General features: G+C 36.9%; 3 protein-coding genes across 3 annotated transcripts; 1 reads left to right on the top strand and 2 right to left on the bottom strand.

Annotated features, from left to right (window-relative positions):
- The first annotated feature begins 26,198 nt into the window (after window positions 1-26,198).
- LOC110915231 (TORTIFOLIA1-like protein 3) lies at window positions 26,199-28,921 on the top strand. Its single transcript, XM_022159895.2, has 4 exons — window positions 26,199-27,187; window positions 27,289-27,400; window positions 27,828-28,276; window positions 28,367-28,921. Exons 1-4 carry the CDS (start codon window positions 26,213-26,215, stop codon window positions 28,745-28,747), a joined length of 1,917 nt encoding a protein of 638 aa, XP_022015587.2. The 5' UTR covers window positions 26,199-26,212; the 3' UTR covers window positions 28,748-28,921.
- Window positions 28,922-32,210: 3,289 nt separating this feature from the next.
- LOC110915441 (L-ascorbate oxidase) lies at window positions 32,211-35,544 on the bottom strand. Its single transcript, XM_022160132.2, has 4 exons — window positions 35,137-35,544; window positions 34,727-34,819; window positions 34,433-34,645; window positions 32,211-33,484 (listed from the first exon to the last, which is right to left on the bottom strand). The coding sequence occupies exons 1-4, from the start codon at window positions 35,398-35,400 to the stop codon at window positions 32,345-32,347; spliced, it is 1,710 nt and encodes a 569-aa protein (XP_022015824.1). The 5' UTR covers window positions 35,401-35,544; the 3' UTR covers window positions 32,211-32,344.
- Window positions 35,545-44,027: 8,483 nt separating this feature from the next.
- LOC118488174 lies at window positions 44,028-44,823 on the bottom strand. The gene is made up of 3 exons (XM_035985386.1): window positions 44,544-44,823; window positions 44,362-44,479; window positions 44,028-44,193 (listed from the first exon to the last, which is right to left on the bottom strand). Exons 1-3 carry the CDS (start codon window positions 44,797-44,799, stop codon window positions 44,028-44,030), a joined length of 540 nt encoding a protein of 179 aa, XP_035841279.1. The 5' UTR covers window positions 44,800-44,823.
- Between the last annotated feature and the right edge of the window lie 27,266 nt (window positions 44,824-72,089).

Here is a 72,089-nt window from a genome sequence, read left to right as displayed (position 1 = left end):
CCATTGGTGATCTCTTTTTCCTTATTTGCTACATACCAGGTTTTTGATAAAGATAAAGGTTTGTTTACTCACTTTCGCATGAACTCGCTCAACATTATTGTTGATTTTTCAACTTACATGTATTTCAGGGAATTAACGATCTGGCGCGGTATGGCTTGTTTTCCGCTGCATTAGGCCCGAGGTCATCCAGGGTTCGAGGCTTGTGACTCTTTCCTGGACAAGTCACAGTCCTTGAATCATGTTTATGTTAAGTTTGCATTTGTAATGTTTAGACAAGTTGTGATTGTTGGGTGTAAACCCGTTAAGACAATGTTTTATATTTTTATTATCAATGGATGATCTTGCATATTTTAATTCATATAGCTTGTTATGATTAAGCTATGGTATTAAGAAGTCACACCAAATTAACCACGCTTCCGCAAAGCCAGGGTGTGACACATCTGTTGAAACAACTGAAGTACCAACAACTGTTGATACAATAGGCATCTCAACATCTGTTGGTTTGGAGGTTTGATGAGAGGAACTTTTGGGGGTTTGAGGAGTATGTTTTCTGGTTTTTTAAGGTGTGGTTTTGGGTTGCCTTACTATTCTAGTAGGTTGTCTTCTTTTTGGTTTAGGAATTTCCTCCTCTTCATTTGGTTTGGAAACACCCTACACTTCCTTTTTCATAAAAACTTTCTTCTCTTGCTCAAACCTTTTAATCCCTTTTATTTCCATCGACTCTTTCATGTTTGCTTTTAGATCAGCAAAGGCATTTTGAGTCTCATCAATCTTTTTGGAACCATCTGGCCTTGGGATTTCCACAACCAGTTTAGATTTTGGATCTGGTTCAATGTATAGACCATCTTCATATCTCTTTTTCTTTTTCTCCCCCTTTTTGGCATCATCAGGAGGATTGTCAACAAAGATGATTGTAGGATGAGCAGTGCTAGTGGTTTATAGTAAATGGGCCTTAATTGCCTTGATATCTGCTTGTGTATCCTTGAACCTAGCTTCCATCAGATTTCTGATCTTTTGAATTTGAACTTCATGTTGTTGATCAGCATATTTTCTTTGTTGATGAAGCATAGGTTGAAATAACTTCCAGAGCTCAGCAGAAGATGGAGCAGATGTTGCATATGTTGCAGCAGTGGGCGGTGCCTTTTGAGCTTGTAACACCTGTTGCAGCATATCTTTGATTTCTGCACCAGATGTATCAAGTTTATCAACCCTCTCCGTCAATTCTCTGTATTTTAAACCATCACCCAAGTTAATGGGATCATCTGATTTCCCACCAGTGGTGGTTGTATCAGTGGTTGACTTAGGGAAAGTATCCCAGAAATCATCCACTGATGCCCCTTTTTCTTAGTACTGGGGACTTCTTTCTTCACCAGAGGTTACCATTTTAAGTGATCCAGTGTATAATGGAAGCACACTAATGGACACTATGGTTCCCAAAGAAGAAATTGCCTTCAAGGGAGTCTGACTTATGAAACTACTGTCCAAGTGTAAACCAGCGGGTTCAACACTTGTAGTAGCTGCTCCACTTGAACTACTGACAGGAATTACTTGTAATTCCTACAGTGTATCCTCCTCAACTATTGGTGGGTTAGCAGAGATAGAGACACCAGACTCAGTCACTTGTTGTGGCATATTCTCATTGATAGGTGATTGAGAAGAACTGATTTGTGTCTGGGCTATATCAAGTGCATCCAATAGAGGTATCATTGATGGTGAAAGTTGTGCAGTGAGGATAGGGGTAGAAAAAGAATTTGCCCTTGGAGGTGGGCTGTGGATGATGGAATCAAGTGATTCCAGAGCATCATAACATGGTGTCCCTGTGGATACAACCCGATCTTTTTGAGAAGATGCAGGAGGAGTTTTAGGCTCAGGTTGAGGTCTTTCCTCCAACTGCTGTGAGGAAGTAGCAGCAGTGGTTATTGGTGACTTTTGTGTTGTCACAGGTATAACCTCTAGAACCTCATCTTCCAGAGTTACCTTTTTGATGGGTTTGGGGGGATTTTGGATATTTTTCTTTTTGGGTCTTTTGGTGATTTTAGGTGTGGGTTTCACAACAGTGGTTGTGCTGCTGTGATCACCTTGAGCAGTGGGCTCAACAGCGGATGCCTGAGGAGCAGTGGTTGCTGCTAAAGTCTGCTCAGGTACCTCTGTTTGTGTTTTGGAAGGTTTTGACAGCCTTGTAAATGTTTCAGAAGTTAGGTTGTTCATTTGAAAAGGATTTCCTTGAATAAGTACATGAGCATTATCCTTTGAAAATTTCTTTTGAAAGTAAAAACTTAAAAACCTTGGAAATAATAAAAAATGATTTTTTTTTATTAACATTTTTGACAAGATTATTGAAAATCTCCTGGGAATAGTTAAAATTTTCTTCATTCAGTATAACATAACCCAGGTATTGGATTTTCAATGGTATCTCACTGAAAGCAGTGGTTTTGTTTGACACACACATTAGGAGGGTATGAAATAAAAACCTTGTGGCAGGTGGAAAACTGCCCTTTTGTAAAGTATCTTTTTTTCATTTCTTCTTCATACCCTCTCTCAATGAAATCAGTTTGATACTCTGGTTTTGGGAAAGAGTTTTTGCCTGTAAGATCATCGAGTTCAAAGACCTCCGAAATGGTTTGAGGTATGATAGTGACTGAAATAGCCTTTATTGATGAAGTAATGGCTAAGGGCTTTTTGTCCTTAGTTTCAAGTTTAGCATTTTTCCAGAATTCTTGTTGGGTATCCAGGTAAATCGGAGCATCACAGGTCAACAAAGTTTTGTACTTTGAAGACGAAAGAGCATCAATTACGGAGTTGAAGGTTGTGGTGTGACTTGGTGACTTGAAGATGGTGAAGAACGAATGAAGAAGTAATTATGAGGAGTTTTGAATGGAAGAGCCATGATGAATTGAAGATGGTGAAGAACGAATGAAGAAGATGAGTGATTTGTGAGATAATTTGGGAGAAACTGCTTTATGAAGGGAATTTTGAATTCGATTCGACAGTGAAAACCCTGTTTGGGGTTTGATAAGGGTTTTATAAGTGGAAAAAGTGTATGCTGACGTGGCAACGGTTACAAAAGATCTGACAGCTAAGTACTGTCCACGTGAAAACCTCTGATGAAAATGAATGACAGTTGTTAGGAAAGCACTGACGGGACAATATCAGTGGTTTACAGCGGTAAGAATGAAAACAGTGGCTGACTATAACTATCAGTGGATTAAAACACTGAGGTTTACCAACAGTGATTAATAATGAAAATGAGAGAACAGAGAGTGACTTTCAGCAGTGGACAACATTCAGCAGAACACATGTTTGAAACAAAACAGTGGTTATGGCAGACTTTTAAGGATTAATGAAAATTTTTCATTTTTAGCTATTTTTAAGGATGAGTTTTTGAATTTCTGAAAACATTTTAATGTTTTTATTTATAGAAGAACAGGATTTTGCCTGTTATTCCATGTTCAGCATGCCAATCCTAGAGATCAAGCTTTCAAAGGTGAATGTGTCTAAAGCTTTTGTTAGCACATCTGCCAGCTGATCTTTAGTTGGAACATGGTGCAGAGAAATCAAACATTTTTCATAGCAATCCCTCACAAAGTGATGTCTGATATCAATGTGCTTGGTGGTTGAATGAGAAACGGGATTTTTGATGATATTTTCTGCTGCCTGACTGTCCAACATGAGAGGTGTCTTTAAGGTAGTGATACCAAAATCCAGCAGTTGATTTTGAAGCCATAACAGTTGGGCTGTACAGCTTGCAGTAGCTATATACTCTGCCTCAGCAGTGGATGTTGAAACATCTGCTTGCTTTTTGCTTTGCCAAGATACTAAGCAATCACCTAGAAATTGACACCCTCCTGATGTGGACTTCCTTGTTGCATTACATCCAGCAAAATCACTGTCTGAGAAACCTGAAAGCTTGATATTTCCATTAGCTGGATACCAGATACCAAGTGTGGGAGCACCTTTGAGGTATCTGAATATCCTTTTTACAGCAATATGGTTTGACTTTCTAGGGGCTGATTGGGATCTTGCACAAGCACATGTTGCAAACATGATGTCTGGCCTAGATGCAGTTAGGTACAATAAAGACCCAATCATGCTTCTATAAAGAGTTTGATCAACCAAATCATCCTTTTCATCAGACATGACTAACTTGGTGGTTGTTATGGGTGTACTACATGGTTTGCAATCATTCATATCAAACTTTGTTAAAAGTTCTTTGCCATATTTGCCTTAATGAATGAAAGTACCATTTTGTAGTTGCTTTACTTGGAGACAAAGGAAGCACTGTAGTTCACGCATTACACTCATCTCAAACTCAGCTGTCATGAGTTGTCTAAACTCTTCACACATTTTAGAACATGTGCTTCCAAAAATGATGTCATCCACATAAATTTGGACAATCATCAAGTCTTTCCCTCTCCATTTTAAAAACAATGTTTTGTCTTTTTTACCTTTTGAGAAACCAATAGAAAGAAGAAAGTTGGAAAGAGTTTCATACCAGGCTCTAGGTGCTTGTTTCAAGCCATGCAAAGCCTTAATTAGCTTGTAGACATGATTTGGATAAAATGTATCCTCAAAACCAGGAGGTTGACACACATATACCTCTTCTTGAATCTTACCATAGAGGAATGCACATATGATATCCATTTGAAACACCTTTATGTTGTGGTTGACAGTAAAGGCCAAGAACAGTCTAATAGCTTCCAATCTTGCTACAGGGGAAAGTTTCATCATAATCAATGCCCTCTTCCTGTCTGAAACCTTGAACCACTAGCCTTGCTTTATTCTTGACAACAATGCCCCTTTCATCAGTTTTATTTTTGAAGACCCACTTTGTGCCAATATGACTAACACCTTCTGGCAGTGGTACAAGCTCCCATACTTGTTGTCTTTTAAACTGTTGGAGCTCATCTTGCATGGCCTCTACCCAGCTGCTGTCTTTCAGTGCCTCTTAGTACTTGACTGGCTGATGGAGAGATAGAAAACCAGCAAAAAGACAGATGTTTTGGGATTGACTTCTTGTGAGCACCCTTTCACTGATGTTGCCAATGATTTGGTCTGGTGGATGAGACTTCAAGAAGATTAGATCTCCTTTGTATGGAACAATGGCATTTAATGGTGAGGGCTGTAGATGTGAATCATCTGAGCAAACAACTGTTGGTAACTTTGATGATCCAACAGTGTCTTGAAATGGAGGTGGAGGAATAGGTGGAATTGGTGTGGAAACATGTTAACTTTTATCCATTGTTTGAGGACTTTTATCAACAGTGTTTGATGATGTGGAAGCATGGGTTAAAGGGCTACTTTGGTCAACAACTGTTGATGTAGCAGTGGTTGAGCTTTGACAGCTGTTTTGAACATCTGCTACTCTGGCAATGGATTTGAAGGTTTGTAGTGGAAGGATCACTTCATACCCATTGTCTGATGGAGGATTTTGAGATGGACCTGCACTGTTAGTCTTGACAGAAACATTTTCAAAGGTAAATTTATCAAGATCAAACAACTATGCAGGGTTTGCAGGGATTTTCATTGAAGAAAGTTCATTGAATTTCACATTCAAAGTTTCTTCCACTGTTTTGGTCCTTGTGTTAAACACTTTGTAGGCCTTAGCAGTGGTTGAGTATCCCAAATGATATCCACTGTCTACTTTGGCTGCAAATTTTGAAATTGAGTCTTTTAAGTTCAAAATAAAACATGGGCAACCAAATACTTTAAAGTATGAGATCAGTGGTTTAATTTTATACAAAAGTTCATAGGCAGTCTTTTGATGCCTGGGGTTGATTAAAACTCTGTTCTGGACATAGCAAGTAGTGTTTACTGCCTCTTCCCAGAAAGTTAATGGCAAACCTGAATCAGCAAGCATGGTTCGGGCAGCCTCAATCAGTGTCCTATTCTTTCTCTCAACAACCCCATTTTGCTCTAGTGTCCTTGGAATGCTGTACTGCCTTACAATTCCTTTTGATACACAAAACTCATCCAACTCCCTATTTCTGAACTCTGTGCGATTGTCACTCCTGAAGACTTTTACTGGCAAGTCAAACTGCTTTTCAACCTGTTTGACAAAGTCTTGCAGAATGCCTGCAGTCTCATCTTTGGAATGTAAGAAATAAGTCCATGTAAACCTAGAAAAGTCATCTACAATTACCAAACAATATCTTTTCTTTTTAAGACTCATGACTTTTACTAGGCCAAACAGATCCATGTGCAGCATTTGCAGGCACTTGGTTGTTTGGACTCTTCAATGGACTTAAATGAGCTTTTATGTTGTTTTCCTTTTAAGCAAGAAACACAATGCTCAGGACAAGTGAACAGTTTTTGAGGTAGACCTCTTACTAACCCCTGTTTTGACAAAGCAGTGATTGTCTTGAGATTTTTGTGCCCCAATCTCCTGTGCTAAAGTTCTGCCTCTTTGTTAGAGGCAGCTGAGAACAGACAGGCATCAGTCCTGGGGCTCTCTTTTGACAAATCAACTACATAAACATTGCCACTCCTTTGAGCAACAAGTTGGGTTTTTCCATTTTTTATTATTTCTTCAATCTTTTTAACCATTTCTGGTCCAACAATCCTACAACACTCCTTAGTAAAGAATGACCCATACCCTTTGTCACTCATTTGTGAGACACTAAGATGGTTGAATTTTAGATTGTCTATTAGATTGACATTTTCAAACTTAACATTACCAGACTGAACTGTACCAGATCCCATCACCTTCCCTTTACTATTATTACCAAAAGATATATCACCCTCTCCATGAGTTTTGAATTCCTTGAGTAGGGCTCTACATCCTGTCATGTGCCTGGAGCCTCCACTATCTACATACCAAAGACTATCTAAGCATGCAGAAGCTCCCTGCACATCAAGTAAATAATTAGTTCAGGAGGGTCTCCAAAGCCAACAAGGCTTTGGATGGGGTCTCAACAGTGTCTGTGTTAAGTTCATGTGGATGGACAGTGGTTAGCTCAAGGGTTTGGACAGTTTTAGAACTGTTTTTCTCTAACCACTGTTGGGGGTCCTGCCCTATCAGCTGTTGATACCCAAAGGGATGCCTGTTCACTCTTGGTTTAGAAGGCTTTTTGTAAACCTCATAAACATGTGGGATCCTTGGGTATGGTGGTTGACCTTTACCTCTTCGGTATTGGTTTGCAGGGGGTGCATCAGTCACCTGAACTTCTCTTTTAACAGAGGTTTGGTTCAGCTGTTTTGTAATAGTTGTTTGAACTGGCACAAACAGTGGTTGTTTCTTGACTTGTGGTTTTGATGAACTCATTGGTGTTTTTGAAATGTACTCTTCCTTTTTGACCTCAAAGGATTTCAGGTACACACACTGCTGAGTAGAATGGTTTGTTTTACCACAGATGGTGCAGTTCCGTGAAGGCACAATAGTACTTGTTTTGTTAAGATCATAAGCTTTTAAGTGAAAACAATCTTTGGTCAGGTGATTTTTCTTTTCACAAAAGTCACAAAACAGGTTTTTAATCTTTTCTCTTTTCTTCTTCTTTTCAGACTCCTTTGCAACAAAGTTTTGAACTACTGTTGGGATGTCCTTAAGAGGAATCACTTTGGCCTTTGGAGCTTTGACACCATATATAGTTGTGAAGTCCATGGGTTTGAAGTTTTCAAGGATGTCACACTCATCAGACCATGTGGGTTTGAATTGGTATTTCTCAATCTCCTCAAAAGTTAAGGACCCCACAGATTTTTCCAAAGTGATCTTGTTACCAAGTTTATCAGTTATTTTAACCTCTTGGTCATCCTTGTTGGTGGGTATGATTTCAACAGAACCAGTTTGATTTGCAGTAGTGTTTTCAACTTGGTCATTTTTTTTCTAAACCCTATGCCAAATTTTACATTGCTTTCAAGCTGTTTTTCAAGCATAATCTCATAACCTTTGCAGGATTCTACCCATTTTTCACAAGTGATTTGGGTGGTTTCCAACTCCTTTTTACAAACTTGATATTTTTCTATCATAGTCTGGAGTTGGTCCTTGGTTATGCTATGCTCTTGTTTGAGACTGCAAATTTCATTATCCTTTTCAGCCAATTTGATTTTTAATTCTTTTAAAGACTTTTCAAATTGTACTTCATCATTTAACATTCTATCCCTAATGTTTTCATTCACCTCTTTGATGTTAGCAAATGCTATGATGCATTTGTCTGAACAAAGGTTTTTAAGAACCTGAGATGATACCTTAGCTGCAGCCATCATGGCACAATCACAAACATGTTCTTTCTCATCTGTCACTTTTTCTTCATTTTCACCTTGTTTCTTTTCTTCTTCTTCTTCAGACCAGGGGTCAGACAGTGGTTCCAATAGGGGTTCTGAATTTTCTCCCAACAGTATTTCATCAGCAACAGCAGTAACCACTGCTTCAACAATTTCATCCATTGTTTCTTCATTTGACCGTCCTTCTTCAACTTCCAGCCCTTCTGGTATAGGCTCTAATGCTACAAAACAGTAATCATCATTAGAAGCATCATTGGTAGCATAGAGTGCAAAATTTTCATCACCTAGCTCATCAGGTAAGCTACTCCAGTCAACAAAGCCTTGGGTGAAAAAGATTTGCTGATCTGGTTGAACCACTGCTGGTGTAGCTTGTTGAGGTGCAACTGGTTGCACTTGATGAGGGACAGGGGCTTGGACATACTGAATTTGAGGAACAATGGCTTGGATATACTGCACAGGAACAGGGGTTCCAGGATTTGCGTAATGAGCAGTGTTTACATGGGCAGCAGGGGCATATTGGGAATACTGCACAGTGTTTTGGTTATTTTGTGGTCTTGGGCTAGGGTGTGTGATAATTGGTCCACTGTTTTGACTCCTACACTCTCTAGCAAAGTGACCTAACCTGTTGCACTTGTAGCATTTGATTTTTGATTTATCCAACCCTACTTTTAGATTCCCATGCAACCCTGGGAATTTTCTCCCTGTCCTTTTGTAAAACTTGCGGGTTCTAACACTCAGTAGTGCAAGTTGGTGTAATATGTCCATTTCCTCTAAATTAGTTCGATCAAAATGCTAGAGATCATTGAGTTCAAAGCACAGATTGTCAGAATTCTGGTTTTCTCCATTAGTTGTGAAAGCATAATTGGATGAGTAGGAATCAGAGTTATTAAAAGCTCCACCAGCTGTTATGTCAATGTAATGATCATAACCCTGATCCTTACTACAACCAGATTCTTCCTGACCCAAAAGAGCTGTGTTGCCAAATGAATAGTCATCTACAACTTTTCCAGACTCTTGTAACTTCTTTTTCTGGTTCAACTCCCTTTCATAGGTCAGGAGTCTACCATGAAGCTGGGTTAGGGTCAGATCTTTGAACCCAACAGAATTCCTGGTTACAAAAGCAATTGTGTCCCATTTATCAGGAAGTGACCTAAGAAACCTGCTATTTTGTGTTGCATTAGCAAATTCAACCTTAACAAGTTTTAGTTCACTTATGAGACAGCCGAATCGTTCAAACTATTGTGTTAATGATTCACCCTTAATGTGACAAAAGGTTTCATACTGTTGATTCAAAATTTCCCTGTTATTTTCAATCACTTCTTCAGTCCCCCCAAACTGTTCCTTAAGTGCATCCCACAATTCCTTGGCACTGTTACAGTGTAACAGCCCAGCATAGATCTCACTAGGTAGTGCAGATGCAACGATGCTAAATGCCTTGGCATCCAGTTCAATTTTCTGAAAATCCTGTTCAGTATAGTTCTCTATTTTCTTAGGAACCGTAACCTTTAAATCCTTAGCACTTGGCACCATTGGAACATGTGGTCCAAAGATAACTGACTTCCAACATTCGGTGTTTTGTTGAGCTAGGATGTGACCCATCCTTCGCTCCCAGATGTTGTCTTCAGATCTCTTCAACATAGGTGATTTGAAGAGTGAACCGATGTTGTTATTAACATCCTGTGATTGTGACATCATTCTGGTTGTTTTTCAGGTACTGAATAATCAACTTTATACGTGATTAGTCCTTACTCTGTTTTACAACGAAACGAACAATTAAAAGTATCAACGATTTTGAGCTGAACTTTTACGTCAAAATGATTGTTAGATCAAATTTGACTATCCTAGCTCTGATACCAATTGTTAGGATCTGAGTTTGATAAGATTTTGTTTGTTTAACTAAAATGAAGATGAATGATAAACAATTGCAGCGGAATTATATGAATAAACTTTCAACACAATCAAAGAGATAACAATTTTCAGCAAACATGTTTATAATAGAATTGAATGATTGTATTTAGTTACAATAATCAAAGCTACCGCATGCATGCACAATGTCTCCCCCTTAGCCTGAGCTCACAATGGTTTGTTCGTACAGAATGACTTGGAGAAGAAGAGAGCTAATAGAACAGTGCAGGGTACTGTTCTATTTATAGTACAGAACAAACCACTTAAGCATCTTTACTGACGTCACCATGAAAGTGACATCTAACCTCCTAATAACTTACAACTACTGCCTATTACAAACACTGCTAGACTAAACTACTGATTACATCAATACAAAGGAATAAACTAAACTACTGCTTCTCATTCCACTGTTATACTCCTAGCAGTGCTTTGCTTCATCAGCAGTACTTGAACCATGACAGTAGACTAAGCATCAGTGCTTTGTCTTCAACAGTCTTTAGGTCTTCATCAATTGTTGAAGATAAGCAGTTGTTGTAGAAGGGCAGTAGATGGAAGTCATCAGATGTTAGGCCACATTCAAGGAGGAAGACTGATGCAAACAACTGCTTATTCTGAATCCACTGATCTGATCCAGTTTTGGCTTTATCAACTGTTCCTTTGGTAGGGTTCAATCCCAACACTATGACATCTAATGAAGCTACAACTAACACATCTATGGCATCTAGTGAAGCAACTATAGTAAGATTCAAGGCGTGGTGTTTTAAACATCTAGAAAACATTGACTATGATTCAAGTCATGGTGTTTTAACTTTTGGAATCTGGAAAACATTCTATTGTGATTACATTTATGGTGTTTTAACATATGGAAATATCAATACAAACATTCCCAGCCGGTGTTGAAACACTATGACCTGAATAGCAATGGAATCATTCCAGATGTTAAGATACCATGACTGTATTAGGATTCAAGCTGTGGTGTTTTTTTTTGCATTCTTATGGTGTTTTATACCTGCGAATTAACAAAAATGTTGATACAAATTTTATGGATTAAACATTATTTGATACCAGATCTCGAATAATAGAAGATATGGAATATATGGTTTCCTAAAATCTCTCAAAACGGTTTTCGAAAGATTTTGTTAATTAAAATGATTTTATTTGAAATTACACGATTACCCTTAATCTCTAATTTTAATTAAAGACACATGTCCTCACCATATTACGTCTTACATTTCTCAAACAAACCACCATTTTTTATAGGAACGTTAATCTATATATGTATATACACCAATTATCGTAAAAATGATTTTAAGAAAAAAATAAAAAGAACATTGATGCATAAATTTTATATGTAACATGTTTGCGGTGAAGGATTGAACTTTTAAACAGTTGGGCCAAAAGTCTTAAAGAAAAAAATAGAGAGGGGACCAATTGTCGTTAAAAAATGATTTCAGTAATAAAAAAAGCAAAAAGAACATGCATGCATAAATTTTATATGTAACATGTTTGCAATGACGGATTAAACTTTTAAATGGGGGCTAACCCCTTTCAACCAATCACATTTTTTTTAAATTGTTTATCACTCTCCGTGTGTTTGACCATTGCTAGTGATTGAGTGCAAAATGAGGAGTGGAGTGAGAACTTGACATGGCATTATATTATTGGTTAGAAAATTGTTTAAACACTCACCATTTGGTGAGCACTCCCTCCATCCTTATGTTTTAATGCAAGAGGAGACATATATAAAGGAATTGACATGGCAAGATGTGATTGGGTGGGTGAAGAGTTTACCTCTCCTCAAAAGGTGACCACCCCTTATAACCTAAAGTAATAGTTTTGGAACACCAATGATCTCATTCCACGAAATTGATTTAATTTATCCAACCTAAAATAGCACATTTGACCTTTGACTAAATTTAGAAATTTAAATAATTGTTTCATGCCATTGTTTGAAAACGCAATTATAAAAACCACTTATGCACCAAGTCAAACTAACCTATGTTTCTTTATGTTTAAATGAATACAAAATACAAAATACAACGCAATTCATTCAATGACTTACGTAAAATGTAATCGATTCGTTAATGCTCCGACCATGGTGTCGGCAACGGTGAACAGCGCATCAGGAGCTAACGCCACCGATGCAGTTAATATCTTTTGCAGGTGGATGTGTTAAGTTTGAATTGAAATTGAGAGATCTGTAAGATTGAATATATTACGTATTAATATTTAATCTATAGCCATCATAATCATTTGCATTATAGAGATCAAAATATATTAGAACCTATTATTTAATTAGTTGGTAATTGTTGATGGACCATATTACCCTTAGTAACTAATTAGGTTTCCTCCTGGGTGCTTATATAAGGAGAGTTATGTGGAGGTTTAGGGGTTACTCAGTTACACAATTCACACACCCCATTAGCCATAACATCATCACGAAACCTCCTCTCCATAACCGATACCCTTTTCGGTTTTCTTAGCACCATCATCAGTTAGCACCCTAAGGAGGAACCAGATCAAGATGACAGGCATGTCGAACTCCCTCACTGGATTCTCCTCTGCACTATCTGCTGTGACATGTATGATTTATATGTTTTCCTTCATGAACAAACAGAACTGAACCAACATGTGGTATCAGAGCATATGTTGATTAGTCAGTTCTGTTTTCGTATCCATAATTCTGGGATTGAAACTTGGAAAACGGATTATTTTCTTTATAATTTTTCAAAACCGTCACAGCCGGTTTCGAGTCATGAAGATCGACTCGAAATCATGATTTTCGGAAAAAGATTAATGATATGTTCATTCGGAATTAACTTGTTTATGTTTAGCCGAAATCTGTTTAGAAAAAACTATTAAAATTCAGGTTTCGGGTTCCAGAATTTATGTTTTATGTTTTAGGGTTCATCATGTTCTTGAGAAAATTCGAAGTATTCTGTTATGATTTGGAATATGATTTGGATTATTAAGTGTTTTTCCTGGTTTTGATCTATTTTGTCCTCTAAAGTTTTTAGAAAACTGTTAAAATATAAAGAGATTGCAATTTCGAAATCTGTTGACAAAATTAGATCAGCTTAAAACAGGAAAGAATATCTCTTAATCCCTTAGATTTCGAATTTTCGGTTATGATATCACAATTAACAGCTGTTAGCGAGGTTGCTACTCGCAACCATGAGGTTGCTACTCGCAACCATAACGTCATCACTCGCAACCATGAGGTTGCTACTCGCAACCATAACGTCATCACTCGCAACCATAACGTCATCACTCGAGACCATGAGGTTGCTACTCGCAACCATAACGTGATTAGTCGAGACCGTAGTTGCGACTCGCAACCATAACGTGATTAGTCGAGACCGTAGTTGCGACTCGCAACCATAACGTGATTACTCGAGACCGTAGTTGCGACTCGCAACCATAACGTCATTAGTCGAGATCGTAGTTGCGACTCGCAACCATAACGTCATTAGTTCGATCCGCGCTAACGGGTAGTTTGCTATTAAATAAATGGTTTTGTAATTTACTTAGTTAATTAATCAGAATCAGATAATGTAATGTTTTACAAAACCAGAAATAGCTTAACTTGAATGAGCTTTTGATATATCATTTCTGGCCAAAGCTGACTTGATACATCTACTTATCATTCAAGTATTACGAAAGCTATGTTAAGTGTGCATCATAAGCATGAATGTTTTAATATCTGGCCAAAGCTGATTTAATTCTTTCATAGATGGCATACTTAACAAGTGCATAACTAAAGTGATTGTTTCAATTTCTGGCCAAAGCTGATTTGTTACAACCACTTTGCACATATGCTTAAATGATTACACTTCTGGCCAAAGCTGTTTTGTTTTCGTTTAAGTAGAATTTTTAGTTAAGTCTATTATTTTGATGTTAGTAATAGACATTATCACAGCTTCATTATGTAAAATGGTCATTATTTTGCCTGCCTTAGTTTAACGTGCCCATAGATCACATTAGTTTTTCTTTCTTAGTATCATAACTTGCTCATCTTATTTCCACTATCAGCACCCAACTGCGGGATTCCACCTTTGACTGGTGATAACTTTGCTGCATGGAAGGATGCTCTCATGCTTACTCTCGGATTGCTTGATTTCGATTATGCTCTAAGAGAGAAAAAGCCAGCGGACCTTACCACTCAAAGTACTGCTGCTGAGCAGTTAACTCATGAAAAGTGGACTAGGTGTAACCGCATGTCTCTCATGTTTATGAAGCAATCCATAAGCAATGCAATCAGGGGAGCTATTCCTGATTCTGAAGATGCTAAAACCTACTTGGAAGATGTGGAGGCGCAGTTCAAAGGGACGTCTAAAGCACACGCTAGTACCCTTATTCTCAAGCTGGTGACAACTAAGTATGATGGGAGGAGCGGCATTCGCGAGCACATCATGATGATGAATGACATGGCCAATAAGCTGAAGGGGCTGGAAATGGAAATCAGTGATGGTTTCCTTGTTCATTTCATCATTACTTCGCTTCCTTCATCCTTTGAAGCATTTAAGATCAATTACAACACTCAGAAGGAAAAATGGACGATGAGTGAGCTGGTCGCCATGTGCGTACAGGAGGAAGAGCGCATGAGGATGGATCGCACTACTGATGTTGCCAATTTCACTACCTCCAATCCTAAGAAAAGGAAGCACAATTATCAGAGGAAGGATGCTTCTAAAGTCCATAAGTCTAATCCTAACCCTAATACAAGCACACCTTCCAGCTCTAAGAACTCCTTAGGCAGTATCCGCTACAAGTTCTGTAAAAAGACAGGACACATGCAGAAGGAATGCCCTGACTTTAAGGAGTGGCTGGCTAAGAAAGGTAACGATTATTTTATGATACTTGAGTCCTATAATTTAAGTGTTCCTGCTAATTCTTGGTGGTTTGATTCTGGTTCTATGGTTCATGTTACCAATTCTACTCAGGGATTCCTTTCAATCCGGAAGCTGGAAAGAAACCAAAGAACGCTTAAGGTTGGGGATGATCGAGAATTAGAAGTGAAGGCCATTGGAACATTACAATTAGTTATGAAAACTGGTTTATGTATTAAACTTTATAATACCTTATATGTTCCTGAGGTAACTCGGAACCTTGTATCAGGACCAAAGTTAGACATGGACGGTTTTATTGTTTCCCATGGTCATCGCCAACTCTCTATCCATTATGATTCTGTTCTTTATGGTACTGGTGTTCTGGATGGAGGTCTCTATAGATTAGAACTAGATGATGGCTTTTCCAAATCTTTGTTGTCATATAACATTAATGAATCACTCACAAAGATGGAAGAGAAACGAGACTTAGAGACTTCATCCATGTTGTGGCATCAGCGTTTAGGCCACATTTCAAAAGAGCGATTAAATCGTCTCGTAAAGGATGAAGTCTTACCTCCTCTCGATTTCTCTGACTTTGGAGCATGTGTCAAATGTCTTAAAGGTAAAATGACATTAGCGAATAAGAAAGGCGCCACTAGGAGTTCTAATTTATTAGAACTCATTCACACTGACATTAGTGGTCCCTACCAAATCGCTGGCATAACAGGACATACTTCATTTATCACTTTTATTGATGATTATTCTCGTTACATGTACTTGTATCTTATTAAGGAGAAATCTGAATCTCTAACAACTTTTAAAGATTATAAGGCTGAAGTTGAAAAGCAATTAGATCGTCAGATTAAAGTTGTGAGATCAGATAGAGGCGGTGAGTATTATGGAAGACATACTGATGTGGGTCAAGCTCCTGGTCCATTTTATGAGTTTTGTAAGGGCCAGGGGATTGTGAATCAATACACCATGCCTGGTACACCTCAGCAGAACGGTGTCGCTGAAAGAAGAAACCGTACCCTTATGAACATGGTGCGTAGTATGTTAGCCAACACTAACTTACCATTATTCCTCTGGACTGAAGCATTAAAAGCAGCTGTTCATATACTCAATAGAGTTCCTTCTAAGTCTGTCCCTAAAACTCCTTATGAACTTTGGACAGAAAGGAAACCGAGTCTTAAATATATGAAAGTATGGGGCTGCATTGCTAAAGCAAAACTTTACAATCCTTTCCTAAGGAAACTTGACCCTAAGACAGTTACCTGTTTCTTTATCGGGTACCCTGAGAACTCTAAGGGTTATCGTTTCTATTGTCCTTCCCATGTCACCCGTATTGTTGAAACCAAGCGTGCCGCGTTCCTGGAGGATTTCAAGGTCAGTGGGAGCAGTACCAACCCTTACGAAGAATTGCAAGAAGTACAAGACGCGGGGGGGAGAGACTCGTCGCTTACCATTACTCAGATTACTCCTCTTGTACCCAATACAACTATTGTTCCTGAAGCTACTGCACCAACTGCAAATTTACCTCTACAATCAGAACCCATTATACCTCATGACGAAGGCACATCAAACGCTCAAAACCAAGATAACGCTGAACCCGATAATCCACTCAGGAGGTCATCCAGGCAAAGAAGGCCTCCTAACTGGGATGATTATGTTACCTACCTGACTGAAATGGATCCCGGAAAGCTCAATGATCCTATCTCTTACAATGAAGCCTTTAGCAGTGATCAGTCTTCTGAATGGAATAAAGCAATGATTGATGAGCTTGATTCCATGAAGAAAAATGACGTTTGGGATTTGGTAGAATTACCCAACGGAGTCAAACCCGTAGGATGCAAATGGGTGTTCAAAACAAAACTGGATCCGAATGGTAACGTTGAACGCTACAAAGCGAGATTGGTTGCAAAGGGCTACACTCAGAAAGAGGGAATTGATTATCAAGAGACGTTTTCCCCTGTCTCTCGTAAAGATTCATTAAGGATCGTCATGGCCCTAGTAGCTCATTTCGATTTAGAGCTGCATCAGATGGACGTTAAAACCGCTTTCCTTAACGGAGATTTGGACGAAGATGTTTACATGAAGCAACCTGAAGGCTTTGAGCCTGAAGGTCAGGAGCATCTAGTCTGTAAGTTGAAGAAATCCATTTACGGGTTAAAACAAGCATCACGTCAGTGGTACCTCAAGTTTGATGAAGTCATGAAGAAGCAAGGTTTTATGAAGAATCAAGTGGATCAATGCACCTACCTCAAGATGAGTGGGAGCAACTTTACTATACTTGTCCTTTACGTTGACGACATTCTATTGGCAAGTAATAGTTTAGACATGTTGCATGAGTCGAAGCGGTTACTCTCGCATAACTTCGACATGAAGGATCTCGGAGATGCGTCTTACGTCATTGGCATCGAAATTCACCGAGATAGAAACAAAGGGATCTTAGGATTGTCCCAAAGGGCCTACATAGATCGTGTCCTTACACGGTATAACATGCAACAGTGCAAACCCTCCGTCGCTCCAGTAGTTAAGGGAGATGTTTTCGGTTCATTCCAGTGTCCGACAACAGAGGTTGAGAAGGAGCAAATGAGCCAGATACCTTACGCGTCAGTAGTCGGGAGCTTGATGTATGCTCAAGTCTGTACTCGTCCAGATATCGCTTATATTGCTGGAATGCTAGGCCGTTATCAGACTAATCCTGGCTTAGATCACTGGAAAGCAGCTAAGAAGGTACTTCGATATCTGCAAGGGACGAAAGACTATAAGCTGACTTATAGAAGAAGTGATCATTTGGAAGTGGTGGGCTATTCTGATTCTAACTTTGCCAAATGCAAAGATGACAAGAAATCCACTTCGGGCTATATCTTTATGTTAGCAGGTGGCCCTATCTCTTGGAAGAGTCATAAACAACAGTTGACTACAACTTCCACAATGATGGCAGAGTACATTGCTGTTTATAACGCAACCTGTCATGGAATGTTGATTAGAAATCTGGTCACTGGACTCAAAATTGTTAATTCCATTTCTAGACCATTGAAGCTTTACTGTGATAATTCAGCTGCCGTTAGTTTCTCGAACAGTAACAGTTCGACTGGAGCTGGTTTATATCTCGATACGAAATATCTATTTGTACGTGAACGTGTTGAGGAAAATAATCTTTGTATCGAGTATATTAGTACTAAGGATATGCTTGCGGATCCGATGACTAAAGGTCTCCCTCCTAAGGTTTACGAAGAACATGTTCGGAATATGGGATTATGTAAAGACCTTATTTGAGCATATTGTACTAGCTTATGTTTTATGATTAATGAAATTTCCTCAAGTTTGATTTTGTATGTCTGTTAGAATATGTTCAACCGGTATAATGGCATATAGACAAATAAAAGTTACAAATCAAACAAAGGGCTTACGCGTATTTTGATCATGACGATTAGGTTTTAAATTAAGGCTATAGTATGATTAATGGGGGTCCTGAGTCGCATAATGATTCAACGGCTGTATTTTTCTGCTATAGTACTTGTTTAAGGCTAAAATGAGTGTTAACTCCTGATCAGGCTTATCTAATACTCATAGTAAATGATTACTCGGCTAAGTGGGAGAATGTAAGATTAAATATATTACGTATTAATATTTAATCTATAGCCATCATAATCATTTGCATTATAGAGATCAAAATATATTAGAACCTATTATTTAATTAGTTGGTAATTGTTGATGGACCATATTACCCTTAGTAACTAATTAGGTTTCCTCCTGGGTGCTTATATAAGGAGAGTTATGTGGAGGTTTAGGGGTTACTCAGTTACACAATTCACACACCCCATTAGCCATAACATCATCACGAAACCTCCTCTCCATAACCGATACCCTTTTCGGTTTTCTTAGCACCATCATCAGTTAGCACCCTAAGGAGGAACCAGATCAAGATGACAGGCATGTCGAACTCCCTCACTGGATTCTCCTCTACACTATCTGCTGTGACAGGTATGATTTATATGTTTTCCTTCATGAACAAACAGAACTGAACCAACAAGATCTTGGGCAAGGGTTCGGGTTGGATAATGGTGGGGCCCACTCTTTTCAACCAATCACTATTTTTTATATTTAAAAAAAATAGTTTACCTCTCCAGAGGAGATGTGACCACCCCTTATGTTGTAATGCAAGAGGAGACTTAGAGGGGGGAATTGGTATGACAAGATGTGATTGGGTGGGTGGAGAGTTTACCTCTCATCCCGAGGTGACCACCCCTCTCACCCTTAGACCGTCCGTAATGGGGCAATATATTCCTCCGGAATGCTTGATCGCGCCCTATAGCGCCTGACCACACCGCTACGGCCGACACTATGGGTTGGTTTTGTTGTCTCCGCGCGAAATACATAACGCTGCACAATGCCCCCCCCCCACACACACATATATATATATATATATATATAAACAGGATCAGGAGAAAACGTTTAAAAGTGTGAGAACGGTGAGAACGCTTCCTGGCCCAACACGTGTCACGCCGCTTAGAGAAGGGCGGTGGGGCTTTTTTGTCCTTTCATATTTCTTTTTTTAAACTTGTGTCACTTCATCTTTCCATTTTTTGGCGTTTAATAAATATGCGGCGTTTTTATTGTTTTTAGATCGGAATCATAGTAAATATTTTGGCGTTTTAAGTATTGTTTTTGTGTTTTTATTGTTTTCTAGATCAGGATGCAGGCCTTTAATGTAAAAATCATCAGTAATTTTCTTGATTTTATTATATCAAGTGTTTTGCCATGTAGGATACAGGCCTATAATGTGACAGGCAATTATGGCGTTTTGAAAAGATAAATAAATTTCAATTTTCCATGTAGTGGCTTTTAATATAACTATATGTTTGGCAATAATGATACCGTCTCTTTATTTTACTGTTTCTTTCAATTTTCATCTGTCAATTAGTGTTGATTTTTCCAGTAATACTTTGTTTGCATTTTTTGGCGTTTTATATAGCAACATCGTGCTTTGCTAGTATTCGTTCTCACGGTTTTTCACATCATCAGGCGTTTTGGTGTTTGTAGTTTTTGGCGTTTTATACTCAATTTTTTTAAAATAGTAGAGAATTAGATAATAAACAACAGAGAATTAGATAACAAACAATAGAAAATGAAAAAAAATTAAAAATTATAATCTAATTTCTCATCCAAATCTTCACTATCATCAGGCTCTTCTACTTTAACCTTTTGGCGTTTTGAACCTGTTTTTGAATACCTTATGTAGATCCTTATTTTCCTACATAACGGCCGTATTTAGAAGATGCTTATTTTTTGTGGCATCCTTTATGGTGGGTGGATATATACTTGTTTGATGACATGTTGAAGACCAACGTCTGCTCTAATGTATTCATCCCTTCATGCCATCAATATATCCATCAAGAACAAAGTGACATGATGTCGTACCAGTGTCATCAGTTTCTTTATCTTGAATATTTGTCCATCTCATTCAGCAAAAGATTATAGAGATACCCAACTCAGAGAAGAATCCATTCAGTGAAACTTCATTCAGATCAATACTCAATATAGAAAAATCAAGGTTCTGCATCTGTGGCTTTTTTAACTATTATTTTTGTCGTTTTTAAAGTGAATGGTTTCTAGGAAATATGGCGTTTTATTTCTGGTTTTGTGATCAGTTGATTGTGCAGAGACATCTCTTTTATAAGATGTTTTGGCGCGTAGTTTAGGCGGGATTTTATTTATAATAAATGATATCAATAAAGTAGCCGTCTTTTCAGTTACTGTGTATTTTTACTGTTTTTTTTGTTCAGGTTTTTATGAGTTTTTAGGGTCATAGACTTTCCATCTCCCAAGTTTGGCGTTTTTTGAATGGCTTCAAGTAGTTTTTGGCGTTTTTTTTTCCATTTTTAGCTTTTATTAATTAATACTTCTGCAAACTACTTTCATTATAGTTTGGGAGTTTTTGGCGTTTTTACTGCATTTATGGCTTTTCACATGCATTATGACTGTTTGGCGTTTTATTAATATAATGTATTTTTTATTCTAAGTTGAAAAATACATAACAAACAATAGAAAAAGAAAATTAAAAAAATAAAAATTAAAACAATTCATCTTCCAAATCTTCACTGTCATCGGTCTCTTTCTTCTTTGAATCATGTTCGCTGGTGGTTTGGCTTAGCCATGCTTGTGCTTTTGTGGCCGTTTGGAAAGACAAAATGACATAAGTTTTTTTGTTTGAATATGTATCTTCAAACAACTTATCAGTGTCATTCGTCTTTTCATGCCATTATAATATTCATCAAGAACAAAACACAGAAAATGACATAAGTCTGACACCAACATGTTTTTGTTTATGATTTGTCCATCTCATGCAGCAAAATGTTATTTGAGTCACAGCACCTCAGGGAAGAATGCATTATCCGAAACTTTGGCGTAGAACAATATTTGAATATACAAGAAACGATATTTGGCATTTTTGGCGTTTTACTGAGGAAATAGTGTATCTGAAAGAACCGTCGATTTTTTTTGGAATCTTTGATGTTTGAGAGTTTTGACGTTTTCTAAGATGAATGGTATATAGTAGAAAATATGGCGTTTTTTGAGTAGTTGTGTTTGATGTTTTGGGGATTTTGGCGTTTGTAAGATGAATGGTATATAGTAGAAAATATGGCGTTTCAGGTTCTGGGGGGGTATGTTTTTATGTCTGGGATGTTTTTGTTTATATAGGGATGTGTTTTGGTCCGCAATGGCGTTTTATTCATAAGTATGGCGTTTTGGTATAGAAGTGTAACGATCTTTTTACCCTTAATGAGGCGCGTCCACGTAATAAAATTGATGTTATTTACGAAAACGCCACCGCGCCAATCTAGTCATAGATTGTTTTAATCGGACGATCCATAAGCGTTCTCACCGTTTTCACACTTTCTACCGTTTTCTCTAAATCCCGACCCTATATATATACACATACATATGTATGTACAATTGAAGTGGTTATATAACCCCTTACCATCACTAGTGCTCTAGTGGTGGCCACGGGTATTTAAGTTCCACCTATGGTGGACCCGGATGAGTTTTCCCCTCCAGGCGTCAAGTTCGAGTCTGGGTGATAGGGGTTTCTCATTAAGGGGTTTAAATTGGGGATCTATTGTGCGAGGGGGCTCTCTAGCGTGGACCCGGTTAAGACAATGTATGCTACACCTCCCGACATTCGCGAATAATTCACACCTTTAAAAAAAATAAAAAAAAAATATAACCCCTTACCACTACACGCTCTTATGATATAAAGCCACATTAAGCTCCCCTCTTGCATTTTTCGTCAGTTGTCGTATAACGCCACCTAAAGGACTTTATGACTACACAGTGTACTTATATCAAAAGAATTCTAATCTCACCTTTAACTACAAATCCGATAACATATTATTCGAAATAGTAATAGGGGTTGGCTAAATGCACCTCTTTTTTACTAATCATACCCCCCCTTTCTAAAAATATAATTTAAAAGTTGTTAAATTTCACCCCTCTAAACAATTCAAATATTGTTTTTGAAAACTATTGTGTTTCTATAATTTGAAGACACTTTCTCTTATTAGTATTTTATTATGTTTTATAAAACGTCATTAAAACTAATAAAAAAGATATTTTTATACAACAAAAAAGTTTCAGAACTTTTTTTTTGAAAAAAAAACAGTTGCTTTTATATTTTTTATTTATTTCGTATTTTAGTTCTCTCATCTTTCTTATTTCTATTTTTATTAGTATTATTATTATATTAAAATTTTTTTAATATAACTAACAACTTTTATTTATTAAAAGTAATAAGACGTAAAAAGAAAATAAAACGTTAGTTTAGTTGGCTGGCTTTAAAACTTCATTTAATTTTTTTGTGTATCATTTTTTACACAAACCGAATTCGCATACACACTTCAAGCCGCTATGAACAAAAAAATCCATTTCAAAATTAAAATGACTCGATTTAGTTTAAAACGTAATAAAACGATTATTTTTTCAAATAATCAAAAAAAAGTTTCTTTTTAAATAAAATAACGTTTTAAAAACAAATACTAGTAATAATAATAATAATTAAAGATAAAAAATGAAAGAAAAACAAAAGGGTTTGAATTATATTAATGTAAAAGTTGAAGAAGGGGGTGCATTCAGTAGAAAAGGGAGTATATTTAGCAACACCATAGTAATATTAGTAATATTTGTTCTACTATTCAAGCCAAAGCCGAGTGAGATATTTCTTCAGCCTTGCACTTGCCTTTAAGTCCGCCTATGCTTCCAACACAAGGAATCATAATTACCAAATACCAAACCTTAATAATGGTATAACATTTTTGTGATTTGTACGGTAAATTCTTAAGAAAAAAAATGGAAAAATTGAATGAAATCTTTAATTATAAGCAAATATGGCTTGCTTCCAAGTTCACCAACATTGATCATTGCCCTTCACCTTCTCGTTTAACACCAAGCACAAAAGGCTAACACTTGTCACTAACATGTGTTACTAAAGAATTAAGGATGCTACAATTATTGTTATAATCATTTGTGGAGTATTATTGTGCTAGTATTATAAAAATAGCATCATTTTGATGATTCATTATTGTAACAAATGCATAAAAATTATATTATTTGGTGAAAAAGAATATATTCTTAAAATATGCTTACATAAAAAAAAACTATCTTCAATGTTTGTACCTGAATTTTATACTTAATTAGTTACAGTTAATTTAGTTTATATTAAACTTAAACCTAATAACCTTGAGGGAAAGGTTTAAATGAGAACGCTAAATATTGCGAGAACCGTGAGAACGAATGAAAAAACCGTAAGAATTTGGTCAAAAACAATTCAAATTCGAGATTTTTTACACTATTCATTATTATTCGAATACAATGTTAGAAATTAAATTTACACGTTTAAATTTACATGTATATGTAAATATTGGAAATTTACACGTGTAAGTTTCTCATTTACACATGTGTAAAATTTTTAATAAGAGTGATTTTGAGAGAAGAAATGAATTATTTGATGTTGTAATTTTTTTTATGTTGTATTTTAATTACATTGAGGTTTGTATTAAAAATTTGGTTTTGATTGGTTTTCTTATTCGTTCTTACGGTTCTTGCAATATTTAGCGTACTCAAGATAACACTCATCATAACCTTGATTAAATAACTTTATTTAGATTACATAACTAAAAAACGTGTATTTGTAAAATGTTTTCCTTTTCTTTTTAACGGCAAAGAAACTCACTTGTAAAACACACATTACTCAGGGCTATGTCCAAGGTCGACTCCTCAACCGCCGTGAGACTGTACCCCCTAATGCGCGGAAACCAAATGAAATTCGTAAACTATCGCCCCTCGTCAGGTTCGAACATGAGATTAAAGCCAAGATTCGTCCCTTCACCAAGATGTTCGTAAAAAATGACCCAAGCATGAATCAAACCTGCGTATCCAGGTAAGGCCTCTTTACCATTGAACCAAATTCTAGGAGTGTAAATACAATAATTTTAAAAGTCAGTTAAAAGTTGCAGGTGGGTGTAAGTATTTTAGATGTGCTTTGGTTGTATATTCATTTGGTTTCTCCAGTAGTTTTAGTTGTAAAATCAAAGTAAATAAATACAATAATTTTAAAAGTTATATTAAATAATAATAAATGAAATTAATTAACTAACCATAGGGTGCAGTAGTGATAACTACACTGATGGTTTGATTCCAAGCTGACCCTTTTAATCTTTTATTATACACAAGTTAGTCACAATTTCATGTTTGTCTCATGTACTTATTAGTGCACATAATGGTGAGTTTATGCAAAACCTCTAGACTCACCTACTCATATAATAATGACCAAGAAGCCGTTAATGTACACATGACTTGGGTAAATTTTGAAAACTAATGTGAAGTGGAGGCTAATAAATCAAATAAATAAATTAAGAAACTAACGGGGATATTTTCTTAATTAGGGATGATACGATAATTATTTGTTAAAATTTTCACCCGTTTCATATTTTTCTTTTCTTATTAATTTGATACATTCACGAAAACATTAAAAGAGTTAAAAAATATATATTTTACTTACTTAGAAAGAAATACATTCAAAATAGAACTACTTTTAACTTTTAAGTAGAGACGCAGAAAGCGTAAGAATCACATATGTATTTTATACACAGTACCTGATGATATAATAAAAGTCATTGAATCAGAAATTCAGCGAGGTAAGGGTGAAGGGGGTGCACCCCTAATTAGGTGAGTGAAATTTTTTTTTAACCCAATCATACGTTGCCATGTCATTTCCCCTCTATAACTCCCCTCTTGTCAAAAAACGTACGGGGTGCACCCCTCTTAGGGGAGTTGTTTTTTTATTAAAAAAAAAAAGTTGATTGGTTGTTACAGCCATGGGGCCCACCATCTCTCTCTCTCTTGTTCGGTGACTGAACGCCCTTCACCCTAACCGATTTGGGCTCCCGCAAGGTTGGCGGTGCCACCCCGATCGGCAAAAGCGTCCCCCGATTGAACTCCCCGAAGGCGCCCCGAGCAGCCTAAGTAGTTACGTGAAATACTATTCTCTTTTAAACATAACATTAATTATATAATAAACTCAAAATAAACGCTTTATTTATCTTTTGAACGATCAACATAATCAATCCTGAGTATTGTCGGGACACGCATTGGACCAAACGGAGTACTCCGAGAGTAACCCGAGTCCACCACCAATTCCGGGGAAAACCCGGTAACCCACCCGCTCGTAGGCACAATGGTGAAATCACCGGTAAAACCCGTTTGGCTCAAGGATCGAACATATGTTTCCCTAGGTGTCTTATCATTGCGTATCAGTGACTCACTCTACACCAAGTGGAAGTTGAACCTGCACCTAGCAAGAGAAATACAAACCTTCCACCACTTGATCTAGAGATCATCGCCAAATACACGCTTTATTAACAATACTAGTCAACAAACATAAAATAGCCGACAAACCTTTTGGTCTACGTACATCAAATATTTATCTTTTCAAAATAGTGTAAATTCAAGTCTCAATTACATAACACTAAATTTCAATCAAAGTAGTGTAAATTCAAGTCTCACTAACATATTCAATCAAAGTAGTGTAAATTCAATCTCACTAACATATAAATTTTAAAAGTAAATTTTAATGATGTTGCATTGGTTAAAAATAAAAAGTCAAAATAACTCAATAGGGTGGTCCATGAAAAAAACGACACCGTTTGCCGTTTCACCATATCAGAAAAAAACTGAAAATAACGGCAACATATCAGTATATGACTACTCTTTTTCCTACTGCCATATTTTGTCACGTTAAACCCTCATATATATATATAAAGCGTGCCACAACCCAATCACTACACCACTTTACAACCACCGGCAATGCTACCGGAAAATCCAGACACACCACCACCAACACCGTAACAACAACTCTCACAACATCTAACACAATGTCGTCATCATCATCATCATCCACACGCGAATTCAAGCACCGCCTCCTTACCTGCCTCAACAAACTCTCCGACCGCGACACTCACTCCGTCGCCGCATCGGAGCTCCAAACCATCGCCAAAACCCTAACTCCCGACCAGATCTCCCCCTTCCTCTCCTCCATCTCCGCCACCGACTCCTCCGACAAATCTCCGGTACGTAAACAATGCGTTAGCTTAATCTCCACCTTATCCGAATCACACGGCGACGTTTTATCCTCTCACGTTTCAAAACTCATCTCCGCCGTCGTACGCCGCCTCCGCGATCCTGATTCCGCCGTTAGATCCGCCTGTATCGCTGCCGTAGGCTCAATTTCCGCTTACGTCACTAAACCGCCGTTTACGTCAGTTGCAAAACCGTTAGTTGATGCGTTGGTGACTGAACAGGATTTGAATTCTCAGATCGGCGCGGCTCTATGTCTAGCTGCGGCTGTGGATGGCGCACCGGATCCCGAGCCGGTTTATTTGAGGAGGATGGTTGTGAGGATTGAGAAGTTGTTGAAGGTTGACAGTTTTAAGGCGAAAGCTGCTTTGTTGACGGTTTTAGGTAGTGTGATTGGTGTCGGTGGTGTTGTTTCGAGTGCGGTTATTGTGAAGAGTTTGGTGAGTGTTTTGGTTGGGTTTGTGGTGAAGAGTGAGGATTGGAGTGCGAGGAAAGCGGCCGCTGAGGCGTTAGAGAAGTTGGCGGTTGTAGAGAGGGATTTGTTGTTGGAGTTTAAGAGTGAGTGTTTGAAAACATTTGAGGCGAAAAAGTTTGATAAGGTGAGAGGTTAAGAGTCGTATTCATTAATTGACATGTGTCGTGATGGTTTAGTATCTTTAGATTTAATTATTTAATACCGAATGTGTTTGATGTAATGCAGGTGAAGGTCGTTAGGGAGACGATGAATCAGATGATTGAAGCTTGGAAGGCGATTCCTGATGAGCCGGAAGAGGAGGGATTAACACCGGCGGAATCACATTCGTCGTCTAAAGGTATTCGAACTTATGTTGTTAATAATTCTTAATAACTTTTAGGTACATTGTTGATTCATGTAAAGCTGCATAGTCGCGTGACATGTTCGCCTTAAAGCTGCATAGTTGCTGCATGCTTTAGTACTTTATATCTAGATTCTAGGCCATTTTGTGTTGGATTAGAGATCTTTAACAATCTTTTTTTATCCCACTATGCTGTTTTGAATTCATCTAGATCACCACAAAAAAAATTGATTTAGTCTCTAGAAACTTCATCAGTTGCTTATCGCGTAAGTGAAAATCGACCAGAAATATAATTTAAAATGGGAAATTTAACAATTTCGTATTTTCAGGCGTAATTCTTCTTAAAATTTACCTTTTGATGACTTCTCAATTGCTTATCGGTTTTCTTCTTAACTGACATTATGATTCCTAATGTGTGATCCAGCCGTTAAAGTTGCTAGTAACGAAATTCAACCACGAACTCCACAAATAACTAATAAGAGAACTGCACTGAACAGCGTTTCCACCACGACTGCAACGAGCCGAATTTCATTGGAAAACAGCAACAAGAAAACTGGTCCAGCGATGTTCAGGAAGCTTGATCGCAAGAAGCATGCCGCCGCTACTACTGCCGTTCATCCTGCAAGTCCATTGTCTGTGGACGATAATAAATTTGCAAGACCAGAAACAAAACGAGCCCTCTTTAATGAGATTGTTGATGAAGAAGTGCATGAATCTGAATATCAGAGTGCAAGGCTAAGTGCGACCATTGTAGAGAGCAACATCACTGAGGACATCCACAAGAGCCGCAAAGATTCTGAGGAACTATCTTTGATTCGCAATCACCTTGTTCAAATTGAAACCCGACAGGCCAATCTGGTTGATCTCCTCCAGGTAATTTGCCCCTTTCAGTAGGTTAATTTTTCTCGCTTATGAAACCTGTTGGCGTACCTATATGACTTACTTATTTTCTGTTAAATATAGAAATTTACGAGAAGCTCAGAGACTGGGATGCGGTCACTGGAGACACGAGTGCACGGTCTAGAGTTAACACTTGACGAGATCTCGTTTGACTTGGCTAGGTCAACTGGAAGGTTGTCACATCCTGAAAGCACACAAACCTTGTGTTGCAAGTTACCTGGTGCAGGCTTTTTGACTTCTAAGCTCTGGACGAAAACAGAAATTCAACATTCAAACACTAGAATTTCTTCATCCCCATTTGCAGCCAGAAGCAATATGAGTGGCAAGAACATGAATCTTGAATCATGTAACCCCGAGAAGAGGGGATTTAGGCGTCAAGAAGGTGGTAGCGGGTTAATCAAGAATCCATTGGCTGTTGTCCACTATGAGATTTCGGAGATTTAACTCGCAAATATCTTTCATCCCTTGCTTTGTTACAATATCTTTTGCCAGAATTATTTTGATACCGAACTTGTTCCACGTATTAGTGTTACGACAAGCGTTTAGGCTCGGAATAGTTACACATGTGTGAATTTGAGAATCTTTGATTGTGAATATATGTTGATGTGTTTATATTTCTACAAAATGAAAAAGAAATGCAATGAATATGCATACCCTTTTAAGGATACTAACGTTTAACTAATATCCTGCAAGAAACAACCACTGCTAGTAATTTCAAAACAAGACCCATGATTTGCCATCAACATACTGGTCGTATGTCAAGCTCAGTCAGAGCCCCTACTGCAGTGTGCTTTAATATTAAAGCCCGGCCCGGGGCGGGGGGATACAAGTGTCAAGTGATGAGTCTTGCAATGAAAATGAGTAAATGTACACTAAAGCTGATGACTTGACATGCTTTTATGTATAATTAAGCATTTGCCTGGTGATCCATATAACCAAGAACCGAATCTTGAAAAGGATGGATTTGAGATGGTTAGGGTAATTTGGTACCGAATTTGGTTCTAGGTGACACATGCAGTATGTATGCTTGTTTAAGGATGGATTTGAGTTGGTTATGGTGCACAGTATGGCTTCGGTAAATCCAATTTGGTACCGAATTTGGTCCTATGTGCCATGTATGCTTGTATGTAGGGCTGTAAACGAACCGAACGTTCAGCGAACAGTTTGTGAACCGTTCGGCGGGAAGTTCGTTTATGTTCGTTCGTTTAATAAACGAACGAACATGAACAACAAATTTCGTTCGATTAGTTAAATGAACGAACATGAACTGAGGTCTCGTTCGTTCGGTTGTGTTCTTGAACGTTCGGTAAGGTGTTCGTGAACGTGTTCGTGAACATTCGTTGATTTGCGTTCGTTTATGTTCGTATGTTTGTGTTTTAATTGAAGATTTTTTTACTTTCTTATATTTTATTTGTACTTTTTATATTATTAAACTTTTATTTATTTTGTTACCCTAACAATTAAACTAGGAAACCCACTTTCACCTTGTTTATGCATCATTTCCCTTTCATTTCTCATTATTTACATTGGCGAATACGATCGACCTCCGTTCCACAATAAGGGATTCAAGTTCGAGTGCTACTCCCTGGGCCATCTATCTTTATCCTTCGTCGCGTTCGCCAAATTTATTTGTGTTCGTTTGTGTTCATGAACCGTTCGCGAACACGCTCATTTCCTTAATGAACGATCACGAACATAAAATCTCGTTCGGTAAGTGTTCATGAACCGTTCGTGAACACATTTATTTCCTTAACGAACAAACACGAACAAAGCCTTGTTCGTGTTCGTTCGGTTCATTTACAGCCCTACTTGTATGACTTATGAATGAACAAGAAGGTCTGAACACTTAACCTTCCATATTGAAGTTTACAAACGAAATCAAACCCATTTGGTTCCTTTATTAGTGAGGTTGAATCGGTAAGGTCAGTAAGTGAAGCAAAATCATACCGTCTAATTGGGTAAGGTCAGTAAGTGAAGCAAAACCATACCGTCTTATTTTAACAAAACTTATTTTTTAACATACTAAAATATTATCATATTCTAGGTATACATAATTTCAAATTTAATAAAACCAGTAAGTAAATATCACATAACTAAACCATATAATTAAGCATGAAAAAACACATTAAAATATTCCAAATATGTTATACCAAAAGTTGGAGGTGAAATGAACTATAAATAAATTGCCACGTAGATAACAGATTATAGAAGAAATTATTTTAGTTTAAATTTTATAAACTAAATAATTAAATATATAACTAGTTAATTAAATATACTGAATTTTCTCATATTTATTGTTTGAATCAACTTCTCAGTCTTGGTGTCTCACTACATAAATTAAATAACTTAGTGGGCTTAACTACAACTTTGGAGGCCTCCGTAGCCATAGATGGATTGAAACTGATGAAGCCCAGTTATGTTTTTTACAAGCAACATTGGCTATAAATAAGGTTGTAAACGAATCAAACAAACACGAACAATGCCTGGTTCGTGTTTGCTTATTAAGGAATGAACATGTTCATTAACGGTTCACCAGGGCCGACTCTATAGGCTTTGCAATCTAGGCACAGGCCTAGGGCCACCAAAAAAATAAGGGCCTCCAAGTTTTAAGAAAGTTTTTTATATAGTATATGTATTAGGCCCAAATAAATACGTTTATTTTAAAACTAAACTGTTTTTTCATTGAAAGAACCCCAAATAAATATTGTTCAGCAAAAAAAGACTAAGTTTCAAAACCATTCCGCCTTGATTTCCAACTATTACAACACAACAAACATCGACCTAATCATCAATATTTAGCGGCCTAGAGCCCCTAAATACAGCTGTAATCATCATCGTTCCCACTTCCCATCGCAACCTACTTTCAATTTCTAGGTTATCAGCTATCATAAGACGAAAGTCGGGATTGGAGAAGACCCATGCCGTCGTGATTAGAGGAGAGTTTATCAGTGAAATTAGGGCCCCCTCTTCATAGTTCGCTTAGGGTCTCAAAAAACGTAGGAACGGCCCTGCGGTTCACGAACGCTTACTAGAACAAGATTTCTTGTTCGTGTTCATTTATTAAGAAAATGAACATTTAGCGTGTTTACATTTTGAAGAATAATGTCCACAGTCGTATTAAACATTAGTCTATATAACGAATTGCTAGAAGTGGCATTGACCTTAGGAGGGGCAATGCTAATGTTATAAGCTTCATAGCCGTCGATGGTGTCGGGAGGCGGGGTTTGATGATAAGTAAATTTCACATAATCAAACCATATAATTAAAATAATATAAAATAACTAAAATATGCCTTAATCAGAAAATTTCCAATATATTCTGCTAAACGTAGAGATGAAATGAATTTAAACAAAATTTCAGAAGAAATTATTTTAGATTTAAAATTAAACTTCCGCGTCTTTCTCCTGTTTCTCTTTCTATGTTTATATGTCTCGTTTAAGAAGATGGCAAGAAAGCTGAGTGAAACACATGCAAAGCGGTAAGCCACGTGTGTTTTTTACTATTCATTTCCACCCTTCTACTAATAGATGTTAATTAGTAAAATATATAACTAATTAAATAAATATACTGAATTTTCACATATTCAATGTTTCACTAACATGTCATCAACCATTCACTAAAGATATTTAATAACTTGATGGGCTCAACTACTACACCTTTGGAGGCCTTTGTAGGCCGTAGCCCAGGATGTATTCAAGCTGATGAAGCCCAACATTGTATGTTCTTTTACAAGTATTGAGATATAGCCTAACTCGTTTTCATACCACCATTTTAGGTTACAATTTTGCAAACCTACGTTTCCATTTTGCAAACATTGCCTAAATAAATCGAACCGTTTGTAACCTACTCGAGATCGGTTCACTAAAAGCTTAAATCGAGTCGAAACTTTTGCATAATTGGAGTTAGAGATCCAAACTTTTGACTTTTGTATAATCAATATGGGCTATAAATCTTTATACATTATAACCAGTCAATTTTACATTGTGAAAGAATAATCTTACAACTATCAATAATACCTACAAAAAGTATAAAAACAAACATCTATGGCTTAAGAAATCTCTTGGAATCACCACAACCCATGATAGATGATGGCAATTTTTTCACTTTCTCAACCCCTTCTTCAAACACTGCTCCCATACCCATATAAAAATGGGACTCAATATGACAATGGAATGCCCAAACACCCGGGTTATCCGCTACAAACCGCAAAGCGGTCCACCCATACGGGTGAACCGGTACGGTATTCTTCATAATCGGGTTCACCAAGTTATACCTCTTCGGGTCCTCTGAAGCATTAAACTTTCCATCTCCATACCCGACTACCCAAAAATCATGCCCGTGTAGATGCCACGGGTGTGTTTCGCTGTTGTTATCATTCAACGTGTTTGCATTTTGAAGAATAATGTCTACGGTCGTGTTGAACTTTAGTCTATACAAAGAATTGCTAGAAGTGGCATTAACATTAGGAGGCGCAACGTTAATGTCATAAGCTTCGTAGCCGTTGATGGTGTCAGGAGGCGGGGTTTGTTCAAACGTGTGAAGCAAGTTATGTTTAAGTGATATGAGATACGGGGTATGTGGAAGGGTAAACGAGACGTTATTAATAGACCATTTGACACTACCGTTGATTCGGTTTTGTGTGTTCAAAAGAATAATCACTCTATCCGATGTTTGAGGCACTTGGTGTATATAGTCAGGGTGGGATCTGATTGCAAGACTTTGGTTCACCCGGGCTTCAACATTGTCCCACCAAGGCCCACTTGGTGGGACGGTAGGTGGGGACCTACTGGGATGGTTTGGGTAGTAATTAAAGATACCCAAACCATTAGGGGTCGTGTTGTTACGACTCACCATTTTTGACACGGCCCAATAATTTCTTGTTGGGTCTTGATTTGCGGTCACTAAAACCGAGTAAGTCTCACCTGAGTAAATATAAAGATTTTTTACGACGAATGGTTCTACATAGTGACCGTCGGTTTCAACAACCGTCATATTATGCCCTTCTATTTCAAAACTGAGAGCAGCCAAAGCTGTCAGGCTTCCGATCCTAAGCCGGTAAGTTTTCCCTGGAACGACTGTGAAAACATACGGCGAACATTCGGGATTTGTGGCGTTACAGAGAGCGGCTGTGGTCCCCGGTGTACTGCAGTTGAATCTTCCTTTCCCTTGAATCAACAGTGACTGAAAGCAAAATTATATAATATCTTAGAAAAAAATCATAAAATATCTAAGAAGAAAAAAAGACAGATCTATTGGATTCTGAGTGTATTATGAGTTGTCATAAATGATGAAAGTATGATAATGAAATCATATGAAAATTTAATATAGGCAAATTGGATTTAAATAATCTCAACTTTCTTAATTTGACTGATAATAATAATCCTAACTCAGATATTTGTCGATAATAATCCGAACTGATCAACTTTTGGTCGATTATAGTCCGCCATTAAAAATAGCTTAACGGAGTTAAGTTTTTTTCCAAATTACAAACCGATGTTTAGGGATTTTGATCAGAACGAAGAACGGGGATACGAGTCTGTTTATGTAAAACTTACCTCGAAACGGTGCTCCAAACAGCTTGATTTTTGTTAATTGGAAGTTTAAACACCTGAATTGAAGCACCGCTTTTGTCGTTTGGCAGTATTTCGAGGTAAATTTTACATTAAACAACTTGTATCCTCATTCTAGTCAAAAGCCGTAAATCATCGGCTTATAATTCGGAAAAAAACTTAACTCCGTCAAGCTATTTTTAACGCAGACTGTTATCAGCCAAAAGTGGACTAGTTCGGATTATTATCGGCAAATAACTAAGTTAAGATTATTATCGGTCAAATTAAGAAAGTTGAGATTGTTTACATCCAATTTTCCTTTATAATAATATGTGGTTTAAAGTTAAAGAAAATGTTATCAACTGTAAATGTGTCATTGGATTCCTGTAAATGAATTAATATGTAAATGTGTCATTGGATTCCTGTAAATGAATTAATATTTTTTTTCATATGGGCTAACATACCAATGAAAGAAATTTGTAGTATTAAAATAGCTTAGTTTCTTTGGCAAAGTGGTGTTAACATATTATCAGTGGATTTAGTGAGTGTCTGAGTTAGCCGTATAAAAAAAAAGTTATACCTGAGGATCGCCGACCCAAACAAAAGGGACGGAAGAAAGGCCGGCGGCCTGCTCATACGTGCTTCGGTGATACCAATCGTTAAGAATGATGCTTCTATCGTAGTCATAGACGAATGGTTCCTTTTCTCCATCCGGCAGCGCCACCCGAATGGATCCATATAACCCCGCCTCTCGTTGCATCCCGTAATGCGCATGGTACAAGTATGTACCCGCCTGCACCGTCAATCAATCAATCAATACGTGAGATAAGCATGAATAGTGATTTAAAAAAATAGATATATAACTTAAACTTACCCTATCAACAACAAACTTATATCTAAAAGTATCTCCTGGTAAAATAGGACATTGAGTAACCCCTTCAGTTCCATCAGCCCATGGAGTTCCAATCTGCAAAACAATTTACAAAACCATTAAAAAAAACTAATCACATCGATTTACGCTATACGCTATGTTCTCGAGTCTTTTTTAAAAACCCAGTTCTAATAAACAAAATATTAGACACATTTTTCTGATGACTCGCTTTCATCCTTCCCGTTTGTGTTCTAAGCCTTTTTTAGTTTTTAAGAGGGGGTGCAACCAAGGAGATAATTCATAATTTCTAAATAGAGTAGATTTTTGGTCACCTGAAAGAATTTTTGCGTTTCAAAAATGGAGAAAATGCGAAAGGAAGTGGAAAGAAACTGGAAAAGATTTGTGGTAATTACCTGTCGGATACCGTGCCAATGAATGGCGACATTTTCGGTCAACAAACTGTTCTTAAGATCAACAACAATGGTATCTCCTTGTTGAGCTAATATTGTGGGACCTGGGCTTCTTCCATTGATGGTGATGACTAGTTTTCGATAGCAATCGGGCGATTTGAACTCGTACTTAACCTCCCATCGGTAATGTCGAATTCGCGCTTCCACGATAAGGTTTAGGCTCAAAATATGTAAAAACAAAGCACATATCAATGCTAGATTTTTCATCTTAGATATGAATGGGTTTGAAATCAGCTTGTGAGATCTATGAGACGAGTATGTGTTATATATAATATATTTATATATAGAGACTAGAGAGACAAGTTGGGGTGGTGGCTGGTGGAAATTGCTTTGGAGATTCCATTTTTCCACATGGATTATTACGTGTATATGGATTATATAAGCCTGGAATTTGCTTTTTACGATTGCGCAGTGGATAATTGACTTTGAATAGGAAAGAGTCGTTTACAAATAGTTAAAACAATGTTTTCGTAATCGAACCGGTCACTAAATCGGTCCGATGATTGACTGGATTGGTTTTGAAAAACTTCGACTAGTTTACAAACGGTTAAAACAGTGTTTTCATAACCGATCCGGTCACTAAACTTATCGTTTTATCGGTCGAGTGACTAGATTGGTTTTGAAAAACTTATACTAGTCACCAGATACAACAAGTTTAACGCATGGTTTAAGACTACTCAAGTCAATCGTACTGACGTTTAGGCGGTTTCCTACTATGAGATTAAAGTTTGTGTTTATTTATGGAATAATGGATTTTAATAATCCAAACTATTAGTCGTTGGCCGGAAAAACGGTCCCAACTTCAAAAATAACCAGTGGTGGTCCCACCTTTTCACATATTGTAAACTAATGGACATTTACTAACATAACATTAATTTCTTTTTTTCCCTTATTGTTTTCGGTTTAGTAAAGGTCTATTAGTTTACAATATATGAAAAGGTGAGACCACCACTGGTGATTTTTGAAGTTGGGACCGTCGTCGGCCAATGGCTAATAGTTAGGATTATTAAAATCCATTATTCCTTTATTTATATGTGGTTAATTGTGTCTTCACTACAATGAGATTAAAGTTTTCACAAACATAGAAATTTCCGATATATCTAACATGTCTAGACTCTCTAGCATAAATTTGGAATATGTTCTTCCAAAACATTTTAAAAAGATCTTGTATGTGACTGAATAATTTATATATAAAATGAAAGACTGTTGTTTGTGACTGAATAATTTATATATAAATTAAATGAAAGACTGTCGTTGAACACTTACAAAATTTATGTCAGTCAACACTTCGATGGTTGCGAAGAAGGATATTATTATACTAGTGGCATTTTTCTTTTGACTAATATAATACCTTTGAATCTTTGATTTTGATATAATATGACGATTTCATATTAAATTGATTTGAAATAATATAAAATAAAGTTATATTAAATGTTATAGGTACCAATGTCAAATGGAGTAGAGTTGTTCAGATTACTCGCGACTCGAAACTTATTATAGACTAACTCGGAAAAACTTGCTCCAAGTCATTAGCCGAGCCAGGCTTGCTCGTATAAATTCGAGCCGAGTTCGAACCAAATTGGCTTTAGTTATATATCCCAATGGAGTTTGAGATTAGGTTTTCAGCTTGCTCGCATGTTTGTAAACATCTTACCATTAACACATAATAATTTGTGTTTATAAGATGAATAGTATATGTCGAAACTATTTATATATTAAGCTTTCTTTTATTAAGATCATCCATGATAAAAAATATATATATATATATAGATCATCTATGTTGGTGTATATGGTTTTCTTTATATCATATTAAGCTAAAAACATTCTTAAGCCATGTTTTATGGGGCTTTGACGGGGCATCGTTAATGCCACCTTAGCGCCGGTAAGGGCGCGAACACCGTTACGGGTGGGCATTTGAGGCATATCACGGGTATGAGCAAGGAGAAAAAGAGACATTACATTGCATGCGGAAGGATGAAACAATTCGAAAATAATTACGTGACATCTATGGCTCCACTTTTTTTTTATCAAACTTATATAAATAAAGTTAGATATGACTTACTGACTTATAAAATAACATATGATAAATATGAGCATATCGTTAATAAAAAAACAGTTAAAGTTAATAAAAAAACAGTTAAATATTTGAAAAACTTTCACACACATTATCTCTTTTATATAAAAGTAAACCTTAAAAAGTATTCAATTTAATATGAAGCACTTTACATATTAAACGAACCGGTCAGTTTGGCCCATCAACGACTTGTTCATGTTCATTTCACATTTAATAGTTAAAAAAGGTGAAAATGATAAAAATGATTATAATGGATATAATCTTAAATATTATATACCGCCCAGCGTATGAATATATTTTAAGATAATTTTCTATTTGTTTGATGTGATAGTGTAAAATACAATATTTTTTTAAGATATGATATGTAAGATATGAAATTACACACGTTATAAAACTTAAAACTCTAATCACGCTTGTTAAAAAAACAATAATCATGCACGTTGATAAATCATAACCATACGTGATTATGTTTTTTCCAATATGCGTGATTTATGGTTTTTCAAAATGCGTGATTTGGGTTTTTAGTTTTATAACGTGCACAATTTCATATCGTACGTTAAGAAATATTGTACGTTAATCTCCATTGTTTTATTTATTAGAACTTTTTTGTTATTCCATTTAATCTCTTTATATAAAATATTACTTAACTCTAGTAAATTATTTAAACCAACTTATTCAAAATCCCAAAAGAAAGTGACATGTTTTTAATGATGAATGAGAGTGTAGATTATTAATGAAAAAAATTATTAAAAGTAAAGTTATTCTCTAATATCCCATGCATGAGAACGCAACTTTTTTCTAGAAAAGAAAAAAGTGAACATGGAGAAAAAAATAAATTTATGTAGTGGTCATAACGCGTATTTGTGACAGGAAATTCATATTCTATTCTTTATTCAGTTTAAAGCAAACATAATGTTTGAAATGATAACATACTTTGAGAAAATAACGTATTATTATCTCATAAACATTTTAATATGTAGAAAAATGACCTGGATTAAAATAACGACATTTGTTTTATTCTAAAATAAGTAAGGAAAGTGGTTAGTTTTACAATTTAGAGATATGTGATTAGAATCAAATATAAAGGATCCTAATTGTAAGGCTATAGGGTGTGGTCATGATCCTTATGATCTTTATGACCCTCCACATTAACGCCATGTCACTTACTTTTAATCCATCATTCAAAACCACTATCCTAAAGGTGTGGTCATGACCCAAACCAATAATCTCTTATTTTAATTTATTTGTAAAAAAGGAAAAAGGGATATTAAAAAAGGAAATGAGGGTCATGGTTGTCATGGTTTAATCCATGCCAACCATGGTGGATGAAACAAGGAAGTGATGTAGCAATTTATTAATGATCCTACATGGCAATTAATGACCAACCATGTCCCCCACACCCTTTAGCCTAAGAAGTGTAAGAATGATTTATAAAGTGACAAGTGTCCAATAACCTAAAAAAACCCACTACAAAAAAAAAAAAAAACCCTTAAACATCCATCACCACCAAAAACCTAAACCCCCACCCCCATCACCCACCTAAAAAATATATATATAGGGTAAGGATAGTGTAAAAAGTGCTTAAAGTGTGAGAAGTGTATTATAACACTATATATAATACTATATAACACCATATAACACCGTATAACAATATGTAACACCATATAACACTATGTAACACTATATAACATTATATAACAAATATAACACTATACATCTATCATAGACATGCTATCAGACAAACTATAGTGTTATATTTGTTATATAATGATATATAGTGTTACATAGTGTTATATGGTATTATATGGTGTTACATATTGTTATACGATGTTTATATGATGTTATATAGTATTATATATAGTGTTATAATACACTTCTCACACTTTGAGCACTTTTTACAGGATCCTCTACCTATATATATATATATATATATATATATATATAAAGTGGAGGGTTCAAATGAGAAAAAATTTTTGTAAGAAGAAAAAAGAAGAAGTTTCAACCAATAAGAATGCTTTATTTTACTTCATTTAATATTTGTGTTAAATTTTAATGTAAGGGTATATTGGTAAACTTACATAAATCATTAATTTATATTCTTCCCCTTTAATAACTAGCTAAATTAAATTTATAACTCCTTTTCAAAATATATACTTTTCCAAATTAAAAAAAACAATTTAATTTAAAGTGTAGAATAAATTACTAGTTGTGTATGATAAATTATGAGTTGTGTAAGATATATTTTGAGGTGTGTAGGATAAATTTCGACTGTATAAGATAAAATTCTATAATGTGTATGGTATATGTAGGAAAATTTTGATATGTGTAGGTTTTGTAGATTATATGTAGGATAATTAATGATTAATTGACTAATTAATTAAAGAGAGAAAAATTAATGATATGAGTTATAAATGAAATAGCATTTTACTAATATGCCATTTCTTCTTTTTCTTCTCACATTAAATTTCTTCTCAAATGAACCTTCCCCTATATATATATATATATATATATATATATATATATATATATATATATATATATATATATATAGGGAGCCGCTAGAATGAAAACCACCTCGAGTTGTAAGAACCGCGAGAACTACACCCCACGGGTGGGCGTTCACCACGATTTTTTTTACAACTAGATGTGTAAATTATAAACACAGCCGTAAAAAAAATTTTAACGCCGCGGCCGGGGGGGGGGGGGTAGTTTTTTACACAACAAGTTTGGTGAAAAAAAAAAGGAAAAAGAAAAAAAATTAAAAATACCAAACTTGTGGTGTAAAAAACTACCCACTCGGCCGCGGCGTTTAAATTTTTTTTTTTACGGCTGTGTTTATAATTTACACATCTAGTTGTAAAAAAAAATCGTGGTGAACGCCCACCCGTGGGGTGTAGTTCTCGCGTTTCTTACAACTCGAAGTGGTTTTCATTCTAGCAGCCCCTTATATATATATATATATATACATATATATATATATATATATATATATATATATATATATATATATAGGGAGCCGCTAGAATGAAAACCACCTCGAGTTGTAAGAACCGCGAGAACCACTTTCAACCAATCAGAACATGCCAACAGAAAGGGTATATTAGTCATTTACCCAAAACATCAAATCTCATTATCTCTCTTCATTTAAAGCACCTTCTCTCTCCTCTCTCTTTAAATCTCAGGTTCTTCTTCATTTATCTTCATTTTTGTCTCTCATTCTCTCTCTCTTGAAGAAAATCACAGGCAACTAGAACCATCATCTCTCCCACTCGATATATACATCAGGCGACCACTCAACCCTCCCCCCACCCCTGCTCAAATAAACGACCGGCCACCACTGTGGTGGTGGCGGCACACATCGACGGCAAGGCCGGAGAACAGAAACGGAAGCTCCGTTTCACGGCGGAGCCGCCACCCCACAGCTGCCCCTCCGCCGCCGCAATCATCACAAAGATGAAGTTATTCGCGAGATGAAGATGAAGACCGATTGTCACAAAAACCCCAACCACTATTCTTCATATGGGATGAAGATGAAGACCGATTTGATGTTGTGGTGGTGGTGTTGACCGTAGCGAGGGGACGGCGGCGATTGGCGGTGGCGGAGAACGGCGTCAGTGGTGGTGGTGGTTTCAGGGGCAATGGTGCGTCGGTGGGTAAGTGTTTTTGTTGATGGTGTTCTCGAATCTGATGGGTGTTCTTGATTTTTCTGGGTTTTTTTGAATCTGATGGGTGTTCTTGGGGGTTTGACTCTCTGGGTTTGATTCTGTTGAATCTGGGCTTTGAATGTTTGTTCATGTTGAATCTGGGTTTTTGATTTTGGGTATGTACATCATTTTGTTATTGTTGATGGGGTTTCCTTTTTGATTTGATTTTTGGGTATCTACATCATGTTTGGTTGTTATTGTTACTGGGTTTTTGTTGGGTTTGAATCTGGGTTTTTGTTGATGAACTGGGTGCTTTTTTGATGAACTGGGTTTTTGTTGGGTTTAAATCTTGTTGGTTTTGAATCTTGTGGTTTGAATCTGGTTTGCTCTTATTTGATCAGTGACTGTGGGGTTGATATATTTTGGATTGGATGGCGATGATGAAAAAAAAAATAGATTTTGATGACGATGGCGCGGCAAGGACGGCGGAGGGTAGGTTTTTGAACCTGCAACCCCACTTTGCAGCCTTTTTAATTATCGGAAAAAATCTGAGCCAAACCCCGTTTTTTTCGAGATACTCTTTTGTTTTATTGTTGTTGGTTTTTTATATTCTTTTCCCCAGTCGATGACGATAAAAATATATCCGAGACACCTACCGACTTTGCGATTTATGGGTGCATTCGTCTTGCGTAAACAAGTTTTTGTGTAAAAAAGTCTTTGTGAAAAAAAGTTCAACCGTAAACTTTTACGTCAAACGTAAAAAGTTAACGTAAAACGTAAAAAGTTTAAAACGTAAAACGTAAAAAAGTTTAACGTAAAACGTAAAAATTTTAACGTAAAACGTAAAAAGATTAAAAAAATTAACGTAAAACGTAAAAAAGTTTTAAAGTAAAACGTAAAAAGTTTTACGTAAAAACGCAAAAAACCGGCGTGTAAAACGTAAAAAAACCGGTGCGTAAAACGTAAAAAAAACCTGCGCGTAAAACGTAAAAAACATTGACGTAAAAAACCGGTGCGTAAAACGCAAAAAACCGGCGTGTAAAACGTAAAAAAACCGGTGCGTAAAACGTAAAAAAACCGGTGCGTAAAACGTAAAAAAACGGTGCGTAAAACGTAAAAAAAACCGGCGTGTAAAACGTAAAAAAATGTTAACGTAAAAAATCGGTGCGTAAAATGCAAAAAAACGTTGACGTAAAAACCGGGACGTAAAACGCAAAAAACCGCCGCGTAAAACGTAAATAACGTTAACGTAAAAAACCGGGACGTAAAACGCAAAAAACCAGCGCGTAAAACGTAAATAACGTTAACGTAAAAAACCGAGACGCAAAACGCAAAAACGGCGCGTTGAAAAAACGACGCGTGAAAAAGCCGAGCGAAAAAACGGCGCGTCAAAAAACGAGGCGTGAAAAGGCCGGGCGTAAAAATCTTAAAAATTAAAAAAAAATATAATAAAAATTTGATTTCAAAAAATTGATTTACAAAAAAAATCTGTTTATAAATTAAAAATAATTAAGTCAAAAAACTAATTAATGAATAGGACAAAAAAGATAATTTAAAATTAATATATATAAAAAGACAAAATAAAGTGATTTTACTTAAATACCCTTTTGGATTATAATATTAAAGACATAATAAGACAAAAAGCTTTTAATATTAATATTATCTACTTTTAATCACATCCATCCATCTAGTTGATCTAAGGGCCAGAAAGTGGTTCCCATGGTTCTTACAACTAGAGGTGGTTTTCATTTTAGCGATCCCCTATATAAGGGACCGCTAAAATGAAAACCACCTCTAGTTGTAAGAACCACGAAAAACACTTTCTAGCCATTAGATCAAGAAGATAGATGGACAAGATTAAAAGTAGTTAAAATTAATATTAAATAGATTTTGTCTTATTATGTCTTTAATATTTTAATCCAAAAGGGTATATGAGTAAAATTTCTTTTTTTTTTGTCTTTTTATATATATATTATTTTTAATTGTCTTTTTTTGTCCTATTCATTAATTACCTTTTGTCTTAATTTATTTTTTTATTAAGAAACATATTTTTTTGTTAAATAATTTTTTGAAATCAGATTTTTATGATAATTTTTTTTAAGAATTTTTTAAAAAAAACGTTTTGAACAGTCCTTTTTTTACGCCCGGTTTTTACGTTAACGTTATTTACGTTTTACGCGCCGTTTTTTACGTTTTACGCGCTGGTTTTTTACGTTAACGTTTTTTTACGTTTTACGCGCCGGTTTTTTACGCGCCCGGTTTTTACATTAACTTTTTTAACGCCGTTTTTACGTTAACGTTATTTACGTTTTACGCGCCGGTTTTTTATGTTAACGTTTTTTTACGTTTTACGCGCCGGTTTTTTACGTTAACATTTTTTATGTTTTTACATTTTACGCGCCGGTTTTTTACGTTTTACTAAAAAAATTTTACAATTTACGTTTTACCTAAAACTTTTTACGTTTTACGAAAAACTTTTTACGTTTTACGTAAAACTTTTTACGTTTTACGTTTTTACGTTTTACGTTAAAAAGTTTACGGTTTAACTTTTTTTTTTTACAAAAACATTTTTACGCAAAACCGAACGCACCTAGAAAATCGCACACTCGGGAGGTGTCTCAGATAGTTTGCTATCATCATCGACGCCTGAAAAAAACACAACAAACAAAAATCAAAAGAACGAGTGGATTCTTGAAAAAAAACGAAGTTTTGGCTCAGATTTTTCGATAATCAGAGGTTGCAAAGTGGGGTTGCAGGTTTAAAAACCTACCCTCCACCATCCTTGCCGCGCCATCGTCAGATTTTTTTTTCTTACATCATCACCGCCGATTCAATAAGGCACCAGATTCAACCGATTTAAACATTCAAAAGGAACAAGAACATCATTCAAACATATTCAAACAGGTTCAAACCTGTATCCAGATCCAAACCGATCAAAACCCACATAATCAAAGAATACAAATGGATCACAAAACCCATAAAACACATAATCAATAAGGCACCAGATTCAACCGATTTAAACATTCAAAAGTCGGTCACATGTAATCACAAAACCCATAAAAAAACAACAACAACAGAAGCCAGCCAACAGAATCAAAAGAAACCCAGCAAAAAAATTAAAAAGCATACCCAAAATACCCTTTTAGGGGGTAATTTTGGGTTTGTAAAAACAACCCAAATGTGTAAGAGAGCAACCCATTCACTTCTTCAACTGAAACTTCAACATCCTTTAGCAGTTTTTTTTCAACGTTTTCGCATGAAGACAAACTCAAAAACAAAAACCTACAAAATTTGCAATAAATGTTCTGTAATAAATGAATTTTAAAAGATGCAGCTCACATGCCCAACTATATTTTCATCCAGCCACAAAAATGATTTTTATAAATGAAGTTTAATGGCATCTGGCTTCATCCGAATTCAACCACCCCCGTCACCCACCCCCCCCCCCACTTGAAACCCACCGACTTGAAACCCACCACCACCACAACTCCGCCGCCGTGAACGGCGTTGGTCGTCGGTGACATCTTCGGCGACGTCGGCGCCGTCGAACCACCACCACCATCAATATCTATCAAAACAATCATACACAAATCATTAACTGAGCTAAATCAAGTTTCCAACCGATAGCATACCTTTAACTTCTGACGATGTATTGGTGGCGGTGGAGGCGTCGAGATCGGAAGACGTAGCAGCGATTAACAAACGACGGTGTATCGGTGGCGGTGGCGATGGAGGCGTCGAGATCGAAAGACGCGGAAGCGAAGCAATAGAGGAGGATAAAGAGAAGAAGCATAACAAGAAGCTGAGAGTTTGAAAAATGTGTGAAGAAATGAGAGTTTGAAGATGATGATCTTCATTAGGATAAAGGCTGAAGATGATGATCTTCATCGGAGATGAAGATATGAAGAGAGAGAAATGTGAGTTTGAAAAATTTGAAATGAATTGAGATGAGAAAGGATTTTAATAAGAGGAGAGAGGAGATGAGTTTTAAAAAGGTGGAGAGAGAAACATCTGACAATTATAAATAAGGAGAGAGGGTGGGGAAATGACATTTGGTGTTAAATAACCAAAATAACCTTTTGAGTGGTAAAATCTAATTAGTTGAAAGTGGTTCTCGCGGTTCTTACAACTGGAGGTGGTTCCTATTTTAGCGGCTCCCTATATATATATATATATATATTTGCCGAGGGGTGGGGGTGGGGGTTTAGGTTTTTGGGTAGTGGTGGTGGTGGGGGTGGGGGTGGGTATTTAGTTTTTTTTAGGGTTTTTTTTGGGGGTTGGGGGTGGGGGGTTAGGTTTTTGGGGTTTTTTTTTGGTGAGGTATAGTTTTTTTTTGTTTTTCTTTGCCGCAGGGGTGGGGGGTTAGGTTTTTTTCGGGTTTTTGGTGAGGTATAGGGGGTGGGGGTGGGGGTTTAGGTTTTTGGGTGGGGTGGGGTGGGGGTGGGTGTTTAGGTTTTGGGTGGTGATGTAGTGGGTTTAATTTTAGGTTATTGGACACTTGTCACTATATAAATTCTTCTTACACTTCTTACGATTAGAAAACTTTGTAGAATAACTTGACCCTAGAGATATGATATATGAAACTATGGGTGTTGTTTCGTTTTACATTTTAAATTTTAAATATGCCACATATGAAAAAAGGGTGAGTAGAAAAAATATCAAGTAGTTGAAACTTAACTAGAATAACTGAGAAAAAAATGATGATTTTGTTGTAAAACTAGTCTAACAGTACAATTATAAGAGAAGAATAATAGAGAGAAAGCTATGATATTTCATTTAATGTCATGTTTTACATTGAGATATAATAGGGTTATATATATGATTACAAAACTTGGAGAAGAAACTAATATATTTTTGGTGTTGATAACCGTAATAATAATATATTTATAACGTTCCCCATTGGTTATCAACTTGATACGCTTGGAGATGTTGCCTCGTTAAAAACCTTGCCAGGAAAACCCAGTGGGACAAAACCTTAGCTAATGGAAAAAAGTGCAGCGTGTATCGTCTCCCCCTGGTACTTCTGGATCATGTACGTTGCCTCATTAAAAACCTTACTAAGAAAACCCAATGAGATAAAACTTAGTAAAGGGAAAAAGAGTACAACCTGTGTAAAACTCCCACTCATTATGATATGTATCATTTAAGTAACATGTGCCAAATCTTCTATAAAAGTTGCTGAAAACTTTTGTAGTAAGTAATTTTTCGTTTGATCTCTTGATGTACAATCCTTCAACGAACGTTGATGTATGATCTTCATGTGAAACTTTAATTGCTTCCTCTTGTAAGCAGATACCATAATCCATGAATGTGTTTTGTTATAATCCCTGCATTTACAAAACTAACCAAACTTGTTGATGTGTTAGTAAAATATGAACCCATATCTTTTGTACCTTAAGGGTATAGAAAATATATGTTTTACCCATTACATTATCTCCTCACTATACACGAGTTATATCTTACCAATGAATTTATGTTCGTGTATAACTAGCAAGATATAGTAATACAATTTGTATTGAACTATGGTACTTTTGTTTCTTTGATAGAAGATGGTAAAATTCATTTTTTCTGTATCAAATATTTGGACATCATTAAATCTACTTACACCATAAGCTTTGTCCATATGAAAATGTCCATCATTTTCTACATTTATTATGATTAATGGATAATAATACAAATTTATGTTTTACATATCCAGCTATAAATTTGCAATACCATATTTCATTTGCAAATTCTTGCTTTAATTGAACTCATTTTTTTCTCTTCATTAGATTCAAAGACATCATCAACATATATTGTAATACTTGTAAACCTCACATTGTTCTTTTAATGAAAACAAATGGACCAACTTCACCATATGTATTTCTCGTTTCTAAGCTCACTAGTGAGTTGATTATATCATATTCGATTCGATTATTTTAGTCCATACGTATTTTGTCAACTTCATATAGTACGTTCTTCATGTTTTGATATCAATGCTTTTAGCATTATCAATCCACAAGGGAAGTCTTTCCATCTTATCCAAATATGCATGTGTGCTCACTCTTCAAGAGTTTTGCTACATACTTTTGCTCATTTAACATATAGATTTCTATATCATATGCAAAAATGGCATGAACACTTGCTTTTATCTCCAAAATTTATATTGTACCATGCGTATACACTATTTATCAAGATATCACAATCATTGGGTGCACGTTTTCTATGTATCTTTATTGGTGCACAAGAATTACATCGTTAAGATGTTTCAATTCACCATTAGGGAACTCAATTGCTTTAGGAAACTCTTCAAGAGTTCAATCGTATTCAGAAAATGAATCTGTATACAACAATCATATTGTTCTCGAGAACTTAACTTACAGGATTTGATCATTCAAATCCTTTAGGGACCTTCATGTACACTTTTAGTATCAAGAGATACATACCATTCATAAGACGCATATCAATTCTCTCTCTATATTACCAGACGAATAAAATATTGGAAAGTCATTGCATCCACAACTAGAGAATGTGTCTCTTTATAATCAGTCATGGGTTTTTGCGAAAATCCTTGTGCCACCAATTTTGCCTTATCACATTTAATTTGATTTTCACATGATTCGCATAAAAGAGCCATTTGTATCCAACATACTTTACAAATTCAGTTGTATGGAATGTTGGTTCAAAAACTTTCCATTTCATTAGAGAATTCAACTCTGCCTTAGTTGCGTCTTTTCACTTTTTGGCCAATCATTTATATGTATTAATTCATAGGCAGATCTTAAATTTTGATTCCCGTCATTTAACCACTTCAAGCGCTACATTATATACAAAAGTATGACGACATCGATTTTAATTTCAATTCCATACATTTCTAGGCATGATACAAATTATTGAGATCTCTTTATTTTCAGGTACCTGTGGTTCTTCTGGAACCATCATGTCTAATGTCTCTTTAGGAGACCTTTTACTACACCTCGACTTGACCAACTTCATAACTTGCTCCCTTTCCCGAGGAATTTTTCTTCTTAGAATCGACTAGTCTACCATGCTTCAGGCGTGCCATAGACTTATCACCAATATGTGGTTTGTCCTTTAGGGACAATAATCTTAAATTGGAGCCTTAGCAGTTGGCATATGTGACTTAGCTAGTCATTCTTTTCAGGTCAGTGAATGCGTCTGGTAATTGTGTAGGATCAGTTTTCGACTCCGTAACGATTGTGTATCGACACGTGTGACGTGCGGAATCCGTACACGTGCATGGACCGAACATGAGAACTGTACTAAATATGTGATTCGATTAAAGATCTGAAAACGTACAAAGTCACGTGAATCACCTTACTACTTTCTCTCTCTACTTTCCCTCTCTAGGCTCCAAGCTCCAAAGTAGCAAATGGCCAAAAGTTCTAAACTTTAACCCTAAGGGTTCTATTTATAGGCCAAGGCTTATAAGGAAGTTCACCTTATTTACAATAATGCCACCTTCTATTTCCTACATATTTTACAATATAAGGGGCTATTTGGTAGCCTCTGAATAGTCATTAAGAGGCTACCTCTTAATGGAACCATTAAGAATTTTACAAATGAGAAGGTAGAAGAATGTGATATGTGATGATTTACCATTCAGAGGTTACCTCTTAACTATTCAGACTTGAGGTTACCTCTTATTCATTCAGAGGTTTTAAACCATTAAGAGGTAGCATCTGAATGGTCATTAAGAGGCTACCAAACAGCCCCTAAGAGCTTGACTTGTTCAGAATTCCGCTACGATCTGTATTGACGGAGGCGAGAGACATTACTGCACTAACAAATTGATACCCTAATCTTTATGAATGAATTATCCTTTGAACTTCTGGTTCACATTGTTTAGTACAAGGATCAATGACAGTTCATTCTAACTCATTTCTATTTATAAGTGCCTTTTATCTCTCCCCCTAATGTTGAGAATGTTAATCCATTGAGATGGATATGAATTAATTGAGCCATATATAAATATCTCGTGAAAGGCTCTATTCGTTATCATATATTCCCAACCACCTTTTAATAATAATAATAATAATAATAATAATAATAATAATAATAATAATAATAATAATAACAATAATAACAATAATAATAAAAACAACAACAACAATAATAATAATATATGTTGTAAGTGTTGATTTTATCTACGATGACCGTTAAATTGTTTCCGGTGGTTGGATTTTATCTACGATGACCGTTAAATTGTTTCCGGTGGTTGGAACTCTAAGAACGTGCAAATTGAACTATATATACCAAGGTTTCATAACTAAGTAATTTATCTCGGCCTTATTAGTCTTATATTTCTGTGAGTCAGAATTTGATACTTTGATTACTAATACACCTCCAACATAGCTAAATTCTTATATCAGTAGCCATCCATTTGCCAGTGTGAATATTCAATTACCCAATCAAATATTGCATAACCACTGAAATTAGTAGTGTACATATTCTGAGATTTCAACATTGTATAATAGATTTTTTAAAGCCATTTGTAACAAACATCATAAGTCGGGACACCCGCCGCAACGCACATGCATTCCCACTACTATCAATTGAAAAGGGCAAACAAAACCCAAAGAAAATATTGTTTGCTTTACTTCTTACTTAATATATGTTTTAGCTGTATTCTTAGATCGATATTTAAGTTATTTTCTAATATACCTTTATTCATTTATTGTGAAAACATAAACATATATGGGTGTTTCATGAATATTATTTAAAATGCTAAAATTAATTGTAAACACGTTCTAAACATATCATTGTGATCTCTTTATTTCTATATACTTTTCGATTCGCTGTTCATATATACTTTTCGATTCGCCGTTTTATTTTTTGGTTATATGCAGCTGTGACATGTTTTTTTAACGTTTTAGGTATATTTCTTTTGGTTCTTTCTTTCATCAGTTAACTTAAATAATAACTGAACACATTCAAGGCAAACGGCTTTTTGTGTGTTTTCTTTTTTATTTGCTAAAAGGGTACATCAAAACAGACCGAGTTTCGCTTGGCGCAACACGTGAAGAATCCCTCTAGTTAATTAAAATTAGTTCGAATCAATTAACATCTGAAGTCGAGAGTCAACCACTAAATCATCTTTTTCACTAACTAACTCAAATGAACCATTTATAACTGAAACCGTTTGTTACAGAAACCTAACTCCTAAACCGAAACATCAATTTTAGGTTTGGTTCATAATTTAAGCAAATCAAACCGACTCATGTTCACCAAATAGAAAAAGAAAATAAATTAAAAAATCGGGTAATATACGTACTATTTTTATTTTGAGAAAGATATTTTAGTTTTATTTTGAAGTAGACAAATCAGTCGATTATTTTGAGAAAGATATTTTAGTTTTATTTTGAAGTAGACAAATCAATCGATTTGAGTCAACAAGAGCAATTTTTGATGTAGACAAATCAATCGATTTGAGTCAACAAGAGCAATTTTATAACTGGTAATCGTTAACTAGTATTTAATTTAATATCATGACCAGGACCGTTCCAATCTTTTTAGAGACTCAAAGCGAAATAAAATTTTGGGGCCCTTTTTCATTTTTTATTTTTATTATAAACGATACTCCTTTATTCGTGTTTGAAACCAAACAAAAATCTAACACAACTATTGCTTGTATAAGAAATCAAACAGATCTAAAACAATAAATTTGCCATAATATTAATAGTTAGAATATAAATTTTCTTTTAATTGGAGGTCCTATTATTTGGAGGCCTTAGGCCCAAGACTGGATTACCTAATAGACTGTGCTCTCACCGAAACACGGTGAATGGCACTCATCCTTCCAGTTACTACGTGACTCGTATTGTCGGAACAGTCGAGACTTTGGTGAGATTTATAAAAGCAAAGTAGGGAGTAGAACAAGTCATTAAGATGCGGGTTTCACCCCTAACTTAACAACTTCGTCCCTGAGTGTGGTTAACAACCACGAAATAGAGATGGAGAATTCCGTTGAGATGTGGATTTCATTCCTAACTCAACGAAGATTTCTCATGCTGAGAGTAAAAAACACGCAGGGTGAGTGATCTTATCGAGAGTTCTTGGTTTTCACACCTAATCTCGATCCAATCACTCGGTTGTGTTATGGGAGCATTTTCGAAAGCGTGTGTATTGTGTTATCCTTAGGAAAGGCAAGGTAATGTTGAAACCTTAGGAAAGGTTCCCCTTCGTACGAAGCTACCTTCGTACGAAGGTGCAACATTGTAGGTTCGAATGAGGACGCGATCAGCAAGTGGCTTCGTGTGAAGCCCCTACTGGGTTCGTACGAAGCTGGTCTGTGGTACTTAGACTATAGACTAGGTCAATTCTGCACGACTCGACCTAATTCCCTATAGTTATGGCTCTGATACCAACCGATGACAGAATCATCGGGGCGCGGCACTAGGCGAACTAGATTACTTAAGAGAATCCACAACTATCCATTACCAATATTTTTAAAGATTCATTTTCCCATACCAACGAACAAATATTCAACACATAGTTATTACAGACAGCGAGTTCTCAAAAACAAAACAAGTCCGACAACCTAGATTTTTATTAGATGAGTTTCTAGACTTCCCATCTGATTTCAGCAGAACAATCCATTAACCTGTCACATACATTAAAATAAAAGTCAATAAATAAAGTAAAGGTGAGTACACAAGTTTGCATAGATACTAATAGTAAAAGCGTTTACGCATAACCAGCATGTAACACGTAACGGGCGAAGCATGTAACTACCAACAATGATACCACCTAACCACGAGATTGCGATGTAGAGTATGCGCGACACATGTTCACCGAAGCGAATACGTGAAGTAAAGTAATGTGATCCCTAGTAACCCCTGTCACACAGGTGCTGAGTTCAAACTATAGTACTATCGTTGCTAGAGGCGGTCTAGTGTAACACTGTATAAGCATAGTAACAAGCATTCAACAAATCACATATAGCATGCGGGAGCGGTTAGCGTTTATAAAGTGTTTGCGTTGTGTGTTGTGTTTTGATATAGAACGTATGTAACACCCAAAAGTGCGTTAAACGAAAATGGGTTCGAGTATACTCACAGAACGTGTATTAATCAAGAAACACGATCCTTAATGGATTGAAGGGAGCGTCGGGTCAGCCTGCGTACGGGAACAGAAGCATAAGTCCTCCAGAGTGCTGAAACGGTCGGAAATCGAAGTGTCGGTGGGAGAACAGAAGCTTCGTACGAAGCTGGTGCCTTCGTACGAAGGGGCCCTTTGTACGAATGTGGGTCTTCGTACACGTGCTGCTTCCGTTGTCCAAAATCGAGTGTCTTCGCGTCGTCTTCGTAAAATCGAGTGTTCATCCCTCCAACTTTAAGCTATTGATTGAGCTTAGAGTCGGAGAGGTCTTTGATTGTGTCACGAATGGAAATTGGGCTGTGTTGTGTAAAACCAGTGCCTTCGTACGAAGCTGGCTTCGCACAGAACAGTCCAGTTCACAAAAGTGGCTGTTTTTGGCCTTCGGTGTTGTTTTTCGCCTGAATCAGATGTGTTTCCAAGTTCAATTCGAGACGGTCCCGACCTCATTCCACTATTCAGTGAACGAAATACTTGTCGTTTTTGGTCCGGTTTGGTGGAAAAATCAACTGATTTCTAACTTGGGAAGCCGAAGCTAGTCCGAATACACCCGGTTAAATGTAGATCAGAGGTGGAAGAAGAAGTTTTAATGAAAAAGATGAAGGATTCTTGCGTAAAGCAGGAATTTATGAAGAAAAGAAGAAGTTAAGTGAAAAGTTAATTCTTTTTATGTAAAAACAGAAGATTTTAGGTGAAAACGTAGTGATTCTTGTGAAAATCGAAGTGGAAAACGTTGTATAATCGAAGAAAACAGTTAAATCTTACTTGAAAATGGTCTGGGTCAGCAATTCGGCGGAGTTTCGGCTTAGAATCAGCAAGTGAGAAATGAATGAGGAGGGCTTGGGTATTTATAGGGAAAGTGGGTTCGCACAAGGGCCTTGGTTCGAACAGGCTGCCTTCGTACGAAGGCAGTGCCTTCGTACGAAGCTGCCCAACTTCGAACTAAGGTGTTGTTTTATGCATCCTTTTCCTCGTTTCGTGTGTAAGATGCTCGTTTGATGTGCTTCGTTGCGTTGGATAGTATTGGTACATTAAGTATTTTAGTATAATACCGAGTTTCGAGTTGCGTTGCGTTGCGTTTTAGAGCGATAAATTGAGTTGTGCGAGTAGTGTTGAGTTTGCGTTGCGATAGCGTTTGCGAGTAGTCCATCCACATAATAAACACACACACAAATAAGACATGCAAGAACACACACACATGACATTACTACTAGTGATAACAACGTGTTTTATTGTAAAGCGTGTTAGTCGCGGTGAGTGAAGGCGAAGGCGTATCATAACCATATAAACAAACACGGCAATTTAAATAGCATAATTCTCTGTAAATCGTGTTGTGTAAGCGTTGCGAATATAAAGCGTTTAGATGTATAGCGGTGCGGTGTGATGTGATGAAAAAGTATTTAGTTTAACATAACCCTTTGTTTATATCGAATCCCGGGATTCAAGATGGTTACAATATAGAAACAAAACAACGGGTAACTATCCGAAAAGTCGGGTTGTTACACTGAACATGACAATGATTTGTTCATCAATATAGGGTTTGACTTTTATACACAAGGTTAGTTATCTTCAAAGTCTCGTTGAAATGGTACAAAAACACGATAAATCACAAAATACAATACAATGTCAATAAATTAACTATAATAAAATTATCAACATTTGTGAAGAGTGTTATTTTTTTGTCTTTTGTATATATTTTACCCCTAAACTTTTAGCATTGATACTTACAATCCTTTAACTTTCTAAAGACTTTACAATCATATGTTTTGACATAATTTTTCCTCAAAATGAGTTTGGTTGAATATATTAGGTTATTATGCTTATTATTATATACATTTTCAGTTGTTTTACGTTTTAACATAACTTTTTTCCGAAAATGAGTCGAGTCAAATATAATACATTTTTGTGGTTATTTTTATGTACGCTTTCAACTGGTCTACGTTTTGACGTAAGTTTTGTTCAGAAACGAGTCGGTTTAAATATAATACGTTTTCATTAGACGATATAAATTCGAGTCACTTTACGTTTGGACACCGCCGCAGGGCGCCGTACCATTCTTTAACTTAAAAAACACTATTTTTTTCTTGCTTATTTGTATGCACGTTTCGGTATAAATTTAAGTTGGTTTATGCTTCGACATAAATATTTTCGAAAATATGTTGGGTCAAATATGATATGTTTTAGTGCTTATTTAATGTCGTTTTCAGTTGGTGTACATTTTGACTTTTTTCGGAAACCAATCGAGTCAAATATAATACATTTTCATTAGAATTCGAGGTACTCCGAGTCTCAAAGCCACGACAACGTGTTACGTTTTCATTTAAATTTTGTTAAAAATCGGATCACCCCAGCCGCGGAGCGCAGATGTAACCCACTAGTATAATACAATGCTAAGGAAAAACACATGAATCGGAAAAAAGACACAATGAACAATGAACAATGAAGAAAATAAAAAGAAAAGCACAATGCCAAATAAAAATACACAATTGTATAAACAAAAATTGTAAATCTACAATCTAACAATCAAAAGGCGAAAACCTAAAATCTAAGATCGTAGATTTCGACAAGACGGTTTCAATACCGATAGAATGAGTTTAATTTGAGTTAGTTTGATATGCTTCCTAGTTTTAGGAGACTGTATTTGAACCTTTTCCTATATATGTAATCAACTCGTGGAATGTGACGCGCCCTGTGGCGATTCGGTTTTGAACATCTAAACGTAGGTAAAAAAGCATGTCGCAATGGTATATTCTGTAATCATAAAAAAATTACGTCGCTGTAAACTGAATATTAAGAAAAACGAAAGCAATCAAAACATAGATACAAAAAGCATGTTACAATGGTGTATTTAGATATCAAGAAAAATGTCACGTGGTAGTAACCATGAATGTTAAAAATACAAAAGCGTATTTTAAAATAAAGTAGTAAAAAAATATTATATTTGACCCAACTCGGTTTCGGATAAAATTTATGTTGAAACTTAGACGGGATTGGTTTCGAATAAAATTTCTACCCAAACGTAGATGTAACCATGTCTCAACGGTATATTCAGAATGTACGTAAACGTTTTATGTTTAAAATTATTAAAGAAAAAAATATATGTAAGATTGGTTATCAAGATTAAAACAAAAAGGTTAAAAAAGATCAAGTGTATTTGTGCAAGTGAAGGTCATGTGTCCAAGTAAAAAAAATAAGGAAAATACATTTTAAGATAACCAAAGTTAAAAACTCTTTTTAGTTTAATGCATATTGTAGAACTCTAAAATGAGAGTAAATTTGTCATTCAAATAATAATTACACTTTAGTCATCTCATCTTACTTACATTTTAATTCCCTCATCTTTCATCATATTAAATATTAAATATAATTAGTTAATAATTACGCTTTATCCCATGTAAAAAACTAATTAATCCTATGATTTTTAAACGACCATAAAACCAACGAAACCGAACCGAAACCAAGTAAAAAACTTGATATGTTACGTGATTAACAGTGTCTAGGAGTGAGCAACAACTGAATTGTTAACCAAAAACCGACGAAACCAAATCAAAAACTGAAAATCGATTAACCAACAACCGGTTATCATTTTTTTGTACCCTCGTTTAACCAAAATTAGCAGAACCGAACCTTTCACATTTTCATATATTTCTAGCTGAAGGGGTATGGTCCCAAAAAACCACGCGAACCTTCCTACAGGTCGCGCGCGAGATCATACTCCTTACTCAGCAAGAGGTTTAATCCCAGGCTCGCGCGGGTTACTTCAAGAAGGACTAACCCCGCGTGAGGTCTGAACAAGAAGAGAGCCTCAACTTCAACACTTAGTATTCTGAATAAGAGCCTTCAACAACCATAACCCTGCGCGGGCTACTTACGTGCTCAGGAAGGGTGGCGCAGGGCTAAGGCGCAAGGCCAATTCAAAAGGTGCAAGTGGCAGAATAAAAGGGCCAATCAGCGTCCTCCAAGCTGTGCTCAATCGTGCTCCACGATCGTCTGACGTGCAGGAGACAGCGAGTACACAAGGACGCCTACGCGACACCAATCAAAGGGCAGCGACAACTGCCCCACGATCTCCACTCGCCTGCTGATGGCAGAGGAACAACAAGGCCGACAACAAGACACGTGGCTCCAATCACGGTGCGCCAGCACCAGATATCTTCTAGAAGACACTAACGGTCGACACCAGTGAGACAAGGAGCATATCCTCTAAGTTGTCGCCTTCCGGCCCAAGGCCCATCAGCCCAACTCCTCTTACACCTCTCCGGCTATAAATAGGAACCTCCATACACATGTTGATTCATTATGTTCTCTTCACTCTCACTCTTAACACACACTTATTTCCTCAAAGCAGGTACTTATTCTCACGCCGGAGTCTGGTTAAGAGGGAAACCCCCATATTCCCCTCTTAACGAGCTAACGGAGTTCTGTTTTGCAGGATAATCGGATCATTAAGGAGCTCAGGAAAGTTTAAGAAGATTAACCACTATGAAAGGAACATAAACCAAACTAATTAACTCTAAAATTAGTTATGTGTTTCTGCTTTGGCGCCCACCAATTTTCACAATCACTTTCATCTTCTTTTTCTGAGTTTTTTTCCGAGTTTTTGTGATTTTCTTGATCATGGCTGGTCAAGGGATCATTCCTGATTTCGGTTTTGGCATGAACTCTAACGCAGGTCCGGTTGAGTACAATCATAATGTCCAAATCCAACCTGCCGAAGAACTAGGCGAAATCGAAATAACGAACACAGGGGGACCCCGGCGAGCATCACTCGCATCACTCAAACGGTAACCCCAGGAAGCAATGATGCCGGTCCTTCAAACCCAGCTCCAAATCCAAACATTTCGGCGCTACTTGGGCTACCAGAAGGCGAAACTCTAGCCTCATGGTACGCCAAGCAAATTGCTACCATTAATGCTGCGTATCAGTCTTTGAGCGCACAACAACAAGTTCTGCAAGCTGAACCATCCTTGTTCACACCTTCGGGTCCGAGTCAGGGGCGCGCCAGATACCCCCACAGCAGAATATCCAAGGAAGAACTAACAGACCTCCCCCCATGAGAAGGCCAAGCATGCATGACACGCGCGACACACGGGGAGAAACAGAAAGCTACTATGACTATCCGTTAAACGTTCAAAGAGGTCCAGTTTATAGCCGGCTCGGGGTGCGCAACATGAACAACGAGTGGGATGATACGGATCCAAATGATCCAACTTGGCAAGATGACGAAGGATCTTCAGTCTTCAACCGGTTGCAAAAGAACCATGAATATTACAAACCAAGGCAGCACATTGTATATAGCGAAGAAGCAGAGCGAGACTTCCGCCTCGCCTATAGACCAGCCGAAGCTGCCGAACATTCGAAATTCATTCCAAAGATTGACAGCAGTTGAAGAAAGGCAGTCAACACAATCGATAACGAGGCAGCACGCCGTCTTGACTTGGACACAGTCAACACAATCGATAACGAGGCAGAGCGCCGTCTTGACTTGGACTTACTCGAAGAAAGGCGCGAAATAACGCGAATCAAAGAAGCCAAGTACAAGACACGGCTGGAGAGGTACTACAATGCAAGAGTGCGCATTTGTACCTTCACTCCAGGAGAGTATGTCTTCAGAGACAATGAAGCTTCGAATGCTGAACGCCCCAGAAAGCTAGCACCCAAGTGGGAAGGCCCATACTTGGTACATGAGGTGCTAGGAAAGGGGGCATACAAGTTGCGCACTCTGGATGGATACATCATCCCGCGCACGTGGAACGCGCAACAACTGCGCAAGTGTTATATGTAGCTACTCTCGGCCTTGCGCCTTTATCCACTCATGTCGGCCACGCGCCTCTCTTAATTTCCTATGTTGGCTAAACGCCCTTGATTTTACTTACATGCGATGTATGTTGGCCTAAGCGCCAGTTTCTTAATTAATGAAAGCATATGCCTTATGTTTTCTTTTATCATGATGACTTCTACGTTACAAATGCATGTTAAACTTTTGATTAGCACGAAAACACTTCAGTAAATTACGAGCTCTTGAGTTATGCCTCCAAGGTCTTCCGCGAACATAGCACGAGACCGGGCAGTTACACTCGCACAAGAGCCACACTTGCATTTATTCGCGCTAACTTAACCAAAGTTTCTAACAACAGTGCAATAATTGTAACTGGACAAAGGGAAAGCAAACATAAACATCATATTCAACAAGCGCAACCGCGCAATAGTTACATAGAATAACAAACATCAGCAGTTCGAATCAAAATAAGCGCAACCGCGCAATGTGTTACATTTAACATCTAAAAAAAATTACAAGGCACAAATCTTGTCAACGCTACCTACTCATCACCATCACCATCACCATCGCCATCACCATCGCCATCACCATCGCCATCACCATCACCGTCACCATCACCATCATTTCCAGCTGGTTTTTCATCAGACAACTCCACAGTCTCTGGAGGGTCAAGAATCTGCTTCAACCGTTGGCACCAGTCGTCATGCTCCAGTGCCTTTGCGACCAAATCCATCACAGGCAATGATAGATGGTCATAAGCCTTTTTAGCGCGGGCTAATGCAGCATCAGCCTGATCAGTCACTGAGCAATGACTAACACCGAACTCCTATCCTATTGCTTCTTCAACATGCTACGCACACTCTAGATAACCTCCACGGTGACCAACCGCGCGTGAGGCATCTATGAGAGAAGCAACAGCTTCATCCAGTTCTCCAGCATTCAGGATAGAGTTGGCCATCTACAACAAAAGCAAGGAATAAGAAATAGGTTTTAATAAATAAAGCCTAAGTTAAGAAGAGAACCATACCAGAACTACTCCTCTGCCACGCATCCACTCAGCCTCGGCAACCAGCGTGCCAACAATTTCTTGAGCCTCGGAGTAGTTGTTCTGCGTTATGTTAAGGGCAGATGTACTCATGTCTCGCGCCTCCTCAGCTTTTTGCCTGGCCTCCTCAGCAGAAACAACTTTCCCTCTCTCAGCTTCAAGGTCAATTTCCAAGGACTCACTTTTGTCAGTTTGCTCTTGCAAACGGCGTTTCAACTCTGCAATCTCAACGTCCTTAGCCGCAAGGTCTTTGTCCTTACTAGAGACCTGCGCCTTTCAACTCAGCCTGCAGAGGGAAAAACAAACTTAGTTAATTTCACAAGCAAAAAGCATAAAGGGAAGAAGGGATAACAATGATCAGACCTCAACATGCTCTCTATCGGCTTGAACATCTTCAACCTTCCCTTTAAATTCAGCTACTTGACCCTCAAGTTCGGTAATCTTGGCTCGGGCTGCATACATACGCTGATTATCTTTCTCACAAATTTTCTTCCTGTCAGCATGCTCCTTCGCCAGAAGATCTTCAGCAGCACGAAGCTTGCCCCGAAGGCCTTCACGGCCCCACTCTTCTGACTTCTTATCAGCCTCAAACTTTGCCTTCTCTTCGGCAAATGCAGCCTTCGCCTTCTCATACTCCTTAACCTGCTTCAACAAGCGCTCGCGGTATTTTTCCCACTCAGTTCGCTCTCTAACCATCGTGCGCCACTCCCGCACGATCTGGTGGTTGGCGGCACGAGTGTTGGCTTCCCCAACAACATAAGCGTGATACAATGCATCGTGAGTTCGCGCCCTCTGACGATTGATCTCACCGGGGGGAAGGAATTCAGGAACTAGTCGCGACATGGCGCGAACTCTAAGAAAATGTCCTTTTGCTTCAAACCCCAAGGAGCTCGGTGGGGAGCATCGCCGCGAGCCTCCTCTATGTAAGTTTTATAATAAATATCGCCCACAGTGTCAGTAGGGCCGATAGTAGACTGCGGTATAGACCCTCCAGCGCCACCGGAGCTCGCGCCACCTGCAGCAGTGGTTTTTTCCTTATGAATAGCAGAACCTGATCCCCCAGTAGTAGAAGTTACTTGAGCAGTCCGAACGGGGGCATCAACCTGCGCAGGTTTAGTCGGCTTCTCAATCTCGGGACCTTTCCTTTTCTCATGAACGGGCTGGTCAGCCCCGTGATATGAACGACCTCCGGACCCTGCGCTTTTTCATGAGCAGTAGTAGAAGCGGCCTTGCTCTCCTTGGGATCGCCACCAACAGGCTTCTCAAAAGCCTTCTTTTTCTCCTTCTCCTTTTCAACGGCCTTGTCAACTGGCTTCTCGGCAGCTTTCTTTTTCTCCTTTTCAGACTCTAACCCAGCAGCCTTGAGTAGCCTGATTATGATTTTAGTCTTCTTCAGCGCCGACTCTTGAGGATCTTTAAACACAACACCCTTCTTTTCAGGGGTTTTCTTCTTGGCTTCTGCAGAAACCAAGTGTTAAAAAAGGTGGGGGCAACAAAGAAAATAAGTTAAGTCAAAAAGCTAACCGGGAGAGAATTTATAGAGAGAGCGCAGATTGCTCTGTTTCCCGATTACAGGAGCTCCACCAGCCTTCTGCACCACAGAAGCACCAGTAGTGGTTTCCCTACTCCTTTTCCTGCCTATCAACTTCTCAGCAGGTTCTTCTTCCTCTTCTCCCTCCTCTTCGTCTTCAAGCGCGCCAGAGGACGGAGTAGCACCAGCATCAGGGTTCCGAGAACCCGCGCTCCCAGAGCTCTTCGAACCAGCGGCGCCGGTTTTCTTCTCGCCTACGCGCGACAAACCTTCAAGTGAGTCACTGATAAAAACATAATCTTCCAAGTTACTCTGGCGAAAGCGTAGAGTACCTTTATCAGCAGCACCGGAGGCCGCGCGGCTACTCTCACCCTTTTTGCTGGTCACATCAGCATCAATGTTAATAATTTTCTTCTTCTTTGACTTCTTCTTCTTCTCCTCTGGGTCAATCCCGAGGTCGCACAACACACCTACAAAGATGTTAGACCAGGAACTTAGTTCCCCATTTGAAGACCCCACACACTCCTCGCTGGAAAGATAGACAATCTCTTTCCCAGCAGAAGTCATAGCGCGCAAAGGTCGGGGGTTAGGTATATGCGCACCTTCGATTGAAGTTGGTGGATTGGCAAAAGCTCGAGCAACGGGGTACATGAAGTGAACTTTAATCTCTTCATACCAATACTGATCCCCTGCTTCCAACGGGCGCACCCCCATGGACCCACCAAAGGTGGGGAAGGCAGCCTGCCAAAGATACGCTTCTACAATCAAAGTCGACAAGTTAAGCGCAGGAAAATCACAAAAAAGAGGGAGAAGTAATCAAAGAAGTAACTAACCTTTATCTTCAAACTTCAAAACCGGAACTTCCTTGCTCTCCGCCGGCCACTGATCACTCATCCACGCCGCCACCAGAACGTTTTCACCAAAAACCCGATTAGGTGTAGGATTGAGCTTCAAATACCAACCCTCCTTCTTGGGAATCGCTAGCTCCTCCTTCTCGATCACATCAGTCCATGAACGGAAGGTCATGGCTATCGACATCACCTCCTCGCGAATAAAGAAGAACTTCTGTTTCCAGTCATGGAAACTCTTGGGTGGATTCAACAAGATCTTCTTAGCTGCGCCCCGATTACCGAAGGAATAGAACCCCATGTTCCTGATGAGCTGATAGAACACCCGGAATTTCTCAACCGTGGGCTCTATATCATGGGCCCGGCATAAAAACTCAAAATGCCGTACCCTAACCATGTCGGGTGGGCTCATCTGTGAAATATGAAACCCATAATACTAAAGTATATGGGCCATGAAGTTCGTCGCCGGCAACCGGAAGTTGCCCTGTAAAAAGAAATCCTCGAAAAGCGTAATATATCTTGGCGGTGCATCAGCAGCAGTCTGGTTTTGACCGGGATATCTGGCATCCCATTCCGGTGGAAACCGAAAACCTCTTGTAATCTGTTCAAATAAACCCAGGTCCCATTTGAGGACACGGAGGGGACCTTCTTCCCCTGGGTTTTCTTCTTGTGGATGTTCTTCAGCCATGGATGTTCAAGCAGAAAGTTCGAATATCTTCTCAAGAAACTTGAAGATCTGCTATTGTGTTCTTCAAGGGTTTGAAGATTCAAAGAAAATTCGAGAGCAAATAAAAGGAAACGATGGCAACAAACTAAGAAGAAAGATGATCTACCCTCACCCCTTATCGGATATATATACCCATCGCATTTAATGCGATGGGTAAACGTGCCGAGATCACCGCGCACGTGACCAATCTGAAGACGCCACGTAAGACGGGATTCTCAGAGTGACGATTATCACGCGCACGTGGGTCTCACTCTCCTGATGGAAAGCCGAACCGTCATGGACACCTTGATGACAACCATGTCAGCAGTCAAATCAAACGTCGCCTTCAACGACATTTGCACCAACCGTCAGAATTCAAAATTCGAGGCTTTTCCCGCCCAAAATTACTACAAACTTCATACAGAAGTTACTCAGGCTGCGTAACTTTATGTAGTATTCAATGACCTGCGCGTTAACATCCAAAAAGCAGTGAAGCATCATCAGCCAAGTCCGGTAGTCGCGCCGTAGTAACTGATAAACAATTACACGCGCGCATTCTACCAAAACCAAGCAAAAATTTTTTCATAACTAGTAACTTTCTTTTTTCTAAGTCTAGAGCTCCAACCACTTACTTCGCACATGGTGCAGCACTGGACTGGGGACTTGAAGGGGTATGGTCCCAAAAAATCACGCGAACCTTCCTACAGGTCGCACGCGAGACCATACTCCTTACTCAGCCAGAGGTTCAATCCCAGGATCGCGCGGGTTACTTCAAGAAGGACTAACCCCGCGCGAGGTCTGAACAAGAAGAGAGCCTCAACTTCAACACTTAGCATTCTGAATAAGAGCCTTCAACAACCATAACCCTACGCGGGCTACTTACGTGCTCAGCAAGGGTCACGCAGGGCTAAGACACAAGGCCAATTCAGAAGGTGCAAGTGGCAGAACAAAAGGGCCAATCAGCGTCCTCCAAGCTGTGCTCAATCGTGCTCCATGATCGTCTGACGTGCAGGAGACAGAGAGTACACAAGGATGCCTATGTGGCACCAATCAAGGGGCGGCGACAACTGCCCACGATCTTCACTCGCCTGCTGATGGCAAAGGAACAACAAGGCCGACAACAAGACACGTGGCTCCAATCACGGTGCGCCAGCACCGGATATCTTGTAGAAGACACTAACGGTCGACACCAGTGAGACAAGGAGCATATCCTCTAAGTTGTCGCCTTCCGTGTCACACCCCAACCAATGGCGGAATCATCGGAGTGGGACTTGTTCAAGATTGTAAGAGACTTCATAACACTATTTGTGACAATATTTAATTCAACCGATTTCATTTCATAAATAAATTGTCAAACATTACAAAAAAATCCAAATACAACATTGTACAACATAACATAACCAAAATTGATACAATACTTTAAACCTAACGTCTAAGTGAGTATCTAGGCATCTTTTGCTAATCCATTTCTTAGAATCATCAATCATCAACCTATAACATGTTTAAAATACAATTCAATGCAAAAGCAAAGGCGAGTATACAAGTTTAAGAATAAGTATAAGTATAAAGTTTAAAACGAATCCACATGGCAACTTAGTTTATACAAGATCAACCTAACATGGCATGCAATATTTCTAGCCAATCCTCTGTTTACGCAAGAAAGTTTAGTTAATTTGACATGACCACAAGTTTAAGGGGGGCGGTGCGTTACTCCTATAGCGCTATACATGTCAAATGGAGGCTCGTGAAAGCTAATGACTAAAACATATCACATAAGTATGGTCCACGTAAGCATCAAATATCACAACATAGTATTCATGTATAAGGATTGTTTTCGTGCATTACATAAAGAATAAGTTTAAGTGTAGTTTAATAGTTAAACATGTTACACCCTAAAAAGTGGTAAACATAAAAGGGGGTTGCGAGTATACTCACAAAATTTGCATATGCTTTCCGATTATCCAATGAGACGAAGTTGATAAGGTTAGAATGTTGAATATGTTCGTGTAGGGATTTAGGAAGTTAAAACACAAGAATATAGGTATTCGAAAGTAATCATCCTTTAACACCAAGTACTTGTTCTTGACACTATGAAACCTCAAGGGTTAATGTTTTCATGAGTAATATACTCATTAGAATCGTAACAAGTCTTATGTCTTAGATGATGTTATTCTAATATCTTGACGAATGAACACAAGTCCATCATCAAGGGTTCGAATAGTATATATATGTATAAGTATTATATGTATTATTTAGTCCATTAGTCAAGCATGAGGTAGAAGATAAATCTTCATTTAGGTACCTCTATTGTGTCATAGAATTCATGTAGGAGGTAGAAGAACAAGCTTCCATTTAGGTACCAGTTATGGTTCACCACTACACTTGATGTAAAAACATACAATGAGGGTCATGAACTAATATCAATACAAGAATAAGAAACAACTATACTAAGAGAAATCATCAAGTAATGTGGGGATTCTATGTTGGACAACCCAAGTTGGTCCATAATCACACCTTCATCAAGCTTGAAGCTTGAACTTGACTTGTAGGTTAAAAACCCTAAATAAAACAGAAAGTATTTGAGGATTAACCTCTGATTTTGTATGTCTCAGCCCCGTTTTTAAGCTTAACTAACCTTGGAAGAGGTTATAAGCATAAGGACGTGGGTTTGAGTGAGTTAAACTCAAGTTTGCACAAGTATAAACAATGTTTAGTAAAAACAGTGAACTTTGGAGCCTATTTGCCAGAGTTCCAGGGACTTATTCTCTGCGAAATACCCATGGAATCGAAGCTAAGGTCAAGCCAAACGTTCTGGAAAAAGAATGAGCTAAAACGGATGAGAAATGAAGAAGTTATGCTCACTTTAGTGGAGCTTGATGTTTCTGCTCGAACCTGCACTTTCAGCTACGAACTCGGGTGTTTTAGAGAGTGTTGAGAGTGTTTCTAAAGTGTAAAAGACTTGGGAGGCCTTAGGTATTTATAAGGAAGGATTAGGGTTGTGTTAGTTGAGTAATTAATAAAAGTAGGTGGTAGTTTAAAATAAATAAATAAAATAAAACTTGTTCTTTTTGCCTTGTGACTTGCGACCGAACTGGCTGTTAACAGCCATGTGATTTCCTCTTTTTTTTTTTTGTGTGTTTAGCTAACTAAGTTAGATAAAGTATTTTAATATGTTATGTTATTTAAATAAATCATATAACTACCCATTTTAATCAAGGGTAACATTAAGTGATGGCTTTTAACATTCAAAAGAACAATTTAAAACACCTCCCCATGATCTGCGATCAGGAGGCTCTTACCATTTTATCAATTTGGTTCCTTTATGTTGATTATTTTGGCATATTACATACTATAATATAATATGTACTACTAATGAGAACATATAATTAAAAGTGATCATATATGAATTCAGCCATAATCTTTTTGTTGCTGTTGGTATCGATTGGCCATAAGGCCTTTTAGAATATTTTATGTTTCCTATTTTTTTGTTTAAAATAAGTATATTATATATTGCTAATATTAATTAATTTCTTAATATATATATATATATATATTAATGTTTAATTTATACAAAAATATAAAATTAAATAAGTTTGTATAAAATAAAGTATAGGTTCCGTATTGTGAACGTATAATCAAGTGTTTGCACATATAGGATATCTAGAATCATTCATTGATTGTAAGTTACGCATGTGTTTACAAGGGTACGAGTATGAATCAAATATATGTATGATTTGAATGAAAAACAAGTACAACTAATAAAAAAAATAAAATGACCAAGTTTTGTTATAATTAAAGCATCGGATGCTAATGATTAGTGTCAGAATAAGATTTTGAAAGAATACGAGTTTTCTAAAAATAGAAATACGAAAAGAGCGGGGCGTTACAGTCTCCACTCCTTTAGAAAATTTCGTCCCGAAATCTATTCAAGAGGAAGGCTTGAAAAAGTTTTGGCAATAAGGTGATTATTTAGAATTGAGACTTGGAAAATTTGAAACGTTTTGAAAAGTATGAAGTTTTGGAGAACGACAAGGCCTAGTACTTTGAATAAAGTGATAACGGTCTACTAATTACGTCTATATAAGAAATAAGAATAGGAAGACGGTTTAACAAACTTGATTGCCAACGAGGTTCGTATAAAAGACAAAAATAATGGAGAATACTAGAAGTATAGAAGTGGATGATTGATTCCTAATAAACGAATGCAGGTATAAGAATGATATAAGTATTAGATAGACGAAAGTAGCGTGTTAAAGATGAAGTCTCGTCGTGGATAATCGGATATAATACGTTTGTGAGTTGTTTAAAGTTTGTATTAGGTCCAAAGGCCTGCAAAACACTGAATTTCTCATGGCGCGTTTTATGAAATTTTAGTAACATGGTGAAAACACTTATATATAGGAAGTACCAGCGGCGTATCCACCATGTTTTGACCACATTACGCCCGTTTCGTATTCGGTGTCATGTTACATTTCGTGTCTTACCATACACAGTAGTACACTCTAGGGTTCTCATGCGCTTATCACTATAATCCCGTGTGCACCCGCGATTATATTGATCGTCGCATGATCCGCATAGCTTGTACTAGTTGTGTGTGAATTAGGGTATACCGTATACATAATTTAAAAATTAAGAATGTGTACGTGTAAGAATGTAGTATGTAAGCAAGTCCATGCTTAAGTATGTATGAGACCCACGTAAGCAAATCCCTCGGATTACGCTTGCGTACGGGTACGAATGTATGAATCATGAGTATGAATGAAAGTGTGAGCATAGATATAAGTTTAAGTATGAATATGCACATGAGTATGAGTATAGACATAAAACGTACGAGTAGTACGAGTATAAGTATAAGCATAAAACATATGAGTGTGAAGGTAGCACGATTAATAAAAATTACGTATACAGCGTATGTTGAAGTATAACGAATTCGGGCATATAAAATGCTTGAGAAGTTTGAATATGTAAGACGAATGATATGAGCGAACTCATCGCGAGGTAACGATTAAAACGTGTATGATGATTTACATGTATAGTTGTTTAAGCGAAATGTCGCGTTTATTGAATCAAAATAGGTTGAGTTGAATTGGAAGGTAGAATATAGTTTGTGAATGTAAAAGTATTCATTGGTTAAGCATAACGTACTTTGTAATGAATGAAATGCTACTTTTGTTTTAAAAAGAGTTTACGTATGTGAAGATTGTCGGTCCCCATGAAGTCTTCTAGCCCACGTGTTTTGAAATTTGAATGACGAATTATACGGTGTAGAAAAAGGTTTTCGTAAATGACGGGTTTGCTTTATTTGCATCAAAACAAGGAATTTTGAATTTTGAAGGTTCTTGTGAAAACGTCGATCCTTAGAAAAGAAAGTTAGCAAAAGGGCTTAGTGATTGTTTAGGAAAGGAAAAAAAAATCTTAACAAATGATTTGTTGATGTTGAAAAGCGTCTTTGGTAAACGTTCGTATAATATCTATAAGACCTTATAAGTATATGAGGAAAGTTTAGTATGGTGATATAACTTGAGTGTGTTTTAGTGATTAAGTCGAATTTGAAGTTCATGGGCCAGAGACTCATTGGACCGATTAAATTGATAGGTAGCATTCCGTAAGGTTTTGAAATTCGGGAAATAAAACGTTTTAAGACATGATTAAGATTCTCGCGTATATGAGTTGAGTGAAAATAGATTGTGGAATAAGAAGTACATTCGGGAAAACAATGTATTTTGAAATCGGTATAAGTATGTATTTTGAATAATGATAAACGGTTTAGGTACAAACATGATCGGGTTTGCATAATAAAATATTGTGAAGGGAAGTTTTGGTAACGATAACCTAGGTAAGGGAATCACCCCTAACTCGTTGGTGAGGTCTTTTTTTTTTGAAAAAAGGAGTGGAGTTAATCGTCAAGGTAAGGAAATCACTCCTATCTAGATGGTATGTCTCCATTTGTTGTTACAAGGAATATGAATAGAATTACATGAAAACATGCATATGTAAAAAAAAAATCAATATGTTGCGTGTGTGAGAAGAAAATATCGAAAGTTAATTTGAATTTGAAAGATTGTATCGTATAAGATAAATAATAGAAACACACATTTGATTAAAATTTGGATGGTTCCAAAAACGGAACTTTGACTAACCAAAGTGGTCGAAAAGTCTTTCGAATTCGAGGAGCATGCTTTGGCCTAATAGGTGAAATACTCTCGCCAACAAGTCGATTAACGGTATCTGCCCTTCCGGTTACTACATGTCCTAAATCAATCGAAATTTCGAGACTTGGCGGGATTATGAAAAATCAACGAATGGAACTAGTCGACAAGGTGCGGGTTTCACCCCTAACTTGGCGATTTCGTATCCTAAGTGTGGTTGGTACTCGTCGGGTCAAAATTTAATTTCAACACTATGACGAGGGTCCACTAGAGTTTGAATTGGAAATTTACCATTTAGATGTGGATTTCACTCCTAGCTAAATGGCGAAATTTCGTGCAAAAAAAAAAAGAAAAATAATAATAATAATAATAAGCGGGATGAGAGTCATTCACCAAATTGTGGGTTTCACGCCTATTTTGGTAAACTTGTCTCTTTTGTATAATACGAGTGTTTGTGGATTTAGAGTAGTCGAGTAAAATGTATGAGGAAAAGCGTACGTTGTGGATTAAACAAACAAGTATAATCATGTCAGGAATGGCACATAAAGAACGAAATATTAAAACAAATATTAACACATAATGAAACATGTATTAACACATAACAATAGCATGTCAAGTATGATACATAAGTATAAAACGACATATTTGTTTAAAAGGCTCAAAAAGAATAAATAAGAAACATATAAAGTGACATGCATGTAGCAAAACATAAAAATAAGGCTCTAAAACTATAGACTAGGTAAAAGCATTCCTACTTTTCCTAATTCCCTATAGTTATGGCTCTAATACCAATCTGTCACACCCCAACCAATGGCGGAATCATCGGAGTGGGACTTGTTCAAGATTGTAAGAGACTTCATAACACTATTTGTGACAATATTTAATTCAACTGATTTCATTTCATAAATAAATTGTCAAACATTACAAAAAAAATCCAAATACAACATTGTTCAACATAACATAACCAAAATTGATACAATACTTTAAACCTAACGTCTAAGTGAGTATCTAGGCATCTTTTGCTAATCCATTTCTTAGCATCATCAATCATCAACCTGTAACATGTTTAAAATACAATTCAATGCAAAAGCAAAGGCGAGTATACAAGTTTAAGAATAAGTATAAGTATAAAGTTTAAAACGAATCCACATGGCAACTTAGTTTATACAAGATCAACCTAACATGGCATGCAATATTTCTAGCCAATCCTCTGTTTACGCAAGAAAGTTTAGTTAATTTGACATGACCACAAGTTTAAGGGGGGCGGTGCGTTACTCCTATAGCGCTATACATGTCAAATGGAGGCTCGTGAAAGCTAATGACTAAAACATATCACATAAGTATGGTCCACATAAGCATCAAATATCACAACATAGTATTCATGTATAAGGATTGTTTTCGTGCATTACATAAAGAATAAGTTTAAGTGTAGTTTAATAGTTAAACATGTTACACCCTAAAAAGTGGTAAACATAAAAGGGGGTTGCGAGTATACTCACAAAATTTGCATATGCTTTCCGATTATCCAATGAGACGAAGTTGATAAGGTTAGAATGTTGAATATGTTCGTGTAGGGATTTAGGAAGTTAAAACACAAGAATATAGGTATTCGAAAGTAATCATCCTTTAACACCAAGTACTTGTTCTTGACACTATGAAACCTCAAGGGTTAATGTTTTCATGAGTAATATACTCATTAGAATCGTAACAAGTCTTATGTCTTAGATGATGTTATTCTAATATCTTGACGAATGAACACAAGTCCATCATCAAGGGTTCGAATAGTATATATATGTATAAGTATTATATGTATTATTTAGTCCATTAGTCAAGCATGAGGTAGAAGATAAATCTTCATTTAGGTACCTCTATTGTGTCATAGAATTCATGTAGGAGGTAGAAGAACAAGCTTCCATTTAGGTACCAGTTATGGTTCACCACTACACTTGATGTAAAAACATACAATGAGGGTCATGAACTAATATCAATACAAGAATAAGAAACAACTATACTAAGAGAAATCATCAAGTAATGTGGGGATTCTATGTTGGACAACCCAAGTTGGTCCATAATCACACCTTCATCAAGCTTGAAGCTTGAACTTGACTTGTAGGTTAAAAACCCTAAATAAAACAGAAAGTATTTGAGGATTAACCTCTGATTTTGTATGTCTCAGCCCCGTTTTTAAGCTTAACTAACCATGGAAGAGGTTATAAGCATAAGGACGTGGGTTTGAGTGAGTTAAACTCAAGTTTGCACAAGTATAAACAATGTTTAGTAAAAACAGTGAACTTTGGAGCCTATTTGCCGGAGTTCCAGGGACTTATTCTCTGCGAAATACCCATGGAATCGAAGCTAAGGTCAAGCCAAACGTTCTGGAAAAAGAATGAGCTAAAACGGATGAGAAATGAAGAAGTTATGCTCACTTTAGTGGAGCTTGATGTTTCTGCTCGAACCTGCACTTTCAGCTACGAACTCGGGTGTTTTAGAGAGTGTTGAGAGTGTTTCTAAAGTGTAAAAGACTTGGGAGGCCTTAGGTATTTATAAGGAAGGATTAGGGTTGTGTTAGTTGAGTAATTAATAAAAGTAGGTGGTAGTTTAAAATAAATAAATAAAATAAAACTTGTTCTTTTTGCCTTGTGACTTGCGACCGAACTGGCTGTTAACAGCCATGTGATTTCCTCTTTTTTTTTTTTTGTGTGTGTTTAGCTAACTAAGTTAGATAAAGTATTTTAATATGTTATGTTATTTAAATAAATCATATAACTACCCATTTTAATCAAGGGTAACATTAAGTGATGGCTTTTAACATTCAAAAGAACAATTTAAAACACCTCCCCATGATCTGCGATCAGGAGGCTGTTACCATTTTATCAATTTGGTTCCTTTATGTTGATTATTTTGGCATATTACATACTATAATATAATATTTACTACTAATGAGAACATATAATTAAAAGTGATCATATATGAATTCAGCCATAATCTTTTTGTTGCTGTTGGTATCGATTGGCCATAAGGCCTTTTAGAATATTTTATGTTTCCTATTTTTTTGTTTAAAATAAGTATATTATATATTGCTAATATTAATTAATTTCTCAATATATATATATATATATATATATATATTAAGGGTGGGGTTCGGCTACAAAGTCCATTTTTCCTACAAAGTGTACAAAGTCATAAAACACCACAATTTCAGCCTTAAAACACACTCAAAACCCACAAATAACATAGTGAATATCACAAAAACACAATATTCAAACCCTAACAATCCACAATAACTTCAAACACACCATCGTAGAACTATAAACATAAAACACAACATGATAATCAACATAAAACACACTAATGTTACTCATTCGAAAATCAAAGCCTTATCATCCAAAACATAACACAAAACCCACGAATATGACGTTTTAGTAATATTCTCTTTGTTATTTGTGGGTTTTGAGTGTGTTTTATGACTGAAATTATGGTGTTTTGTGACTTTGTACACTTTGTAGGAAAAATAGACTTTGTAGCCAACTCCCACCCTATATATTAATGTTTAATTTATACAAAAATATAAAATTAAATAAGTTTGTATAAAATAAAGTATAGGTTTCGTATTGTGAACGTATAATCAAGTGTTTGCACATATAGGATATCTAGAATCATTCATTGATTGTAAGTTACGCATGTGTTTACAAGGGTACGAGTATGAATCAAATATATGTATGATTTGAATGAAAAACAAGTACAACTAATAAAAAAAATAAAATGACCAAGTTTTGTTATAATTAAAGCATCGGATGCTAATGATTAGTGTCGGAATAAGATTTTGAAAGAATACGAGTTTTCTAAAAATAGAAATACGAAAAGAGCGGGGCGTTACAGTCTCCACTCCTTTAGAAAATTTCGTCCCGAAATCTATTCAAGAGGAAGGCTTGAAAAAGTTTTGGCAATAAGGTGATTATTTAGAATTGAGACTTGGAAAATTTGAAACGTTTTGAAAAGTATGAAGTTTTGGAGAACGACAAG

Source organism: Helianthus annuus, chromosome 16 (genome assembly GCF_002127325.2).
Source record: "Helianthus annuus cultivar XRQ/B chromosome 16, HanXRQr2.0-SUNRISE, whole genome shotgun sequence".
Classification (NCBI taxonomy): domain Eukaryota; kingdom Viridiplantae; phylum Streptophyta; class Magnoliopsida; order Asterales; family Asteraceae; genus Helianthus; species Helianthus annuus.
The sequence above is the reverse complement of the archived record's forward strand: the minus strand, read 5'-3'. Positions and strand labels throughout refer to the sequence as shown.

Coding starts and splice junctions, on each gene's coding strand:
- LOC110915231 (XM_022159895.2), top strand. CDS start 26,213: ATGACTACTCTTTTTCCTACTGCCATATTTTGTCACGTTAAACCCTCA. Junction 27,188..27,288: donor AGGCGAAAAAGTTTGATAAG/GTGAGAGGTTAA, acceptor GATGTAATGCAG/GTGAAGGTCGTTAGGGAGAC. Junction 28,277..28,366: donor ATCTGGTTGATCTCCTCCAG/GTAATTTGCCCC, acceptor TGTTAAATATAG/AAATTTACGAGAAGCTCAGA.
- LOC110915441 (XM_022160132.2), bottom strand. CDS start 35,400: ATGAAAAATCTAGCATTGATATGTGCTTTGTTTTTACATATTTTGAGC. Junction 34,820..35,136: donor ATTGGCACGGTATCCGACAG/GTAATTACCACA, acceptor ATTGTTTTGCAG/ATTGGAACTCCATGGGCTGA. Junction 34,646..34,726: donor ATAAGTTTGTTGTTGATAGG/GTAAGTTTAAGT, acceptor TTGACGGTGCAG/GCGGGTACATACTTGTACCA.
- LOC118488174 (XM_035985386.1), bottom strand. CDS start 44,799: ATGAAGATCATCATCTTCAGCCTTTATCCTAATGAAGATCATCATCTT. Junction 44,480..44,543: donor TACATCGTCAGAAGTTAAAG/GTATGCTATCGG, acceptor TTGTTTTGATAG/ATATTGATGGTGGTGGTGGT. Junction 44,194..44,361: donor TTCAAGTCGGTGGGTTTCAA/GTGGGGGGGGGG, acceptor CAAATTTTGTAG/GTTTTTGTTTTTGAGTTTGT.